This window comes from Magnolia sinica, chromosome 18, assembly GCF_029962835.1.
Source record: "Magnolia sinica isolate HGM2019 chromosome 18, MsV1, whole genome shotgun sequence".
NCBI classification, from domain to species: domain Eukaryota; kingdom Viridiplantae; phylum Streptophyta; class Magnoliopsida; order Magnoliales; family Magnoliaceae; genus Magnolia; species Magnolia sinica.
Genome location: NC_080590.1, coordinates 1,258,421 through 1,317,203, shown reverse-complemented (window position 1 = coordinate 1,317,203; position 58,783 = coordinate 1,258,421). Strand labels below are relative to the sequence as shown.

The 58,783-nt window shown below is 40.4% G+C and overlaps 2 protein-coding genes across 2 annotated transcripts; one reads left to right on the top strand and one right to left on the bottom strand.

Moving 5' to 3' along the window:
* Positions 1 to 19,145: 19,145 nt before the first annotated feature.
* On the top strand, positions 19,146 to 33,763 carry LOC131233063 (protein NUCLEAR FUSION DEFECTIVE 4-like). The gene is made up of 3 exons (XM_058229639.1): positions 19,146 to 19,637; positions 30,593 to 31,467; positions 33,210 to 33,763. The coding sequence occupies exons 1-3, from the start codon at positions 19,209 to 19,211 to the stop codon at positions 33,688 to 33,690; spliced, it is 1,785 nt and encodes a 594-aa protein (XP_058085622.1). The 5' UTR covers positions 19,146 to 19,208; the 3' UTR covers positions 33,691 to 33,763.
* A 3,078-nt stretch (positions 33,764 to 36,841) lies between these two features.
* On the bottom strand, positions 36,842 to 38,506 carry LOC131233438 (xylulose 5-phosphate/phosphate translocator, chloroplastic). Its single transcript, XM_058230146.1, has one exon. The coding sequence runs from the start codon at positions 38,445 to 38,447 to the stop codon at positions 37,125 to 37,127; it is 1,323 nt and encodes a 440-aa protein (XP_058086129.1). The 5' UTR covers positions 38,448 to 38,506; the 3' UTR covers positions 36,842 to 37,124.
* Between the last annotated feature and the right edge of the window lie 20,277 nt (positions 38,507 to 58,783).

The following is a 58,783-nucleotide window of genomic DNA, read 5'->3' as shown; positions in this document are numbered from 1 at the left end:
CCTTGCATCCGCACTGTCAGTCTATTTTTACAGCTCATTTTAGGACACGATTTGAAAACGAAGTAGATCCAAATCTCAGGTGAACCCCATTGATTATTAAAAACTTCTCATGTACCACAAAAGTTTTGGATCAAGCAGATATTTATTTTATCAATAGTTTGGATGAAAAATATACATTCTGTTGGCCAGGGTGGAGAAGCACCATACTCACCTCCTGGAACCATAATTCCTTTATTTATAGATACTATTGCATTGGAGAATGGTAGAGGAAAGAGCTTGGATATCCCCCGTAAAGATGTCCAAACCTTCTCAATAGGTGACAGAAAATTGAGAGGGGAAATTCTTTCCATCTACATTCTACTACTCTTTATGGTCCACTTGGGTGAGCAGTTGGCACCCACCATCTATGGCCCTTACTAGAGGATCGGTGTGTTTTCCTTAGGTTGCCTTCATGTACAATAAATCAAGGATATACTTATTAATTTAGGAGATCATTAGTATTTAATCACCACTATTTCTTGTAGTGTGGTCCACCTAAGATTTAGATTTGCTTCGTTTTTTGTTAGGGATCATGTTCTAAAATGAGCTGTAGAAATGTATGGATGGTGTGGATGTAAGGCATCAAGGTGACCCCAAAGTCAGGGATCCACCCACCTCTATGGAGCCACGCCCCAAACCATGGGCTCCGCTTGTCAGAACTAGGAACCTATGCATATATGCGGGGAATGATGATCCAAGCTGTTCATTTAGTGGGTTTCATCATCAATGGTCAACGTGGGTGTGCCCATAATCATCATATAAGCCTTATCCCAACCAACCTGGTGGGCGATACGAATCATCTTCTCATCTTCTGTCGTTCGTGGGAGTTTCACGTTGTTACTTGTTTGGATTCATGAAATAAAAGATAGGGGCATAAGTTTCACGTAGCCTACCAATAATGCAACCCTTATTTTACTCGGGTTTGGGACTAGCTATGCTCTGCTCTTCTACTTTCACTGCAACCAATTACACCGATTGAATCATCTTGACTGTCAATTGGTGTTGTTTAGATGTATGGTTAAAAATTAAACAGCACAGTGGTCTACTTTAAATGCAAAGTTCGATCATCAGTGTCACCATCTCATCCATGGTAGTGCCGTTTAGATGGGCAGTTCAGATAATATGTGGGTCCCACTCTACAGAAGATGCTGGACGGTCGAGTCGCATGCCAAAGAACTTCATTGGTTTAAGAATGCTCATCCTCTGGACAGGAATCACGAAAATAATAATAATAACAATAAATTCAAGGGCGTCATCCAAACAGTCCCTCATTATTTCAAACTACTTTAGCAACGGATTCAACATCATCTTTCTCTACATTGATATTGTTCGTATGCATACATAGATAGATATTGTAACAGTGGAGTTACATTAGCTCACGTCAAACCGTCCAATGTATCATCACAGATGGGTCGTCTTCAATAAGTTCCTAACGTCTAATAAACCCACACGTGTGTGGATCCCCGCTCACCCATACACAGGCATTCCTGCTAATATGCTAACATGGTATGCATGTAATATACAAGCTTTTCATCAGGTGGGGTACACTGATTAAGATCTCCTTTTAAATTTTTTTTTTTTTTTTTAAAAAAAAAAGAAGAAAAAAAGATGATGATGGAAAAAAAAAAAAGGTGGTTGAAATTTTGTTTTAGCATTTCACATTTTGGATACCGCAGCTGTTTAGAGTAAAATTCATAATCTTTTAGGACTTGTTGGATAAGCGAAGATCTATGGGAAAATAAAAGAAATCATAATTATTATTTTCTAAGGTACTAGTGAGAAACGATTCCAAGAGATTCCATTTTAAGTGGTATGTTTGATTTGCAATTAAATCACCACTTCAGCTCAAAAGAGTTACCTAAATCTTGTGCTCTTCTATCATGTAAGTGAAAGATTATAATTACTATATTAAGAAATTCATGATTTCTTTTGCAAATCAAATAAGAAAATAATAATAATAATAATAGCATTTTTTTCCATGAATTCCCTTTTATATAAAAAAATGCCCTTAGAAGACATAATCATCCATCTAGCCTAAATAGACTACTCGGATCTTACACATGCGTTCCTATCATTACATGTATAATGCATTTCTGCGTCTTTTTCAAGTGGATGGGCATGGTTCCACGTCTTTTCATCCAAAGGTTCCCTTGCGTAGTGAACTAAAAGTGAGTAGTGTGATGGTCTATCTATTCATCCAAAGGGGCCGCCAGTGTTGTTGTCATTATGCAGGTTTTTTTTTTTTTTTTTTTGGGAGAAAGTGAGTAGTGTTCGTAAAAATTACTTCTCGAGGTGACTGTCCATCATTTTTTATGTTTGGTTAATTGATTACTTTTGGTTCAGATTATCAGTAATAGTTTTATTAGAACTCTGTTAATTAATTCTTTTTTTAGCTTCTTTTGTTTTAATGAGTTCATCGTTTTATTTTATTTTTATTTTCCTTAAAATATTATTTGTTTGTAAGTTTGTATAAGGAAGAGTTAACCATAAAATGATAATATGAGCTTTGATAATCCCACGAGCCCATACAAGTTAGTTAATGCATATGCTACCGCACATAATAACATGGTAGACAGGTGAAATATCCAAACTATCCATCAAAGCCACCTCACCATACCGGCCAAGGATAGAGGTGGCTCATTCAGCAGGTGTGTCATGATATTAGAAATAAGTTGATGGCCGGGATAGAAAACTTCCCATTATTTGTTTTCACAGTTGGACATTTGTGCAGATAATTGTACCCACTTAATTAGTGTTTTGACTTATTCTTAGGTTGAGATACCAAGTATGGCATTTGCAACCTTACAAACCTTAATATGCAGTTTATTTAAAGTTTGCAATCCTATCTATCTATATATTCATATTAACCTAATGCGTCCACTCTTATGAACACTATCTATGGCTTAATTAATGTCCCATGCAAGTTCAAAGAACAGATAAACATATCTTCAACCATTAAATGTCCATCAAGGTTGATTTATAACAAATCAACAATTAAAATTAAATTTCAATGGTTGGCATAACCTCAGTTAAACATAAAAAATGTTAGACGCACCGTCGGGTTAGAAAATTCTTGATGAACAGTGCAAACCACATGATCATTCCATAAATGTTCTAGGTAAACAAGTGAATCCTACAATGAATTGTGTGACCCTCAATTGAAACCTGATGCAAGCACCTAGGATTACCAGTATGTTGGTCACTACTTTAATTTTATAAAGTGAGCTAAAACACATATCACTAGGACCTTATACTCCTCACACATCTTTTAAGTCTAAGAATTAATTAGTTTGTTAACACCAGTACATTTACATATCAATTTAGTACAGGCATGATGAGTCTTTTGGTTTGAAGACTTGAATTGATATACTAATGTAAGTATCTAACAAGTAGGACCTTATTCCCATGGCATATTTATACTCCTATGCGTGGTAGGATTTCGGCATATTGACTTGTTATTATGCTTGATGTTCAAAAACTTTCATCTTGACTTGTCATTAATTCCTTGACACATGATGACATTAAAAGTAAATGATCATACGTTCATTCTGCAACCCGCTAAATGGTCATGGCATAACACTATACTAAGATTCATAGCCTACAACTCTCCTTTGGTACGTACATAGCCATTATGTCAAATCTAAAAGTTCGCAAAGATAACCTGAGGAACTCCTCCCATTAACCTATACAAGTATCATATTATGCCAAGTTCCACATACATTAATAGCGTGAATGAATGAATCATGGTATGACGAATACGAGATCTATAATGTAAGCATCAGTTTTTCAGGCACAACCAATTTACATTGTTATTCATTTATCATTGCGATGTTTCCTTTCTCATACACTCACTACTAGAGTGTTGCTTTATGTTATGCCTAATTAATTTACACTTATCCAAGAAATAGTTTAGACCTAAATATTCTAACAATTAAAATCCTATAAGGTAGAAATCATACATTCATACGGGTGAGGAATGATGGCTCATACCTTTCTTCTTCATAACCAAGGCCCTTATACCAGGTGTACCATGTAAAGATATTTAAATCCAAATTGTCTATCTTGACCCTAAGTCATCAACCTTTTACAGTCTCTAGCCTACCTGATTTTGGTTAGTGGTAACCTTTTCATCTTCTTAATGCATCCCTTCTGGTGCATTTTGCCGGTTTATTCCATGAGTTGATACACACATTATTAGTGGGGTCCATCATGATGTGTACAGTATATCCCTATTCATCTCATATGTGCACTTCTTAGTGCTCTCCTAGGGCCCAAGAAAATATTCCAATTGATTTATTAAGTGGGACATTTTTTTTAAAAAAAAATTTTAAAAATTTTTTTACACACGCACACACACCACCACACACTCACACCATGGTGGGATTTCACCACCTATGGGTACTCAAACCCTCAACCAGGTGTTGAAACTCCTGAGAGTCTACCACTGGAGTAAAGAGTAAGGACCCTCATCAAGTGGGACATGACAAGAAACAGTTGGACCCCAAAGAGAAGGGGCTTAGTCCTTGGACCCCGCCATGTGACCCCAGCAAGCTCAGCGCAGAGATAAACCTGCAAAAGTGCTGACTAGATAAACAATACATCTCTATGATCAGGCTTAACAGATCCTATGAGAGGGGACCTGCAAATGATCAGTTCAGTCATACCTTTGGCTGTCCATTAATTTTAATTTCACGGCCCAGCTAATGAACACAAAGGCCTGGTTTTTGTCCCAGCTTATCTTCGTGGCGGAGCGGATCATTTTTATGTCTGGCCATTGCCCGGTTACTGCTAAAGAGAGGTTTCCTCCTTGATATATCTTCATCTTATGGGACCACACACCTCAGTGAAACCGAGGGTCCTGTCAATCGATTCAAGAAATGTTGATGACAATTAAAACATATATACAAATAGTATAGTTGTTAAGAAATTCAGACCGTCCAAATCGCTGAACCAGCTGTGGATGGAGACAGATGATAATATCAATCATATTAACTTTCCCTTACAATTTGGACCACCCACTATTTCTCTCTCAACCATCCATGTGATAGAAATTAGTTGAATGGTTCTGAATTACTTGATGAATATGATTTTAGATATATGCTCCATCCACACTGCAGTCCAAAGTCTAGATGATTTTTGTAGTTGTATATCAGTTTCATAGATGATCTTTGCAGCTGTATATCAGTGTGACATGTGATGAGTCTAACCATAGAAAAATATCTTATTTCCTTTTATGGGACCCACGAATCATTCAAAAGGGTGTGACTTTTACTAAAGGAGGGCCATGCTGGGATAATGACTTCACAGACGAGGGCTAAACTTGCAACATAAGAGGGGGTAGCAACTCAATTCTCTCATACGTGATACTGACGTACACCTACCCAAACCATCCAATCTGTCCGTCCCACCATCCATAGAATATATATTTAGGATATCCTAACCAATCAATCCTATTGATGCGGAAAGAAATCTGGGTCTAGTTTTTTTTTTTTTTTTAACACACACACACCCCACACACTCACGCAGTGGAATTTCACCACCTATGGGTACTGGAACCTTGACCGGCTATTGAAACTCCCGAGAGTCTACCACCCGAGTAAGAGTAAGGACCCAATTTGAGTCTAGTTGAGTATTAAGGGTTTAGAGAAGATTGTGCGTACCTTCCACTATTGGTGATACTCTTATTTATAGGAGGAGAGAGGCAATGGCGTAACGGGTCTTTTCCTATTTTGGTAGGAATGAATTATAGTAGGATTTAGACCCTTTGTTTCGCAAGAGGATATTTTCGGATCCTCGGCTAAAATCCCATATATGGGTCAGGTTGGATTTCATGGAGGGCGAGTTTAGCCGACTTGAGGTGATCCAACCTAGTCTCTGCAATGGTGGCCGGGTTGCATCTATCAGGAGATAGGTCGTCCTGTATTGAGATGAGTAGCTTCCCTAGTTCACATCGTAGTCCAGTCAACAGCGATCCCGACCTTATATTGAGAAGTCGAGATTGGACACCTCGTGCTAAGAGATTGTGCTTGGTCTTTCTCAATACTTGGCCAAGGAGATGAGAATTGAGATTGCTGAGTCGCGCCGCTGTTTGAAAGTGCTGACCTGGCTTGCATTAGATGGTCGGTCTATTTTTCCCATCACAAATCCTAGCCCTCCATTTATGGTTAAAAGCCAATTACCGAGTTGTTCAAATTTGGAGGATAGAATCAAAGGTTAACGTTCTCTTCTCTAAGTTTTGGGTTATGCTTTATTTACATTTAGCTAAGAAAACTTAGGTACCTCAGTACTATATACCTATGGGATTGTTTTCTTTAATGTGGGGGAAATAACCAACATGCATAAAATACACACCGTACGTCCATCCCGTACACCATCCTTTTTGGTCTTAATCCTCAAATCCAGGTTGATATAATGCTCAAGTGGGCCACCATAAAAACATATACTAGCCACTAAATTCATTTGGTAGGGCCCACTCGAGTTTTGGAATACTACGATTTTTGGGCTGTTCTTTTTTTTGTCATGCTGAGTCACATCAGATGAATAGATTAGATGACATATAAACACATAACCGGCTCTAAAATGAAAAAACAAAACAACGGTTCACATTCCCTCCTAACTGTTTCCTATGTGATGGCTTACCTGATTTTCTGATTCTCATGATTTTTTTTAATTTTTTTGGTTCGCCTGATGGATGGGTTTTGATATGGTATGGTGCTCCCAAGGACAGTAGAGTAGGGGAGCTCATTTCCACCCCAGGTGCATCCTTAAATTGATGTGAACCATCCATATTCTCATGACTACCGTATAGAAGCTATAGGGCTGTTCACAAGTCAAGCTAGCTCGAAAAGCTCGCTCGACTCGGCTCGAGTCAGCTCGGATTGACTCGGCTTGAATGACCGATTCAAGCCAAGCCAAGCTAATTATTTGAAGCTCGAGTGGAGTTCAAGCCAAGTTCAACCAAGGGGCATTTCAACTCGACTCGAACTCGAACTCGACTCAACTTGAAGCTCGAACTTGAGCTCGACTTGGCTCGATTAATACAAATATTAAATATTATATATATATACATACAAGTTTTAAGTTTAAATTTAAAAATAAAAAAATAAAAAATAAACCCTAGAGTTTCTACCCGACCGCATGCACCCCCTTCCCTTTCCCTTTCTTCTCTTTCTCTGCTCACTGCCAGCCGCACGCCCACCTGGACCACCACCACCACCGGTTTTCATTTCAGCTCCACAATAATATGATTTCAATATCTTGAGATCTACTTCTTAGGCGAGAAACCCAAGAAATCTGAGATAGGTTCTTCTCAGATTTGTTAGAGCTTCAAGGAAATCCAATGATCTGATTGGCTAGAGCTCTTTACTTGGATTTCTGATCTGTGTTCTGCTATATTTCTTTTATAGCACTTGGATTTTTACTGGTGGAAGAAGATCAAGAATAGATCGGTTCTTACAGATTTCCTCATTCGATTCGAAACTTTGTTTGATTTTTCCATCGGGTTTTGTTTTGATTCTCTTAAGATTTTTGAATTTTTCATTAATGGAGGAGGATCAAGAATAGAATCCATTACTCTCTCACCCAATAAACTCGAGCTCGACTCGAGGTAAACTCGACTCGACTCGAACCACTAGCTCAACTCGAACTCGACTCGACAGCTTTGGCAAACAAGCCAAGCTTCAATGCTCGAGCTTGAGCTCGAGGCCAAGCTCGAGCTTGAGCTCGAACTCGAGTACATCATGGACAAGCCAAGCCAAGCTTGGCCCACCTCGACTCGACTCGGCTCGATGCCCACCTCTAAGAAGCTATGATCTCACAATTATGCTTCATTGATGATCTTGTCTTTCAATCTTGGATTTGAATATTAGCCATTAAACATTCATCTTTATGTGCAATCGCTCATTCAGCGAATGTTCTTTTTTTTTTCTTTTTTCTTTTTTCTTTTAACTATGAACCAATTGGCATAGAATTTAGGTCATCAACGGTTCAGATCATCATTTAGGGTGCACTCTCAGGATGGAAATGAGCCCGTACCTTATTGAAACCTGTGGATGGACTGGGTGTATTTCATAATACTGTGACTCTCTGTATGTGAAGTTAACCCCGATGCTAATTTACGTATTAATTTATAATAAATATTTTAAATATTTTTATTTTTGGTGAGATTTTCCTGATGACATCCCAAGAAAACCATCAAATTTTGAAAATCTCCCCAGAAATTTGGGCCAGGAACTTGTCTAGAGCCATATTCGTCGCCATGCTGATGAACCGCTCGGTTGCCCGAGCACCAAGAGCCACATTGGTGGAACTTATATCATGAGATCTACCCAATCCATCATACCTGATCCATCATGCTCATCTCAGAACCTTAAAATCACGACCATCCGGATGTCAGGTAAGCCATCCCCCAGGAAATTGTTGGCATGGAATGCCTGCGGTGTTTATATGAAACTCAGTCCATTCATCTGATTGGCTTCATACCACATGAATTTAGAGGTTTTTAGGTTTAATTTTAATGGGGAGGCCCACCTTAGTGTTGAATCATCCTGATTTCTGGGATCAATACCAAACAAGGGTGATGTTGATAGACCGGGTGGATTTAGTGCACACTAGTTGTTCCCTCATGTAAGAGAATGTGACCCCAGAGTACCTAGGCAGGTGTTCTAGATCCAGCCATCTATCAGGAGTGGTACGGTGCAATCCAGAACCAAAAGTCAGGTTGGTCTGCTCATCATCCGCTCATCAGTAGCACACGTGCATGAGAAAAATGGTGGTCAGAAAATAACGACCAAATCACATTCAACACGCACATGTAGCCTGATGCATGGCCAGCCTCTCTATGGGCCCCATCCAATGAATGGCCTAGATCATCAGACTTGAAGGCATCCACTAACTAGTTCGCTATAGGGGCTGCGTGCATTCAAAATAGCATTCACTCAACCTTGGGTGGATGACAGCATCCTATCAAGACGGTGACAGATATAGTTCTCAGCAATTTCTCACAATATCTTCAAATTTTGAGGTTTTTCATGGGATATTATCGAAAAAAAAAATCTAGCTGAAAATGAAAATATTTTTAAAAAATTATATTAATAAATAAATTTAAATTTATATCGAAATAACAAATTCCATAAAGTTTTTGATATTTTCAATAATATCGTCATAAACATGTAATATGTAAAACCTGAAGTATTTTTAAAATCTCATGATAATAACATTTAATGTATGTTTTGCGAATTGTTGCTATATTTTCAAGAACCAGAATTCTCCACTGCCAAAGCTCCATGGGGCTATAACGATGCACATTCAACGTATCATGTCAGATCGAAAACTCAAATGAGCCACCCCAGGTGGGAAACAATGGGGATGAGAATGCCCACCATTGAAACCCTGTTGCGACCCACCCTGGTGTTTATAGGCCATTCAACGGTGTCATAGGGTGATTCTCACCAAGATCAGGGAAAAAAAGCCAAATATCAGCCCATTAAAAACCTTTGGAGGGCCCTACGAAGGTTGTAAGAATTTTATAGAGTGGGCTTTATTGATCAACGGTCTAAATTATCCTAAAGGTTGGATATTGTGATCGGGTGTATTAATTAGTGGGCTCTACTAAGTTGTGGTACATCCAAAAATTCACGTAAGTGGTGAAGTGCTATAACTGTGATAAGCACAGAATTTTTTGAGGAACTTAGGTTACCAATTGGTGCCAACTTGTGTGGAGCCTTGAGGAGAGGAGTGTTGATGGATTTCAAACTCCTCACCCCTCAAATCTATATTAACATGATTGAGTCCCCAATCCAATACCATCATATAGAAGTTCAAGCCCATCGCATATTCTCTAAGGGGTACAAGGAAAGGAAGATCTCAGCGGTCAATGCTGGCACAAATAGCTAAGCTATCTTCTTCATCGGTCCTTCATATCCAATGCATAGTAAATCCAGTGGCTATTCCGCATCCAGATCTTACAAAGGTTTCAATGGTGGCAGTGTTCTCTTCTCTATTGATTAGGTTTGTGTAGCCCATCTATTTTTTTACATCCGCGAATTGATTTTTGAGATATGTCCCACATGAGCTGATGTTAACTATAGTTCTAAAATTGGTTGGCTTGACTTGAAACTTGGCCGAGTTAACTCGACTTAAGTTGGGCCGTGAGGGTGTGACTCCAGGATACATGGTTGATTTAAGTTGGGTTTAAAAGGGAAGTATGGGCTGCCTTTTCATTTTAGTAGATAAGGACAAGCTAATATGATTATTATGGGAAAATCTGAGCCAAACTCGACAGAGATCGACTTAGAGAAGTCGACGAGCAGATCCTTAATCTGATAGCAGTGCATCCAAACTGACACGATTTCAAGTTCTTTTGTAGAACTTTGAGACCGACCTGGAACTCGGAAGAAGCTATTACACATCCGACCCGTCGACTCCGACCAAGATCAGTTTGCTGATGAGCTTGGAAAATCGTGAGTGAAGTTCGGCTCGGATGAGAACATGGCCGAAGATTGTGCTAAGAGATTAACTCCAGTAACGCATGTCTGGAGCGTCATCCATGGCACGATCTTCGGGTAACAGCAAACAACAGCCCGCGCATAGCTCTTGCGTGATGGCAGAGATCGTGCTAAGATTGATGGGCACATCCTCTCCAGTTGAAAGGTATAAATAGAGAACATCTCAACATAAACAGGTACGCAACATCTGACACCCTAAACCTACTCTACACAATTTAGACTCAGATTCCTAGCCAGACTTGGGTATCGGAGGGTCTCTTGCTTTAGCCAGGGTGTCCTTTGTCTTTCCTTTGTACAGGATACAAGGTTCGGTCTGAGTTCTCGGAGCTCGGTCAGGGGTGATCCAGATTTTAGCATCAACAATGATTATTAAACATGAGGGGGCAAATTAGGAGGTGAGTGTTCATCTAATTAAAGAAGAATTTTCGTGCTAAGTGTCATTGAAAGTGGACAATTAATTACTTGATACAAACACATTAATCTTCTTTTTTTTTTTTCTAATTAATAGAATAGTAGTTATTCGTCTGTCTCTAATCAAATACATATATTTGTATGAGTCCTCACATGTGTGGAATCCAACAGCCATGCTGTTTAGTGCCATTTGATGGCTTCTTATAATAGCGAGTTTTTTTTGCAATTTCACATGTTGGTCTGCCAAACACCACCACCGTACACATGCAACATGGCACACGCACTGACGCACACGAGGTTTTGGAGTGTTCATCAATAAAGGGGGAGTTATTTCATACTCCGGCTGTGTATAATGCATGATACACAGGCACCCAGAAATTGTACATGAGGCATGCATTGACTCACATTAGACCATCTGAATTGTGGGATATACACCGTCATTAAGTTACTGTCCAAAACTGATATTGTTTGAACAATCCTAACCTCCTATTCGTGGACACTTGTTTGTCCAAATTGGACCATTGGATATTTTCACTTTTAAATGTCCACCAATGTTATAGTCAGCTATTTTAGAGCTTATTTTTCTAGCGACTAATAAAAAATCTCTTAAAAAATAAGGGATAGGGATCTCATTTTTATTTAAGATTTTCCTCGTTTTTCATATCATGCCATACGGTCCGTAAAAATAGACACGCGGCATGGATAAAATGCATACACCTATCATTAAAAACTACCTAGGGGCAATAGATTAAGCTGATATTTGTGTGTATGTGTTAACTTACACATCATGGTGGGCCCTTGAAAGGTTTTCCTATAAAATGTTCTGTGCGCTCCCAAGTAAAGGGGAGTCATTTGATACTCTGGATCGTACAACACTTGATAAGCATGCGCTGAGAAACTGTACACACACTCTGTATTAACTCAAAATATATTGGCCAGGTGAACACTCCAAACATCTCATTCATGACATTTGCTTCTAAAACTAGCACTAGCTGATGGCCTTCATTTTAAAAATGTTAGTCCAATCATCAAATTAGCATAAATTACATTTTCCCATTTAAATTTGGGCCGTACTTAGGACAGTTTAGTTTAAATTATACTCTGTGTGCAATTTTTAAGTGTCTGGGCATCTTTCATCACATTCTGCCAAAGTATCAAATTTTTTAAATTATTTTTATTAGTCTCCAGTGAATAAATTTAACTTGGGAGTCATTTAATACCCTTGGTGCACATGTGTGATTATTGATGCAGGACGTGGTTTGGCCCCTGAAGTGCCGCTAGTCAGGTGGTTAGTGGTCAGTGCTATGTGGGTCCCACTATAATGTATGTGTTTTATCCATGCTGCTCATTTTTTTTATTAAATTTTTTTTATTTGAGATCATTTCAGGGCTTAATCCAAAAAATGAAGCATATTTAAATCTTAAGTGGACCGTACCATAGGAAAACGGTAGTAATTAAATGTCCAACATTAAAAACCTTTTAATGCCCACTATAATGTTTATTTGACACCCAGCCTATTGATAACGTCTGTATGAAGGGGAAAAAAAAACAAAAATCTTCTTGATCCAAAATTGTATGGCCCCAAAAAGTTTTTAATGGTGGGCATTTCTTCAACATTGTTTCCAACGATGTAGTTCACTTGAGATTTAGATCTACATCATTTTTGGGCTCCTATCATAAAGCCCACAAGAAAGTTTTAATAGTAGGCATTCCATCAATATTGTTTTCTGTGACGTGGTCAACTTGACATTTGGATCTACATTATTTTTGAACGTGTATCATAAAATGATCTCAAAAATGGATGGAAAGCATGGATGAAACACATACAGCATGGTGGGACCCACGTAGCACCAAACGTTAGGTCACTAGCCAATCCGCATCTATTGATGCAAAGTTACTCTGAAATTGCATTCGCGAGGTCCAATAACTCAAATTGTCCAACTAAATTGTGCAACTCACCATCTCTACGCATGCCCCTCAAATAATGATTCTAACCTCTAACATGTGGACCCTTGTTCATATAGAAATAACTTTCAGATATTTTCATTATTGACTGTCCAACAAATGTCGACAAATCCTTTTCTAAGATAATTAATTAAGTGAAGGTATCAAGTCCAACCAGTCAGTCTCTAAGTGGATGACTACTTTTCATGTGTGTAACAGATGATCTTGTCATTTTATTTTTTGAGGTGCATGCGAGAAATTGAAAATCTTATTTAATTGTTCCAGTTTCATCCATAGATGATAATGGTTAAAGTCATTCATTCAAAGTAAATTACTTATAATTATGGTTTAAATTTTGGAAAAGCTCAACTTGTTCAAGCCAACTCACCTCGACCTGCAATGGGTTGACTCGGATAAAAAATTCAATCTAATCGTGTCTTTCAACAAAAGTCGGTCCGGTCAAATTGACTGTGATGCCTCGACTTGTCCAAGATGACTCTGACCTGGCCTCCAATAGGTTGACTCAGATGCAAAACTCAATCATATCATTTCTTTCATCAAAACTCAGTCGACTCGTCAAGTCTTCAAACACCTCAATTAATTCATCGAGTCTTTGAAACACTCAATTATGTCTCAATTATGTCTAGCAAAAAGGATAATACTTGTTATAAGTAAAATGAGACTAAAACTAATAAATGAGATAAATTAGCTGAGTAGCCAAATTCGATGACTATAAATTACTTGAGGGCGAAAAAACACCCCAACTTTTTATACTGACCAATGATTTTGGAGGTCGGTCTTGTTCACCAATATTAAGAGATGACCTCGACCTCAAGTAATTCAAGTATCGACTCAAGTACGACCTCGACCTCAATTAATTCAGTTATCGACTCAAGTACGACCTCGACCTGAGATATCAACCAAGATAAGATTATCCTCCGAGATCTTCACCGAGGATCGCGCCGATCGAGTTAAAGATCAAGGATATTTTTTAGATAGAGTCCAACTCCAATACGAGCCCCTCAAATCAACTCGGATAAAGAGACCGCCTAGAAAATCCTATAAATACACCTGCTGCCATGGATAAAAGTACACAAAAAATATCCTGATTATTCTACACCCACTATGAGTCTATACATCTGACTTAGGCATCAGAGGATTCCCATCATTAACCGTTGCCCTAGTGTTCTCTCTTGTATCTCCATTAATTGCAAGTACTCAATGACGCACAAGAGGTGAGGTAAGATCAACTAGATTTCTGTATCACCAATACCTTTTTTTTTTTTTTCTTATTCTCCTTTTTCTTCTTCCTAACCATAGTTACATGACGAAACATCCCCTGATTCTATGGATTTGATAGACCGTTTGATCTGAATTAAGTTTTATTTACAAATACTTTGATCCTTTATCAAAGCATTATGAATGATATGCACGCACGCAATATTACTTTTAAAACTGCATACCTAAAATAGAATTAATTTAAAATAATTTGTCCAAATTACATCCTAGTTTAGTGGTTCTGTGACACAAAAAACAAGCTTATTTGATTATGGGAATATCATATCTGCGGGATGTCTTTTGGATGGTTAAAAATGAAAACACACAAAGATGTCATTTCAATAAATAAATGTATACAAATCAAAGTTTAGAATTATTCAAACATCCTAATTTTAGTATTGTAGTAACTTAGCCACATATGTTTTACAATTTATTCCGATCAATTTGAGTTAATATATGCCACGTGTATAATATGTAAGTAACTGCATCAAGCATCATACTCTACAAGATTATCTAACCCCAATCGATTTTTTAGGTAATTAACTCCCGAAGCGCATATCTACCAACTAGTCACGGACAGGACTCCTTCAACCAACTAGACAGCGTACAACCATTTTTAAAATGGCAGTGCCTCGTCCTTGTCACATGTGGCACTTATTTACATCCACACCATCCAAATTGTGGGACAGAGAGTGGATGGACAATATATCTAAAATCCCACTAACTCAAAATTATATCTGTTCAATTGATGGCCATCAATTGAATAGTTGAGAGTAAAACAATGACTGGTCAAATTTTAGAAGGTAAAAAATAAATAAATAAATCAAATGGTCATTGTCATGCTGTTGGTGTAACATTTGGGTTATTCCCCATCCGCTACTAGTTAAAAATACATATGGTTTAGATTACAGTACAACTATGCAACTAGGCCATGTAGAAAATGAAAGAGTCATCACCATTTCTAAAGCATGTTTAACTATCACATGCGTGAAGCTCTCTTATATTGTGCAAGTTGACATACAAGTTATTATTATTTGTAAAATGACAAATAAGCAATAAATCTAAAATTAGGTATTTCATTCCGTAGGTTAACATATAAGTTACTATTATCCGTAAAATATGAATAGGACTTACAAAAATTTTGTAAGAATTTTACCAGGATTGTATTTCATCACGTATATCACGCATTCATTCATACTAGTTTATTTTGGAATCTCGCTAACCATTTAAAAAGAGAAGAAATGTGAAATGACATTTCTCATACAAGGGACTCACCTTTTAAACCCATCACATGTTTTATATAGAGCCCACTACATTATCTTGTAGCAAATTCAAGTCTGTATATATATAAATATTTCTATTGTAGGTTCATGGTTGTCTTATTAAAGTAAATAGATCAAATCGACTAGAGGTAGCACCAATCATTAATTTAATGTGACACATACCCCATTCTTAAAAGGCCCCATGGACTTCCACAAAAACAAATATTTGAAGCATGAGCCAACAATGTAGATGAGCATTTTAGAAAAAAATCAAAAAGTGTACACGAGACTAAAAAAGATATGGTTTCAAAATTTGGTGTCAATACCTTTAATTAATACCCTCACTGGCTCATTCGAATTGTCTATCAGAAACTTAATATATTAAGGAGTTTTGAATAAACTTTGTTTAGTATACCAATAAAAAATGGAAGCATATCTAAATCTTTGCTGCTGAAATCTTAACGGGCAACAAAGGTTTTATATCAAACTTATATTTATGAAAACTCTAGGAGAGCATTTGGTGCATGGTATTTGATGAGATTATGTGGGATGAAGTTGCATTTCGTTCGGTGCCAATTTCACTGAGGGCTTCTTTGATTTTTATCATTTCACCAGGGATTGGTAAATACCCTGGAAATGGCTTATTATTATTACCGTTTCACCTATTTAGATATTCATGAGAATTTCATTCTTGGAAACCAGTTCAAAAGTAATAGCTGTCATTTTAAGACTCTATCTTGATGTATATGACATATCTATTCCGTTCATCTATTTTATCACAACATTTTGAGATATAAGAAGAAAAATGAGGTTGATCCAACACTCAACTGGCTCCTACAAAAAAAAAAAACAATGGACTCGGGAAGGTTTTAACGATAAGTATTTAATTCACATTTTTCTATGGCGTAGTCCACTTGAGCTTTGAATATGCCTCATTTTTTGGCTTATATTATAAATTCATCTAACATAATGGATAACTGGTGTAGATATATGGTATGCATCACAGTGGGACCCACAAATATTTCACCCATTTTTTACTGAAAAAGTAAGCCGTCAAATCAATTATGGGAAAGAATGCGGCGACGGAGGAGGAAAATATTGAGGGCGTGTTTGGGCAGTGGGATTAGAAGGGATTACGTGGGATGGGATTCATCTGGTCTTGTGCCAATTCCACTTCATGTTTGGAAAGAATGGAAAAGCTTGGAATTAGATTTTATTGGAATTGCATGGGTCCTGTGTCAATTTCACTCAATGTTAGCAAGTTGTGTAGGTTCCACCATGATGTGTGGGCTATATCCACACCATCCACCCAATTTTCTAAATTATTTTAGGGCATGGGACAGAAAATCAAGTAAATCTAAAGCTCAAGTGGACCCTACCATAGAAAGCAATGGAGATTGAAAACTTACCGTTGAAAACTTCTTTGGCGCCATATAAGTTTTAGATCTACTTCATTTTTAGGTTCATGCTATAAAATGAGGTTACAAAACAAATGAACAGGTTAGATATAACACGTGTGTTATTCGTAGTCATTTCAAATGATGGTGGGTGTATGTATCCATTCAATGTACCACCGTATTACCAACAAAGCATGGCATTAATCTTATCCCAGGGCAACAAGGACAATTCCTGCCATGGGTAATTATTATGTTTTTTTAATCCCATCCCACTTGATCCCTTCTAATAATACTGCCCAAACACGCCTTTATTACCAATCACAGGGCATTTCTCTTGGCATTGGAAAATCAAACACGCCACGGGTAAGGACGAAAAAGCTTGGAATTGCATTGGGTCTCATGCCAATTCTACTCAATATTAATAACTTGTGTAGGTCCCACCATGATGTGTGGGCTATATCCACACTGTCCACCCATTTGTCAAGATCATTTTAGATCATGGGCCAAAATTCAGGTAGATCTAAAGCTCAAGTGGACCTTACTATAGAAAGCAGCAGGGATTGAATACTTACTGTTGAAAACTTCTTTAGAGCCACATAAGTTTTGGATCTACCTCATTTTTAGGCCCATACCATAAAAGGAGGTTACAAAACAAATGAATGGTTTGGATATAATACATATATATTATTGTCAATAGTTTTAAAAGATGTTGTGTATATACATTCAATGTACCACGTGTTACAAACATATAACGAATTAAGCTTATCCCGTGGTAACGGACAGGAGACCATTCCTGACATATGTAATAATTACTTTTGTTTTTTAATCTCATTCCACTTAATCCTTCCCAATACTATGCACTAAACACTCCCTACCAAGGTTTCTACGGTGGACATTATTATCTTGCTGTTTTCTCTGGTGGGGCAATTTTGGGCTAACAGCTAGGATGATACGAAAAAACGGATGAACGGCGTGCGGTAAGACACATATATTCACGGTGGCCCGGTAGAGTTTGCTCACAGTAAAAATGTGCACACCTCTGTGGGCATCTTGGTCATTTAAGGCCGAAACTCCGGAAGCGGCTGGCTGATGTACCTCACGGAGCTATATAGCTGCTGTATTGGCGTCAGCATGGTAGGTGATTTGATCACGAAGTATGTGTTATATTTAAACCGTCCGTCCATTCCGAAAGCTTGTCTTAAGGCTTGAGATGAAAATTAAGACAAATCTAACTATCAAGTGGACCACACTGCAAAAACCAACGGGAGATTGAACGTCTACCATTGAAATCCTTTTTAGGTCACGTAAGTTTTGGGTTAATATGAAATTTGTTTTTCCTATTCATTCAGGTATTTTTGACCTTATGAACAGATTGGATGTAAAATAAACGCTATAGTGAGCCTTAAAAATTTTTTAATGGTCAAAATATTATCTCCACTGCTATTTGTGGTGTGGTCTACTGATCTTTGGATACGATACAGTTTTTGAATAATGTTCAAAAATGATATCTAAAAATAGATGAACAGTGTAAATATAATAAATACATTAATGTGGAGCCCATGTAACTTTGATCTCCTTTGAACCGTTCGTACAACTTGGAGCTCAAGGTACGTCAGTGCGTGTCTTCGCACGACACGTACCCACAGCAGCTTAGCTGCTGTGAGGTACACCAGCCAATCCGCTTCCGAAAACAGAAACGGATTGGCTACTCCCCCTGACACCAGCCCCGGAGCTGGTGGTCGGTGCTCTGTGGGACCCATCATGATGTATATGTTTCATCCATTCAGTTCATCCATTTTAAAATATCATTTTATGTTTTTATCTCAAAAATGAGAGGGTAATAAATCTCAAGTGCATCACACTACAGGAAAACAATAGTGATTGGATATCAATCATTTAAATCCTCCTAAGGCCCTCTATACTGTTTATTTGACATCCAATCCGTTGATTAGGTCATAAAGACCCAGATTAAGGGATAAAACAAAGATTAACTTGATCCAAGACTTTTATGGCTCCCAAAAAGTTTTTAACTGTCAAAGTTCAAAGTTCATTCAACATAGTTTCCTGTAATGTGTTCCACTTCAGACTGGGATATACCTCATTTTTTTTGTATTAGCATAAATTGATCTAGAAAAATAGATGGACGGAATGGATGAAACACATACATCATGGTGGGCCCACAGAGCACCGACCACCAGCTCCGGGGCTGGTGTTAGGGGGAGTAGCCAATCCGTTTCCTCCGAAAACCCCTCCCTCGTGCGTTCCAGTAAAAATATTAATTTCTATTTGCATTTTCAACTTCGGCGATGAGAAAAAGGTTAAAAAAAAAAGCAACCATACGGATTCGAAGCCTCACCAAATTCCAGTTATAAATGAGGCCGCGAAGAGACTACGAAAAGCGCAGTTTCCCGGGAAATAGGAACTCCGACGACGGAGAAGAGAAACCGTCCGTCGGTATCACTGTATTCTCCCCGAGATTCTTCCTAGCGACGATGGCCGGTCAGTCGCGGAAATGGATGATACTCGTCGCGACGATCTGGATCCAGGCCTTCACGGGCACCAACTTCGATTTCTCATCCTACTCGACGGACCTGAAATCGGTGCTCGGTATATCACAGGTCCAGCTCAACTACCTAGCCGTCGCGTCGGATCTCGGGAAGGCTCTTGGATGGTCGTCGGGCCTCGCCATCCTCTACCTTCCGTTGCCGATCGTTCTTTTCATGGCCGCTTTGATGGGAGCCGTTGGATACGGATTTCAGTGGCTTGTCATAGAGAGCGTCGTCTCCTTGCCTTATTTCGTGGTTAGTATTCGTTTCCCTTTCTCCGCAAAAGCTTCGTCCTTTTTATTGGGGGGATTTTGTTAGATTGATATTAACTTTTATTTTTCTTCCTAATTCGAGGTTTCTTACATACGCCCATCTCTCCCTCTTTCCAAAACACTACTCTGATTTTAGTTGAATTTGATAATTAGAATGGATTCTTTTTTACGAATTTCTTTCCTTTTTTTTTTTTTTTTCATGTGGGCCCTATTTCAAAAAAAATATATATATTTTTTCATTTTCGATTTCGTTTGCGTCTTTCTTGGTTTCTGTTTTCTATTCTTCTCTGCAGGTCTCTGTTCTGTTTTGGGTTTTTTTTTTTTTTTTCCCACACAAATCCGATTATTTTATTAGATTTCCATGGAAAATTTCTTTAAACATTTGAATTTATGAAGAAAATAGATCATGATTATTATTTTTTTTGTTTGTTTCGTTTTCACAAGAAATACAATGCTTGGTTACACAATTTCGTGGTTTCGAAAGCAATATCGTTTCGTGGACGTCGCTGCGCCGTTTCTATTTTAGTGTAGAACTTTTATACTCTGGTAGAACGTAGTAGATGATACGCAGGCACTAGCGAGACCGCAAACAGGGCATGTAATTAATTCAAATTAAGCCGTCTAGATGAGATGTACTAGTTTGGATCTATCATGGACCAAATATTACACTTATTGGATTTATCATAGTGGTGAATATTTTATTGGAAGGTTAAACATGATAGTTATCCAACGGTCTTCTTGTTTCAGCGGACTAGTGCCAGGGATCAAAGGTTAGGATTGTCCGAACAATCTGACTTTGGGTTCCATAATTTATTCGGTTCAACTTGAATTAATTAATGCTAGTTGTAACATCGCTAAGTGCATGCGTTTCAAGCGTCATAGGCCGCCCGAGTACTATATCTTTTTTTCTTTTCTACTCTGGTCTTGTGTGGGGTGTGAAGTTCGGCATTAGCCACGTGGATCAGTGTAGTCCACTTCAAAGAGTAGGCCCACCATGGAGGTTGTTATATCTTAACGGTTAAGATACCCAAGTAGCGGACTACGATTCACTTCAGTATTCCGCATACTAAGAAGATGAACCTCTTTATATACCTGTTTCTCTAGATTGATATTATTAAATTAAGTTTGCTTGCACCAAATATCGTGAAATTTCATGATTCGTGCAACCAAACGCACCCGTGTCCGCAATGGACGTGGTCTGCCTGAAACTCCAAGCTCTGTGTAGCACACCTTGATATTTATAAGTTATATTATATCCACTCCGTCGATTCGTTTCTTTAGATCATTTTAGGACATGAACCAAAAATTAGGGAGATCCAGGACTCAATTGGCCCACACCAATGGGAAATGAACGTCTGCCATTGAAACCTTCTTAAAGGCCACAGAAGTTTTGGATCAGGCTGATATTTGTGCTTTCCTTTCATCCAGCTGGGGAATTACCTTACGGAGGGATGCATATAGACATCATTGTGGACCCAAGATGGTTTCGACACCCAGGGTTTTCATCTTTACTGTTTACTGTGGGGGTGGCCCATTTGAGTTTTAGATCTTCCTCACTTTTGGGCTTTTGCCTAAAATGATCCGAAGAAACGGATGGACGGAGTAGATATAACCCAAACATCACGATTGGCCCACAGAGCTCAGGGTTACAGGAGATTATTCATGTGACCTGGATACAAGCTAGTCGCGTCCGATGTGAATCGGCAGGGCAGGGATGGCTTGACCACTGACGTGGCCTTGGAAAAGCAACTCGTCCGCGCGTTAGAAGCAGTTCTGTAGTGTAAATGGGCATATTTGCCATTTCACGTATGGAAATATATGCTGTAGGCCCACTTGTCACAGCACACGTGGCGCCTTTACATAAGGCTAAGCGAGGGTTACAGGAGTTGTTGCAACTACTGGTTATGGGCTATCGGCTTCCGATTTTCTGGGTCACAATGGGCTGTTCGTGTACATAAAGTCCACGTGACACGGGGAGGATCAAATCGTCAATCTGGAACGTCCATTATCTTCGATAATGGGGCTAGGGCAAGACTCTATCCCTAGCTATGCCAGGTGAGGAGATTGGTACCATGCCAAGTCGAGCTTTATGTATCTGGGTCGTCCATCAGATTCGCGCTACTTTTTTCTCAACCGTCCATTTTTTGTTGCATTAACTGGATGACATTTTTATCGTGGTCCATGAAGGAGGGAGAACCTAATGGATGGTCCAGATTGATGATTTCATCATATGTCCATCTAAGAGTACAGGGCTGGAGCGGATTGTGTGCGCCCGGCCTCACCCAACATGATGCAACCTAACCGTGGGTCCCACCTTGATGTATTTGGAGTATATTCATGCTGTCCATCTGTTTTGCTTGCTCATTTTAGGGCATGAGTTAAAAATATGAAGCAGATACAAATCTCAAGTGGGCCAGACTGCAGGAAATAGTGGTGATTGAACAACCACGGACCACCACTAAAAAAGCTTCCAACAGATCACCGTAACATTTATTTGCCACTAGTGAGGTCCACGTAAGATTTGGATCAGTTTCATTTTATTTTTGTGCCCTTAAATTAGCTGGAAAATTGGATGAACGGAGTGGATATACTACACATGCATCAAGGTAGGCCCCACAAGAGTCGGGGCGACACAATGTCAAGTGAGGCTGGGGCCGTACCTAATCGCTCCTGCGGGGACGTTAAAACAGAAGTCCATTGGGTGACACCACAGATATCCCTGGTGATTGGACTCTTTGGAGCACACCGCATTGTATCCCTGAATAAAAACACATACATTACATTGGGCCCGTTGAAATAGAATTTTTCTCTTTTTTTTGTTTTTGTTTTTTGGTTTAATCATTCATGCGCGAATAGCAGTGGCGTTTACGGAACAATTACAGTATCATGATCGTCACGCTGATGTCTTGACTGCCACCTGCTAATCAGAAAGATTCTGCGAATGTGGGGCCATATTTCGGTGATCAGTGGCCCTGATCTTGGATCGAACCATGCCTAGAAAATTTTCTGCAATTAGCCAGACAATGAATGTACAACAATCCGTATTCAATTTAGAATGGTCCATGTATTAATAAATAGAAATTTGGGCTATTTTTGGGTACAGCCCTATCTAAGGAGGGCACATCAGATCAATGGCCTTGATACCGAACCGTTGTCCTACATGGTCAAAATCAAGCCGTTTTGCAGATTGCGTGTTTGCTGACGATAATTTCTCCCATTATATATATATATATATATATATATATATATATATATATATATATATGGGAAATGGGACTATGAGGTCGACTTCCGATGAGGTCGAGCTGTGTTGCTATGTGGGCCCCACCGTGATGTGTGTTGAGCATCAACTCCATTTTATGGCGGGCCATGGGCTTAAAAATCAAGTCAATCCATGACTTGGGTGGGCCACACCACATATAACAGTTGAGATGGGTTTCCCGTCCCATTAAAACATTTATAATAATTTATTGGGCGCACTCTTCATAACCTTTCCACGTGCTGCATCACATGCACTGTTTGGATTTTAGGCCCATGACAAGTGTGCATAAATATATATATATATAAAAACACACACACACACCCGAGTAACGAATAAGGGCATCTGCTTGTGGTACACATCTGATGGACGGATTGGATCTCGCACATGCATGCCATTCGGCACGTGGGCGGCGTGTCAATAGGCTCCCTTGTACAAGGGAGTGGGTCACATGTATCCGTGCAAACTTCTTTATGGGGCCCAGGTGGGCCCATAACGGCACCTGGGGACGGTGCTACATAGGGTAGGTCTTATGACAAGCTTCCTGATTTACTGGACGGTCTGGATCTAGATGCATGTGCACGATCGGATGGTTGGATTTGTTTTATAAACCGACTTACGGTGGAATCGTTCCTAATTATTGAATGTTTGGCTAGCCTTATAATCTGATGTTTTATGATTCCTCGTACACAGACTCTTGTCAGTCTTCGCATGACAGCCACGTAGGTAATTCCTAAATTCTCCTTCCACGTGGCTACACATGATAACAGTTCCTTTTACTTGCCCGTTGGATTCCCATCGTTTTGCCAGGCTGGCAATGCCAATTTGATTTCGGTCCCCATCTACAAAGTGTAAGGGTTGTCCTGGCCCACTCTTCATGTTCGGCTTTGGCCGTTCTCTAGGTTTGCCGAAATTTTCTTTGTTTATGAGGTAAATGGGCAGGATCAAGCTTGACCCCAGTTATTAAACTGGTCGGACCTGGACCCGACTTTTAGGTGATGTTGCTATAAGTTCAGATATATGATCTATCGTAGGACCCACTATTTGGAAATTGGATGGTCCAGATGGCTATGCATGATTGCCACCTAGGATGAGTTATCGTGTAGGGGATGCGCTCTGTTAGCTTAGTCGTCCAACAAGGCAAGGGAATTTGGCTGGCGCAAGCATTCCAAATTAGGTTCTCATGGGCACACGTTTTGTGGAGTATTACACGTGCAGCACGTGGACGGCGCACGTCTTGCGGAATCATGGACGTGCGGCACGTTGGTGGAACACGTGAGGTTGGCTCGTCGGTTCCGCCTTTACAGTAACCCTTCCACTTTTAGGACCAAAATACCCCTCCAACCCCAAAGGACTCGTCCCACGAGGCAAGGTAGCTGGGTCATCCTGCAAAGTACGTGCGCGTGTTATATTTGACAGGGTACGTGCAACCATCCGCTGATTGTATCTTTAGATTATCCTGACCTTTGAATCTTAGAATTGCAGATGGGCCGTTAAATATTCATCTTCATGCACAATCAGCCGTTCAGCAAATGATGTTTAGATAATTATTTAAGATGCAATCCAGAGAGGAGGGAAAACCTGGCGCCGCACCATTTACATCTGTCCAAAGTAACCCATACTGTTTGAAAACAGGTGAAATATCCTGAAATATCTTATTTGTACTTCTATTCAAAAACAGCGGTGGACCCGCCGATCCTTCGTAGTTTCCTGTGCTAGCTGTTTAGACGTATTGGTGCGTATACAACGTCCAGTCATCGTGGGTCCCATCATCTTGATTGCGTCACATCCACTCCCCGTCTAGCTGTTGCTTCTTTTTATTTTCACCGTATATCCTATAAATCTCCCTGATTCAGGACATGAGCCACAACAATGTGAGAAAATGTAACATTCCATGGAAGCTTCAACTGCAAGTGTTTTGGTCCGTCCGATTTTTGTATGTGACTGATTTTTCAGGTGTTTCTTCGTCTTAATAATCCATACTTGATGAGTGTGTTAGATGAATATCCGAACCAAAATGGTCCCCATATATAAACTTATGGTCATCCCAACCCATTGTACCTGAGTAGTTCAATCTCGCTTTTGTTTAATGGCAAAGGCCTTCGATGCGGTGGGCTCAGGTGTGGTTCCAGCTGTGTACGATAGAAGCGTGCCACACCCGTCACAATGCACCTTTCTTGTGCACGTGCCATGTCATAGGTGATACTTCGCTAATAAGGAGGGGGACAATGTGAACTATATAGTGCAGTGTTCTCGCGGACCACCGAACGTGCGAGCTGCGAGTGCTCAGTGCTTACGCAAAGAGTCTGAAGTCCCGCCGCCCAGTCTCTCAAGCACCAAAGTCACGGGGACATTTACACTTTGAGCTTATATTCACGTGCTTCACGTGATATCGGCGACCTCACCTTTCCGGGGAGTGCGCGTGCAAATCCCCGACCTACCTACCACTCCACGAGGCTTACTTCAACTAACAACAGATACTAAACAGACAGGGAACTTATTGGTGAAGGGAGGCTGAATGTGTCCCTAACTCACCTAACGAAAGACAGCAGACTGTATCGTGGCTGTTTATACACACAAGTGTGCACCGACTGAACGAGACATGAAATATGTTTGAAAGTTGTTCACTACGGCTTTCTAATCAAATCCTGCCACATCATGTTCCATGCCATACCCAATTCCCAGGTCACACTCCCACATAGGGAAGCCGATTGGCTAGTGTACAACACACCAGCGACACGGTTGGTGTGGGCACATGTCGTGTGAAGATGAGCGCTCACGCTCCTTGAGTTCCAACTTGTGCAAACAGTACAAAGGAGATTAAAGTTATAGGTGCCTCACAATAATGTATTTATTATATCCACATCATTCATCAATTCAGAGAGATCATTTTAGATCATGATCCCAAAAATGAGTCATATCTAAAGCTTAAGTGGATCACACCACAAATAGCAATGGTGACAATGATTCTCAGCATTAAAACATTCGTAAGATCCCACCATAATGTTTATTTTCCATCTAATCTGTTCATGAAGTCACAAAGACGTAAATGAAGAGGAAAAACAAATATCACATTAATCCAAAACTTATGCGACCCCTAAAAGGGTTTCAATGGTAGACGTTTAATCCCCCACTACTTTTTGCAGTGTGGTTTACTTGATCTTTGGATTTGTCTTATTTTTCAGCTTAAGCCTTACTACGAGCTCTCCAAATGGAGAGATGGTTTGGACATAACACATACCTATTTATGGTACCTACAAAACTTGGTGACGTCGACACACCAGCTAGGTTAGTGGTGTGTGGTACGCAAGCCAATCTACTTCCCCTTAGAGACCCTACCCTTGGCATTATATACCCAAATCTAAGAGTGATCTTTCTACAAGTAATGTACTAATAGAACCTATGTCCCTTTTTGGGTAAGATCATTTACAGGGAAAGGTGTGGGGTATAGTAAAGGGAAAAAGCATTACTAATGCCTTCTTATGAGGACAATTTTACCATTTTACATATGAGAATCATTGCTTTTTGTACGGGGTGTGTGGCGCCTTTTCGTTTGACCATGCATTACATCCTTTAGAGAGAGTGATGTAGGACGTGGAACATATACATTCATAGTATGGTTGGACCAAAAGAAGGTGAACTGTAAATTGGTCATAACTTTTGATTCGGGAATCATTACAAGGCGTACAACATATTAATCTTTACCGTAACGGGCCATCTGGGGTGAACCGATTCATAACATAGGTCACATCTGTCTGTTTCACCAGAAAATGCACGCTTTCAGCTCAAAAATGAAATTTTTTTTAAAAAAATACTAATTTTAGTAATTCTAATTTTTGTAATATTTTCTTATTTTTTAGAAATAACTTGTAATCATGCTTAGGACTCTTCTAACTAAAGTTTATTTAGAATTTTTATTTTTTGAAATTAGGCTTTAGAAGAGTTTTAATATAATTAGGATTTTTATTAGAGTTAGAATTTTGCTATTTTTGACAATTACGAATTTTGGTATGGTTTTTTTTTTCTCTTTTCTTTAGTAATAGTGTAACAAAACAAAGACATATATACATTAGACAATTATGAATCAATTTATTTTCAAAATTAATAGAAATAATTCTCTTTTTCTACCCTCATGGATTCGAGGAATCTCTGTGAGGAGTCCAGAGAAACTCCGTAGATTCGGAATAGTCATCCTTGAGGAAGATGATGCTTGACCTTATCATGTTCATCCTTGCGTCAGTTGATATTAGAGAGAGGTTTTTTCTTGGGACGATAGCATCTAGCGAAAGTGCGTGCAACAATTCCATGGACGGTGCTCCATAAAATTATCCTTTAACCACGACAGCTTTTAAAGCGCCACAACGAGAGAATCGAAAAGTCATATAAGGGTTGCAGGTTATTATTGATCGCATGATGGAGGCCCTAGAGCAGTTCCGTGTTCATGGCGGTGATCTGCCCCCCAGTAGGGGCTGAAACTCGTATTCTTACTGATTGCAGGATGGTGCCGGTAGTGAACCACAAAATCATTCCTAAGGAAGTGGGATCCAGCGACGAGGAGATCGACAACATGATCCTCCAATATCTCGGACAATGTGAAGATCAGGTAGATCAGACAAATCAAAAATTCAAGATGAGAGTCAATCTTCCTAACTTCAATGACCAACTTGACATTGAGGATTTTCTCAATTGACTTTATGAAGTTGAGTGATTATTCAACTAGATGAAAATTCCTGAAGCGAAGAAGGTTAAGCTTGTAGCCTACAAGTTAAAGGGTGGAGCTTCAACTTGGTGGGAGCAACTGTAGATCAAGCGAACGAGACAGATGAATGCGCCAATCAACACGTGGTCGCATATAAAGTAGTTGTTGCGCATGAGATTCATCCATCGAGATTATGTAATGTATTATTCCAACGAGACTAAAATTGTCGGTAGGATAGCCAATCAATAAGGAGTTATGCAGAAAAATCTCATTATTTATCGATGAGAGATGTCCTTGTTGAAATGGAGTCGAAATAGGCCACATAATTCACCAGTGGCAGACATATGGCACCTATGGGAACGGAGAACCAACTTATGACTTCTAAAGTGAAGGTTTAGTCTCTCATAACTGAACATGATTTTATTAAACAATCTGAGGAGACGAGAGATGTAAATGCATTAGTTGAAAAAGAAAAAATATATGGAGCCCATGAACATCCCAAAGGATTTGAAACCAGTGTTATAGGAGTTCAATGCGATTGCGCTCGATGAACTCTCGAATGAATTACCTTCCATATAAGATATACAAAACTAAATTGATCTTGTCTCAAGGGTAGGTCTGCTTAATTGCCCATATTATCAGAAAGAATGTGATATCTTGCAGGTACAAGTGAATGAAATTGATCCATATTGGTCAAGTCAAGGAGAGCATGAATACATGTATTGTATCAGTTCAAGAACCTAATACAAAGTACAAGAAAAATGCTGATAAACATCGACGCAAAAAATTATTTGAGTATTATGAGCAAAGTCCCTTGAGTAACTCAATGATGAGTTTTTTCCAAGTGAAGGGGTCTGATGTAGGACGTAGGATAGATACATTCATAGCATGGTTGGACCAAAAAAAGGTGAACTGTAAATTGGCCACAACTTTTGATCCCGCTATTGATACGGGGTGTATAACCTATCAATCTCTACTGTAATGGGCCATTCGGGTTGAACCAACCCACAACGTGGGTCATGTCTATTTGTTTCACTAGAAAACACATGCTTTTAGCTCAAAAATGAAATTTTAAGAAAAATTACTATTTTTAGTAATTCTGTTTTTGTAATATTTTCTTATTTCTAGAGTGTTAGATTTTCTTCTTTTTTTAAAATTACTTGTAATAATGCTAGGACTCTTCTAGAAAAAGTTTATTTGGAATTTTTATTTTTAAAAATTAGACTTTAGAAGAGTTTTAATACAATTAAGATTATTATTATTATTATTAAAGCTGGAATTTTGCTATTTTTGATAATTATGAATTTTAATTAAGTTTTTTTTTCTTTATTAATAGTGTGACAGAGACATGCACATTAGACAATTATCAATCAATTTATTTTCGAAATTATTAGAAATTATTTTCTATTTTCTTCCCACATGGATTCAAGGAATCGTTGTGAGGTGTATAAATAAATTCTGTAAATTTGGAGTAATCATTGTAATTATCCTTGAGGTGCTCGACCTCATCACATCCTTCCCTGCATCAGAGAGTGGGCATTGATTTATAGCAAAACTTTAGTTAAGCATATTTTGAGTGAGATGCTAGCACAAGCTACACTTAGGCCTAGATTTTGAACCGTTTTGGGCTAGCCCTATTCAAAATTCAGAATTTCCAGGCCCGAGCCAGGCCCATTGACACCCCTAGGGGGTGGACTACATCGGATATCTTCTTTATTACTATTATTATTATTTTATTTTTAGGATTAGCTTGTTAGTACACACCCATGTCAGCACACACACTCCATGTTAGCCACCCCCACTGGGGATCCATACCAAGACCTCAAGTGCTGAAACGAGGTATCTCCACTGAGTCCACAGTTGAGCCATGGATCTGGGTGCTACATAGGGTAGCTTGCACAATGCTGTCGTTGATATAAAAAAAAAAAAGAAGAAAAAAAAAAACAGAGGCTTTTGACCAGCGTTTTGTGAGTAAAAACTATTCACATGCTGGTAAGGAGTCACACTTCCAAAAATACCTTCAACTTTATCTTTTGAAAATCTGAAGTCCCATGCTCCAAAAAAGTAGTTTCAATAATAAAATCATTCCCCACTATTCTTGTTATATACGTAAATAAATTACTCCTGTTATGTATATAAATAAATAGTGAGTATAGCACATACATGCAACCAATAAAAAGAGATGAAGCAATTTGCAACTAGTGGAAAACATGGGAGGCGAAACCGTAAACGGGTATCAATTTATAGCTTCCTAATGTGGAGTACCTAAAATATATGCATTTCAATCCTGTACTTATGGCATATGTTATTCAATTTTACGGACATTCCAAGTGAAAAGGAAGCTAAGAATGGATTATAATCCAAACATTATCTTGTTAGAGAAATCATAACTTTTAATTACTTCATGCTTTGTGGATTCAATGTTTCACTCGTCTAAATTATTATGAATTTGGATCCTTTGTTGTAGGCCAGAGATTTTCTATTTTTCAGCATTGTGGTTGGTCCACGTTATCACTGGCCTAGTTAGTTGCATTAGATGCAGACTTTAGTATGCAATAATGTGGCACAATCATATTACAGGAGCTCCATGGTTGTGTTAAGCCAGGATTCTGACTCAATTATTATGTGTCACTCGTTTCCACGAAGGGCATGTTTTTGGCCGTTTGCAAAAATAAAGTAAGGTGTAGAAGATGAATTTAATTTCGACAGCTTTTATTGGAAACCGCAAATTTTATGTTTTTTTATGTCACCCTTATTTAAAGAAACAGGCTTAGGTGGATTCTCTTTCAACTAGCTTTGTTTCCGCACCTCTCCCATACCACGTGGTGCTTTCTTTTTAAATTCGACCAAGCCAAATAGGTCTGCCCTAAGATCATTTGTTTTCATTTTCATCGTGAGGAGCGGGTCAAATTCAGCTTCCCACTGGAATAGAATTGAAAAGAAAAAAAAACTGAACCAATAGTGTGCCGACACGTGGCAGGTATTCCTCCTCTGCCTGTTAGCTGGATGCAGCATCTGCTGGTTCAACACCGTCTGCTTTGTGCTCTGCATCCGGAACTTCGCGGTGAACCGGGCACTGGCGCTGTCCCTGACTATCAGCTTCAATGGCGTCAGTGCCGCGCTCTACACGCTCGCTGCAAACACCGTCTCTTCCAGCAGCAACGCCGTCTACCTCCTCCTCAACGCCTTACTCCCCGTTCTCGCTTCTGCTGCCGCGCTCGTCCCCATCCTCCGCCAGCCTCCGATTCAGCCCCTCTCGTCCGACGCGGCACACCGCGACTCCATCGCCTTCATCTTCCTCTATATCCTCGCCCTCTTCACTGGTCTCTACCTCCTCCTCCTCAATTCCATCTCTTCGTCTGCCTCCGTGGCCCGCTTGCTCTTTGTCGGGGCCCTGATCCTCCTCGCCCTGCCGATCATTGTCCCGGGCATTGTCATCGCACGCGACTGGGCCCACCGCACAATCTACTCGAGCTTCCGGCTGCAGGGATCGCGGTTCAACCTCGTGGACGTGGACGATCTGGAGCTGCACAAGGAGCTGATCGGGCGGCAGGAGAATGGGAATGGGAATGGGAATGGGGAGGTGGGCCAGGGTTGCTGTGAGAAGGTGTTGGAGGAGGACAAGCTGACGATGCTGGGGGAGGAGCATTCGGCAAGGATGTTGGTGCGTCGGCTCGATTTCTGGCTCTACTACGTCGCGTATTTCTGCGGTGGGACGGTGGGCCTCGTCTACAGCAACAACATTGGCCAGATCGCGCAGTCGCTCGGGAGCGGATCTGACTCGCTCGTCACCCTCTACTCTTCCTGCTCCTTCTTTGGACGCCTCTTGTCTGCTATCCCCGACTTCCTTCGCGTGTACGTATTTTTAACACTTACTATACTACTGAATTTTCATACCTCAAAATTATACTCGCAGGGGAGAATGACTCTGTTGACGGACGGTTCTTCTCTCCACTTGGTCGGGCCTCAAAACCGGGTCCGATTTCTGATCCGACCGAGAAGTGGAGGTGACGTGGTCTGGGTGAGCCCATCCCAAGCCTAGCCCGCTTTGGACTGGATTCGGGCTTGAGACCTGAGGGGTGGCGATGGCTGCGTGGACAAGCGTGTCAGCTGCCTGACCCACTACCAAGAAGGGTTTGGGCCAACTTAAATGGGTTACGGGTCGGGCTTGGTTCTTTAAATGTGGTCCGTTTAAGTAAATGGGTTGGGCTTGAGTTTAAACGTATCCAATTAGTGTTGTCAACGGGCTGGGCTTGGGTCCGAATTTGGAACTGTCTGGCTTGTGCCGGACCCTTTGGATATTTTTCATTTGCTAAGCCCATACCTGGCCAATCAACAGGGCCAACCTTTAGCCCCAGATTCCAGCCGTGCTGGGCTCTCGGCTATGTGCACCCCATATAGGGTATTATGGTAATATGTAGACCACTGCCAGAAATTCGATGTAGTTCCCTCCTGACAGTACATGTGGCAGACTGTCTGATGATTGACTGTTGATCTCGTGGGACACCGCGTGGATAGGTAAAAATTGCTGGTGATTGGACAACTTGAGTATAACTAGTTGAATGTGGACCACTGTTAAAACCGTCCCTTTCTATCCAAAAAGTGTTGTCCACCAGAACAATGGTCCTGATCGCTTGGCCTGGCTTCAACGTGTCCCGTGAAAAGCAAACGGCATAGAGCTTTTAGGCAGGGAGCAGCACATATCAGCGTTCCTCTATAGATATTCCTTCTCTGTTGCTTCTTTTAACAAGAATCAATGGTCGGTCCCGCAACTTGGCTGCTTGGTTTATTTTTAATCATGCATACATGCCAGAATCGATATAGTACTTCAATCCAAACCAATCAACTTTGACCCCAATCGCGAAAATAAAAAAGCTTCTATCAAAATGAAATGTCCTTCTTTTTTTTTCTTTTTTCTTTTTCATTATTGCAATGGTTACGACAGCTTATTTTTCCAAATCCTTTTTTTCATTATTGCAATGGTTACAATAGCCAAACGCCTCTCTTTAGATTCCTCTCTTGCTACGTTTCTCCAACAACATTCTGTTGATCATCATTTTACGTGTAAAGGTAAACTTAGGCCAGTTGTAAACATGCGAAAGGCACTTCAAATATTTGAAGATCTTTTTTATCTGCTTCCTATTTCTCACATAATGCCATTTGCCAATCCCTTATTGGCTTTCCCATAATTGCCAAACAACACATATATTGCTAATGGGTAGCAACCTAGTTGTAAAACTCGTTGACTTGACTCGAAACTCGGCTCAGCAAACTCTCACCTAGTGGCGTGTTCGCTCAGTCAGCTCAACCCTGACGAACCGCAACATCATCCCCAGTGTCCTCATTGTTGCCGTTGGTGTGGCCCTTCTGAGTTATAGATAAGGCTGGATTTTCGGATCCATGCATAACATAGCAGGAGGCACCAGATTGGTGGTTTGGATTCCAGATTTACATAATGATGGGCCTGCACATCTTGAACTCATGTGCATCTCCCCCTTCAGGAACGTTATTCCAAGTTTGTTCTCTATAGGACGGAAAAAAAAAATGGTGAAAAAGTTAGCTGCGCCTGTCTAACCGCTCAAACTTCACACGTGCAGGAAGGTGTATTTCGCACGCACAGGGTGGCTAGCGATGGCGCTGGTGCTGACACCGATCGCTTTCTTCTTGCTGGCAGCAGCGCCGGGGGGCCACGCATTGCAGGCAGGCACGGCACTCATTGGTCTGAGTTCTGGCTTCATTTTTGCTGCTGCCACATCGGTTACATCAGAGCTCTTTGGTCCCAACAGCTTCGGTGTCAACCATAACATCCTCATCACTAATATTCCTATCGGGTCTCTTGTCTACGGTTCACTCGCCGCACTCATCTACGATGCCAATGGCAGCTCTAGCACGACCCTCCATGCCATCCTCACTGATGGTGCGGTTGTGTGCATGGGCAGGCAATGCTATGGGGAGACCTTCATCTGGTGGGGTTGCATCTCTGTGGTGGGCTTAGTGGCCAGCGTCGCCCTTTTCATGCGCACCCGATCTGCATATGACCGGTTTGAGCGTAATCGGATTTCGGCACAGTTGTTTTAATCCTCCAGATATTCCAACATATGTTTCTTTGTAAGAATGATGGAGGCGTAACAGCACAGAGAGAAAAAAAAAACACTCCTGATTGTGTAAATGGTGGGAATTTTTTGTTTGTTACTCGGCTAGATGATTGTGCAGGAGTTTTTCCAGTGCAAATTGCATCTAGCATGGTCTGCTGGGCGCACCTTGTTCGGTGTCATTGAAAAAACGTCATGGGCATATGTTAGACATGGACCAACAACAACAATACTAAAAGACTAAGGATTTCCTATATAAAAAATGATTTTGTCATTCTTACTGAAAGTCTCGCCCTTGTCATATGCACGTGATGCTTTTTCATTCCATTCCGACTAAATGAGTATATCAAATGCCTTGCCAGCTGGGTCCTTACTCCATTGGTAGACTAACAAGAGTTCTAACACCAGGTCATGGGTTCATGTGAACTTGTTCCAATTTTGTAACTGGAACTATCATATTACCAGGATCAAGAGTACAATGAGAATCAGCTTATCATTCATGGGAAATTGTATTAATCTTGCAATGCAATTAGTTGCTTTGTACATATGGGAAATTGTATTAATCTTGAAACATCTGGTCAACAGACCTAACTTCGGTCACTTATGAATCTCTAGTACTTTAGTCATGATGCTAACCATTTGAGCTATGGCTTGTAAAACAGACGGCAACAATTAAAAAAACCAACATTCAGAAGGTTAAAGTCATCTAAGCTGTGATTTTTGCATTGTGGCCTGCCAAACGTGGTCCCAAATGAAATGACTGCACACATATCTGGCCTGCTGATGGTGAAATAACCGCACATATCTGACCGTCAAGCGTTTGCCGTAAACAGGCCTAGGTTTGGTCTCCTGCCAGGCTGGAACCCAAATAGAACAAGTTGTTAAATGTAGGCCCATGACCAACTCAACTCGACTCAATGTCCAGCTGAGTTGTCTTGACTTTAAGACTCAACCCTACTCGATTTGATATTTAATTATTGTAAATTGAAAATATTAGAAATATTAGATATTTAAATAGTTAAATTTAATACAAGTAACATAGAAGGTAACTCAAACCAACAACAGCACACACTTCACTGATTAAGGGCGTTGCTTCCTTCAGTTTGTGTTGGGGGGTCTGAATCCCACTCCCACATTATTATGATTTAATAAAACCTTGCCTCAAAAGGGTCGTGACTTGATTCTAGTCATGCTGAGTCATGTCCAGTTGACTGAGCCATTGTTTCACTCGACAAGTCTCTCCAAGTCCAGGCCGAGTTAGGACCAGTAGCAAGTCTCCCAGAGACTAGACTTGAGATCTCACTGAGTCGAGTTAACTTGGCGAGTTTCAAGTCCAATCAATGAATTTTGGAACTATAATTTGAAGTACAATTTTCCATAAAAATGTTAAAAGGTCGATAATCAAACAGTGAAAGCTTGTCTCTTGTAAACTTGGAAATCTGCATTTAACAGGTTCTTTAAGAGAAATCTAACACTGTTTTTTTTTAATAAAACCTTGGAAATGGAAATTGATTTCTATACCTCTTTTTTTTTTTGACGACAGGGCATCCCCACCCCCCTTTTGAGGCGAGACTATTCCCCGTGGATGCATGTAATTACTTGCCAACCTCGTGTGCATCGGGTGACTCGTGTTTGTGAGAGGCAAACCTACAACCCAAGTTGTTCACATCAACAACCCCCGCCCCCCCCCCCCCCCACACACACACAAAATGTTTTTTATTTTTATTTTGCAAAGATCCCTTCATCCCAAACAGGCCCATTGACCTATGTTTTTCAGCATTCCATCTAAGATACTAATAAAACATTTAATAAAGAGAAATGATGGAGTGGAGCTAAGTGTACAGAACCTCTTCAGTGTACTTCGTTGCATTTGGGCTAATTGTCATAAACATCAGCTATTTGGGCTGTCCATAACACTCTTCATCAGCTGCCTTGAAAAAATCATACCAATTGGATGATCCAATCTGAAAGTCAGCGGCATGAAAGAAATAGACAGGAAAGGTCATTCATTGAAGATAGGTCTAGCCACAGATATCTAAGATCATCAGATTGCTGTGATTTAACACCGTAGTGGATGAAGAATGGACTGAACCTAGTGGATGGTCCAGATGGGTGATGCTGATGCCAAAGGGTCCAAATGCAACTAGGTGCATGGAAAAGTTTCCATACAGTGAGCCCACTAATTCAGTTTTCTTTCATAAAAATCATGGAGGGTATATGATTTAAGTTGGAAATTCGATCCAGTTCCATGGAAGAGCTGACACTTACGGTTTCTAAGAACCTTAAATATGTTATTTATATCAGCACATTAACCCTTGAAATTACCAACTTTGGCCATCTCTTCCTTAGAAATTCTGCTCCCAAACAATGTCAGCTTAAATATGTTATTGGAGATGTGTGTGCTGGATAGAAATGAAGGTATGTCCTCGAAATTTCGATTTGTTTGGTCACGTACATGCAATTTGAGGGATTGTGTAGGTCCATTTATCAGTGGTTAAATTCAGCCGGCTCTTTCAATTGGGCACCTCTAATAGCATTAGCTAATTGGACAGCTATAATTTCTAGTTTCATAATGAGAAAAATTGCCCTCAAAATACAGTTAGTGTTCTTTTCAGGTGCAATCCACAAAGATATTTGCAATTTGAGCTAAGGTGATTGCAATTTGGTTATTTCCAATACATTAGACTAATACCAACTGCAATTGAATTCAATAGTGAATCCAAACACGCCCATGTTTTAAGTCATACCATACCATAAACGATTCAAAGAATGAGAAATAAAAATAATACTTTTGACTTTGCCTCTGTTCATCTTCCAATGAATTTTAGGCGTTGTAAAATCCTAACTATGTAAAGAGTTTATGCAAGTAAACAGTTTCACTAGTAAAGAATTTCTTTAATCTATCATGTTTCAATGCTGGGAAGGTCTTTTTATCAGATTGATTTGAATGTGTTTGGGTACTGGTAAGAACTTTACTTTTAGGAAATGAAACTTGACATCCAAATGCAGGAGAACCAAACAAATGAAAGAATTTGCATAAATGAGATTTTGCAAACATCCAAATGGCATTTTACGGTTTCTTCCACTGAAACAGAAAGGCATTATTGCTAAAAAAAATTCTTGAGAAGCCAAAGACATTCAAGAAAAATCAACCCCAAATTCAGAGCTTTGCCATTGGAAATGTATTTACATGGATTTCTCATCAGCTCTACTACATTGAAACAAAAAGAACAAGAAGAATAAGAAGAAAGAATGTCATGGGATGACTCTGCTACTAACCTCGAACACCTTGAACCTTCCATCTAGCTCAATTTCTCTTCAGCCGAATTCAACTTTATTCTGATCTCTTCCAACGAGACATGGTTGTTATTCTACCACCCGATGATCTGCAAACACCCGATTTCATGTTGCTGTAGTCAACTAGCTCTTTTTTTCACCTCCACTCTTCTTTGCAGTAGCCTGCGAATACAAAAAGGTCCCAAAGATCGCAATTGCAGATCCTAGACCATTCAATGGCCTGACTGGATTCCTGAAAACCAAAACCGTCGCTATGATGACCACCACCCGCTTCATCGTATTCCCAACTGAGAACGTCAATGGGCTGATATCATCGAGAGCCTGGTAAGATGATTGGTTATAGAGATGGTAGAAGATACCAGATACAATCACCCAAAGATAGAAAGTCGACGGTTTGCCGACGATTTCAATAGCACGTCGATAGCCTTCCACCCACAGAGGGCCCTCCACAAAGACGGCCACTGGGAATAGATAAATCAAGGACATGATGCTAATCCAACCATACAAATTCAGCCCATTTACTTGCTTGAAATTCTGCAAACTCCGTTTGGAATATATGTTTCGTAGGACGAATCCCACATTGCTGATGAGGGCTCCCCAGAGCCCCTGCGGATTGAAGGAGACCTCGGTGACAGCGGCGAGAGCGCAACCAAAGACGATTGGGAGGATCGACAGCCAGACGGATAATGGGTAGGAATCACCAAGGAAGGAGGAGAAGACGACAGAGAAGACGGGCTCAGAGGATTTGATAACGTGGGTGAAGGAGACCGCGACCTTCGAGAAGGAAACGCAGGCGGAGATGTGACCGATGGTGTGGAAAAGAGCAGGCCCGAGGAGGGCAAAGATGAACTCTTTTGAGATTTTGGGGCATGGTTGGATTTTGAAAGACCAGAGGAAGAACATCCAAACAGAGCCAGCTAGTAATTGAAATGAGGCAAGAAGCCATGGGAAAGGGAAGACGTTCAGGGCCTTCTTGTTGTAGATGTTGAAGATAATGTTCTGGAAATACCACAGCCCAAAGACAATAGCTAGCTGGAGGGTTTTCTTCTTGGAACTGGATGAATCTTCATCTGGAATCGTGGGCTGGGGAGCATCTGCAGCTGCCTTGAGGATATGGGATTTGGGTTTGTTGAGAAAACCAGATAGGAGGATTTGGGACGTGGGTTTGTTGGGAAAGGGAGATGGGTGGCAATGGATGATGTGGTTGGTGATTGTAGAGCTTGAAATGAGGATTTGGGATTTGGGTTTGTTGGGAAAATCAGATGGGTGGTGATAAACGGTGTGATTGGTGGCCTTGGGGTGGGGCATCAGGTGATTCTGATCAAATGGTGGGGAGGCTTTGGGAAATCTGAAGGTGGAGAATCCATGGATGGATTTAGAGAAGGATTTGATGTTGGGGTTGCTGTGGAGAGATGTTGGGAAGGTGAGAGGATTGAAGGAAAGCATGTTTGTCGGTTCTTTCTGCAGATTGAGAGAGAGAGAGAGAGAGAGAGTGATTTCTGCAACTATCTGTTGTTGTGTGACGAAGAGCTAGTAGTCGGATCTGCAGGAAAACTTTTGCGTACGTCGCTAGTAACTACCCGGGTCACTTCCTCTAACGTGTGAAAAATACTACATGTGTATGAAATCCATACCGTCCATCACGTGCATCACCCCTTATTATCCTACTTCCAAAAAATCAGATGATTCAACAATCAGGTGGGCTACCCAAAAAAATTATGTCTAAAAATCTCAAAATTCACATGGTATGCCCACTTTAGTTTTGGAATAATGTGATTTGTGGCTAATTCTTTCATCCAGGTCAGGCACATCGGATGAATAGATTGGATGTCATACAAACTCCATGTTAGGCCCTAAATAAAACTAACGGTGGGCATCCCATGTTAAAATTTTTCCTAGGTTGTGACCTCTCTGGGCTATGGATGGTCAGGATTTATGGATTCCAAAGTGTACTAAAGGGCGGTTTTGGGCAGGGGATTAGAAGGGATTGGTTCGGATGGGACTCATTTGGTCATGTGCCGATTCCATTCCCTGTTTGGGAAGAATGGAATTAAGTGGGAATTAGATTAGATGGAATTGCATTGGTCCTGTGCCAATTTCACTCAATGTTAGCAAGTTTTGTAGGTCTCATCATGATATGTGGGCTATATCCACACCGTTCACCCATTTTTAGAGATTATTTTAGAGCATGGGCCAAAAAAAGGTAAATCTAAAGCTCAAATGGACCCCACTATATAAAGCAACGGGGATTGGATACTTACCGTTAAAAACTTCTTTGGGGCCATGTAAGTTTTGGATCTACCTCATTTTTAGGCCCATGTCATAGAATGAGGTTAAAAAATAAATTAACAATTTAAATATAACACATGTGATTTTGATATATCACATGTGCGTTATTCTATGTAAATTCAAATGATGGTGGGTATATCCATTCAATGTACCACTGTATTACCAACGGACCATGGAATTAATCTTATCCTATGGCAATGGCGGACAATCTCTGCCATGAGTAATAATTAAGTTTTTTGAATCCATCCTACTTAATCCCTTCTGATCTCACCGCCAAACACGCCCTAAGGTAGTGTAGCTGATGGATGGGATGGATCTTATGAAAATTCCAATAACGTGGCTCTCCGTACGCGAGGTACCTAGCTTAGGTAACCTGCGCGAGTCTACGGCAGCGCGGCTCGAATCCCAGAGGAGGCGGAATTTAGCGGCGGTATATACGGTATCTTATTTTTAATTTATCGCGCGATATTTCGGAGGAGAGGGACGTTTCGAACGTGAAATTGTGGCGACGGTTGCTTTTGGTTTTGGAAGATTTAAGAAAATGGTAGTGAGTCTAGTGACTCATACTCCTCAAATGTCGCACTGATGTACAGCTATCCAGGCCATCTAAATTGTGGGACCCACTTTCTATGGAGCATATATCTTAAATAAAACTCAAAATTGTTTCCTAATTCCTAACCATTCAATTAATGGATGTCAGATCAAATGGATGGTTAAGAATTCAATACACAGTGGTCTAAATTCGGGAAAATGAATTCGTTAAGATCGTTTTATCAATGAAAATTTTAGGCTGCGTGGACGGTTGTTTTTGTCACGCCCCGAACTCGGAAACCGGGCTCACAAAATTCCCGATCGCCGAATCGGGCGCCGACAGCCTCCGTAGAACCCCATTCTCGGATCCCGGCACCCATTCACCAGGTTCCGATCCTGGAATACTACAAGGAGGATTTCGAGTCATCAGTCTGATTCATAATGAGCATAACAAAAGCATAACCCACAAACAATAACCACAAGAACACCACCACAAAATCCACTAAGATCAAAAACTTTTGAGTACAATGCGATGGAAAAGGAAAATACAATGTGATAAAAGAAACAAAACTCCAGAAGCTCGTCTGCACGGTCCAACTACGGCGAAACTATGGCTGCGACTGCGTCCTGGCGTCACCTGCACGCATCAATCGTGCATAAGCTTATGGAAAGCTTAGAGGGTGGTGTAAGTGTGTGCGCAATATAAACGTGCTCAAAATGCAAGGTCAGAGTCATGCGGAATCATGGTGATGAGCACATGAATGCAATCAGCCGTACCAAGGCTATGCGGTGCAAGATATGAATGCTATCGGCCATACACAGCCATGCGATGCGAGATGCAACTCAAGCATGCCAATTCTCAACATGTATCAGTATAGTTTTCATTCTGGATAATCACCGGGGTTCAATACACTCCAAATGGCACTGTCGCTCTCCTAGCCGCACACCCAAATGAGCGTAAGAAACCTCACTATCCGCCTGACCAATAGTCTGCCAATACCTATCCGGCACGTCGATAGCGGACCCATTCGCGAGCTGGTCAAACTCAGCCTAGTATTGCCCCCTACCCTCGGGCGAGTAAGGCCACACTCCTTTCCAACCGACCACGACACAGTGGGAGACGCGGCCTCCTGGTATTCGGCCCTCATGCGTTCGTATATCCACTCGGTCTCGACGTTGGAGTCATCCTCTGGTACCATCGGGTTTAGAGATTTTCACCCAGGGACATCTATGGCGCCCCGATGCTTAATGACAATATTTTCGGTATTCAATCCTGCCATCCACGATGTATCTGTGGAGGCTATGGCCCTGATGTCGCTAGGGCACATAGTAACTATAATCACACAAATGCAAGTGCATGAGTCACATTATCAGTCATGCAACAGTCTGTATGTACCATGCACTTATATGGGGCAACTCCGCCTATCAGGGAGCCCATAAACAGTCTGCCCAAAGGCATATGCTATGATCGGTCACTCCTCATGTCAGGCATACATATGATGCGAATGATCATGAACCATGGATCTATACTAAACATGCATATAGGGATGGGCTCTGCGTATCACAGAAATGGGCCTAGAGGGGCCTGCAGAGTATAAATATGAACCTATCAGTGGCCTTAAGGAGTATGACAATGCGGACATTTAACCAACATTGTCCTTACAATGTGGACGTCAAACCAACATTGTTCCCAAGGCTTAGCCCGCCATAAAGCACCATTACACAAACTATAGGAAATCACACATTGCAATGGACTAATATACATCTCATTGGGCCTCGACCCATAGTGCTCAGATACATCAAATGGGCCATCTCATATGGGCCTTATATAAGTCAAGTGGGCCGCATTAGTGGGCCTTATGTACATTGCAATGGGCCATAACCCATGAGCCTTAGAATACGTCACAATGAGTCTCGTAACATGGCCCTTATATATATCAGAGTGGGCCTCGACATCGGGCCACCAATACGTCGAATGGGCCTAACCTCATGGGCCTTATATATATATATCAAGGTGGGCCTCCCCAATGGCCAGAAATACATCAATATGGCTCCACCACATGGGCCTAGGGCCCACCATAATATTTATTTGAAATCCAACCTATTCATAAGGTCACTTGGACCTTGGGTAAGGCCCACTGAAATGTTCATTTGAAATCCAACTTATTCATAAGGTCACACGGGCCAGGGAGGAGGGGAACAACAATTTTCAGCTTGATCTGAAAATTCTGTGGACCCAGAAAGGGTTTCAATGGTAGAGTTCAATTCACACTTTTTCTTGTGATGTGGGCCGCCCGAGCGCTGGATTGACCTGATATTTGAGGGGGGTCCATGTCAAATGGTGGCCCACCAAATGGACGGTGTGGATACAAAATATACATCATGGTGGGGCCCACGGATGGAGCCGTGGGTCCCTGCCTCTTGGCCGCCCGTCACTGCAGCAGCAGCAGCGCTGCTGCTGCTTTGAAATTATGTTTATTGTATTTTATTTTATTTTTTTGTGTTTTGGGGCCCACCGAGATGTGATTCACAATCCAGCCCATCCAATATGTGAGTCACATCTAAATGACCGTTCAGACCAAGTTTCAGATTCATCCAAATTTCGGACGGGTCCCACCAAGTGTTTTTATATGTTTAGGAATGTCTTTACATGATTTTTGATGGTATGGCCCGCCTGAGCCTTGTTTATGGCTGATTTTTGGGGTGGACGGCCAGTCCATGGGGAACCATCAAATGTACGGTGTTGATGGTCGAAAGGAATCACGGTGGGGCCCACAATTGGGGCCATAAACCCAGCCCAGCCGTCCGTCCGTCAGTGGCAGCGCAGGCGCTGCCTGCGTCTGTCGTCAGCGGCAGCGGCTTTTTTTTTAAAAAAAATGGTTTTTCTACGGTTTCTCCTAGGTGGGGCCCGCTTTAGTACGATCCACTCCATCCATTGGTCTCTGTGGCTTGATACCAACCCATAGAGTCCAATATTGACCTTTTTCAGATGTACGGGAGCATCAGGGAGCAAATCAAAGGTAGAGATACTGTTTCCTATATCACGGCCCGTCAGAAAACCAAATCAATCTCATTTTTCGGTTCAACGCCTTAAGTGACCTGAGGAAGAGAATGGACGGTTTGGATTGTATAGAAACATTAAGGTGGGGCCTGCATGAGAGGCCCACCACTCCTTCTCTTCTTTTCTTCTTTTTTTTTTGTTCAAAGTTGCAACGTCCAGCGTCCAGGGACGCTGGACGGTCTGTATATTTTCACAAAAATGTGGTGGGTCCCACGTGAATGTGGCCCACCAATATATATATATATATATATATATATATATATATATATATATATATAAAGATATATATAATATATATATATACGATACATTTAATATTTATCTTATATTGTATATATATATATACATAAGTACATATTATATTATATATTATATACATATATATACATATATTATATAAAATATATCATACATATATATATATATATATATATATATACACATATAAAAGATGCGTTGGGCCCATCGGCCCATCCCAACAGTGGATGGTGTGGATCATCACCTGTGATAGAGTGGGCCACGCCGTCTGGTGTAGATGGACGGGGTAGACGTAGCACATATTGGTGGGATCCACACCATTACAAAGAGAGAGAAAGAGAGAGATAAAGGGAGGTATACGGTGAGATAGAGGAACCCCGCCACTATGGGCCCTCTTGATTAGATCACATACATCCAAATGGGTCCCACCAACAAGTGGGCCCTGAGATTCAAATTAATGACAAAGCACCCACCTTATCTTCCTTTTCCTTGCTCCCTTGGACTCCTTAGCTCCTAACCTTCACTTTTAATGGAGATTGATGAAGGATGAATGGTTGAGATTGGAGATGAGAGGGTGGGCCACACTTGAAGTTGAGAGGGAGTGTTGGATGAGTGAAATTTCTCATGGGATTTGGAAAATTTGCTAGAGAATGAGAGGGAGAGATAGAAATAATGGATGGAGGGATGGGTGGAGTGGTGGTTGTAAGAAAGAAGTGATGAGGGGTATGGCTTAGTTTGAAATTGGTGGAGAAGAGGGATGGTTGAAGTTGAAAATGAGAAAAAAAGGAATGGTGAGGTGGAAAGATGGTGGACTTTTGGAAAAAGAGGGAATGGGTGAGGTACTTTGAGGTATGGTTGCATTTATGTTTAATTAGTGGGACTAATTGTGTAGAGATTCCCTCGAAATCCGCAACGCGCGGTGTTTCTTCGGAATAAACGCTGATCGGCATCTTCTTACCTGGGTATCGGTTCGGTGCGCAAGTCACGGCGTTGGAACCGCGGCGACGACGCGATCACCAAGACATAAGTTTCGGATCGAGCCGACGTCGGTGTGCGGGGCCTGGCTTAAGATCGTGCGCAAACACCAAATACGGTGCGAAGGTTGCCGGAATTTGACCGGAAGGACCGCGGAAGCTAACAGAATGGTACGGATTAGGACATGGGTCTTACAGTTTTGGTAACCTGGACAGTTTGGATTTCCATAAAACTATGCCAAGTGTATGGTGAAGATTCTCCACTGTTTTTTAAGTTGTGATGAACTCGCATAGGAATCTGAATTGCGTATTTATTGGAATCGGATTGCATACCGGTAGGAAGCGGATTGGCTGGTGAGCCTCCCAAAAGCCACGGAGCTGCTGTATTTACGTCAGTCAGTTTCGTGGGTCTAATCATGAGGTATGTGTTATATCCAAACCATTCATCTATTTGACAAGCTCGTCTTAAGTCTTGAGAAGTAAAATAAGACATTTAACTATCAAGTAGACCACACTGCAAAAACTAGTTGGGGATTGAACGTCTACCGTTGAAACCCTTTTTGGGTCACGGAAGTTTTGGATCAATATGAATTTATTTTTTTTAACCTCTTCATTCAAGTATCCTTGACCTTATGAGCAGATTGGATGTAAAATAAACGTTATTGTAGACCCTACCAATGTTTTAACTGTGAAAATCATTACCTCGGCTACTATTTATGGTATGGTCCAGATCATCTCTAGATATTATTAATTTTTTGAATAATACTTTAAAATGAGCTCTAAAAATAGATGAACGATGTAGATATAATAAATACATCACTGTGGGCCATATAACTTTGATCTCATTTGAACCTTTCGTTCAACTCGGAGCTCCACGAGCGTCAGTCCTCGTCTTCGCACGACACGTACCTACAGCAGCTATATATCTGGTGCGAGGTACGCTAGCCAATCCGCCTCCAGTACACTTTATCGTACCGAGTAAAATCTGTTGGGCCCACCGTGGTTGTATCTGCTATCCACGCCGTCCATCCTGTTTTTCATCTCCTTTCAGGGTTGAGCCGAAAATTAAAGCATATCAAAGGATCAAGTAGATCCCACCACAGGAAACAAAAGGGATAATGATGTCCACCGTCCAAACATTCCTACGGCCCACAGTGTTGTTTATCTGTCATCCAATCGGTTCATAAGGTTACATATACATGTATGAAGCCAAAACACATGTATCAGCTAAACCTTTCTCGCCCGTTAAGATTTAAATGGTAGGTCAATTAACACCTTCATCTCCATTGTTGAGCTTTGGATATTCTTCTATTTTGGGTTTATTTCTTAAAATAATCTGTTAAAACAGATGGACCGAGTGGATAGACCACATAACTCACGGCCTCACCACAGAGTTTACACAGTATGCTATAGGGTATTAGTTATCCAGTACGCAATCAGATTTCGTATTTATTACTGAGGAGTTATTTGATACTCCGGCTGCCCACGAGGATTGATACTCAAGCACTCAGAAATCGTATACTTGCATTACAAATAATTAAATTTAAACAGCGTGAAATTTTTAGACCACTTTATCTAAGTCATATTACCAAAAAGATATTGGTTTAAGAATCCTAGCCATTGATTGGTGGGTACTTGTTTGTTAAAATAGGACCGTTCCATGTTCTTCATTTTTTAACAGTATAAAAAATATTCGCCCATTCGATTGTCAGAATTTTGGTTCATGCCGCATCTAAAACTACGACCCACAGTTTGAAGGGTTTACTTTAAGATACTTTGTATTTCACGTGTGTAATGTTTAGGCGATGTTTAAAAGTGATTTCTATATGCCTGCGTATCATCAATCACACTCTGCCAGAGTACCAACTATTTCAACTTTGGTGCTAAGTGATTTATAAATGACGGTGAATCATCAATTACACTTTGCCATAGTATCAAACATTTTAACTTTGGTCCTAGGAGAGGGTTATTATTTAAAGGGTTTTTTACATATGGCTGCTTGCGTTTTGAGGTATGGATAGAAAACCTCTCATTAGACTATTTGCAAAATCCCACTCAAAATTTTCACCGTCCGAAATTAAACGGCTTGCCACCGATTCTTGGGCGTGCCACTTCAAACCCCCACTATGTATGGGGCTCACCTTGTTATTTGTGAAAAATCCGGGCGCGGATTAGATACTGACAAGGTCAGTAGCCAAATTGCTACTGAAGTGACGTCACCAAGCTCCGTGGACCCCACCATGATGCATGTGTTGTATCCATACCATCCATGCATTTTGAGAGATCGTTTTATGGCATTACAAAAAGAATTAGATAGATCTAAAGTTTAAGTGTACCCCACCATAGAACACAGTGAGGACAGTGACATCCACCGTTCAAAACTTCTTAGGGCCACGGTAGTTTCCGATCAAGCTGATATTTTTGTTTTAACTTCATCTTTCTCTATGTTAACTTAAGAATAGGTTGGATCTCAAAAATACATCACCGCGGGCCCTATAAATGTTTCAACGGTGGGTGTGACCGGTCCCACGTTTTTCTGTGGTGGGTCCATTTGAACTTTAGATCTATCTTTTTCTTTTTGTAATGTCATAAAACTATCTCTACAAATGTTTGGACAGTATGGATACAACACACGCATCATGGTAGAGTCCACAAAAGCTGGGTGACCTCACTTCAATAGCGATTTGGCTACTGACCTTGTCAGTTTCTAATCCGCGGCTGAAAAATCCATCCAATCCATCTGTTCTACCAGCTTATTTTAATGTACGAGCCTATAACCAAATTGCAAAGTGGGACCATATTAGCCCAAAGATTCTTCAATGGTGGACGGTCAATTCCCACTCTTTCTTGTCATTTGGCCCACTGTATATTGGTATTAGCCTTTTTTAGCCCGTGACATAAAATGAGCTAGAAAAACATACGAAATGAAAAGGGTGGATTTTTGCAAACATTCCGTGGCCCAGTGAATGTTTAAACATGAGCTTTTTTATCCTGTTTCATGTTCATGTGACCTACTTGAGCTTAGATAACCTCATTTTTCTTCCATGTCCTAAAATGAAGTGGCAGAACAGTGTACGAAGTTGTTTGATCATAAAGCCCCACCTCTAGTCGAACAACCCTCACCTTCTAAACTAAATCTCACGATGATTGATGTTGATTGTCGTGCTAACCTAACATTGGCCATAAGTGGGGCTCGCTTTGATGTTTATGAGGCATATCCAAAGCCCAAAGTGAGCCCAGGATGACCTCAAGATATTTTCCCAGTGGGAGTTCCATCCCACTTTTTTTTTTTTAATCGTATGGCCTATTGGAGATTGGTATCGGCCTCATTTTTGGGCACAAGCCATAAAATAAGCTAAAAAATTAGAAGGGTGGGAGGATTAGTTTAAAAAATAGCTCGTCTTGACAAATATTTTAACAGTAGGTGTTTAGTCCACCTACTTGAGCCTTAGATCGGCCTACTTTTTGGGTCCATGTCCTAAAATGAGTTGGAAAACAGATGGATGGATTGGATTTGCGTACGTATGTCATGGTGGCCCCACCTAGGTTGAGCAAACCTCTTCCTCTGGACTTAAATGTCTATCAAACCTCTTGCTCACCACTGATGGACGTTGATCATCGTGCCCACCTAACTCTGACCATATGTTGGGCCTACCTTAATATTTGTGAGAATTTTAATCCCTCTATCTATTTTTGCAACTCATTTTAAGGCATGAACCAAAAAATGAGATAGATTTGAATTTGGGCCCAAGATGTTTCAATGCTAGGAATTCAATATTACTATTTCCCAGCTCACTTGAGCCATGGATATGATTCATTTTTGGGATCCTAAAAATGGGTTGAGAAAACAAATGAACGGGTGGATTTGTCTTAAACATCCTTTGGCCCCACCAGTATTTCGCGTTAAATCTCTACTCATTCCTATTCATTTAACCTACTTAAGCTTTGTACTCTCCTCATATGTAGTCTAGTGCTCTAAAATTAGTAGGAAAATCCAAAGGATGGGTTAATTTTTCATATTTGGGCCATGCTCTAAAATTTTGAAATGCACGCGTTGAACTTCATTTCCGTACAATCTGCCATCAACTTGCTGAGGAACGGTTGATGAAGACTGTTTTAGTTGGACTCAAATTGCCTAATATAGGACACAACACCGTATGGGTACCGTGTTCATGTGGTAAAATTATGTAGGCCCCTGCCATGAGAATGGGGCTTGGGTCCCACTTAAAACCAGATATTGTTTATACATGTCTTAATGTGCTAAGGTGAACAAATGAAACGAATGACTGACTAAATTTTACTTGTGCTTCAAGGATATCTTTTGAACCACCAATTTCTTTGGTAACACATGAAATGAGTTAAAGTCCTATGTACATCTATGGTTAAGAAAAGTGTAACATTGTAAGGAATTATTTTTATTAAGAAAAGTGTGACATTGCAAGAAATCCACTGAGATAAGAAATGCATCACAATTCAGGTACACTAGACAAATCCAAGGAAGAATTTTAATATGATTGGGATGTGTTCTCATAACTTTAAACATAAAACATAAACTAATAAGGAAACCCAATATTGCTGACCCTCCCAATTTGGAGTGTCGTATAGCTTAGATAGCTACTATCGACTTTAATGTATCTTAGATAGCTAACGTCAATTGTCATTACTGCAGCACATCTAAGAATAGTCGTCAGTCCTGATTTACCAAGTCCATGCGTAGACAACTAATGGTTTTCAATGTAATGTCTCGGCCCACCTAGCAAGTGAATTGGTTTACTTTTCACCTGCGACCCATATTTCAGTGGATTTAGGAAACCACTAAGGTGACCGTAGGGCCCACCAAGATGTATGTGTTTTATATTCACACCACCAATCTATTTTTCTAGTGCATTTTAGGGCATGAGCCCATGCATGAAGCACCTAGAAATCTTAAGTGGACCATACCTTAGGAAATAGTGGTGATTAAAGGCATACCATTAAAAAATTCTTAACTTTGGAAGCCTTAGGCCCCGTTTGTTAAATCTGAAGTCTAAAGCCTGAATTTGAAATCTGAAGCTTGAATCTGAAATCTAAAGCCTGAAAACTTGTTTGGTAACTATGGTTGAAGTCTGAAAATTAAGTACTGAATTTGAAATAATCTATTTATTAACAAACATTTGAAATGTCTGAAATATGTTAATTAGACACATTTGCCCCTATCTATATCTCTTGTTTGGAAATGCTTTACATTATAAAGAAATTATTTTTTATTAAATAAAAATAAAATTATTCTATTTAATTCAAATAAACTATAAAGTACTTAATAGAAATATTCATAAAAATAGATACAAAAATTAATGATTTGCATGTATAAGTGTGGCGGCAATTTCTTCTCGCATATTGAACATAATAGTTTGTTCAAAGTTTCCAAATATTCCTTCCACTTCAGGTATATCATTCTCTAATTCGATATTCATCTCTGAAAGAACATTTTCATCATTGTATTGTTGGAAGAGTGGATCGGAGATGGATTCTTTTCTGATATAGTTGTGTAGTGTCATGCATGCAATAACTATATCTCTTCAAAGATAGAGAGACTGTAATACCTGTCGAAGAGAAATATTTATAATCTTTTATAAAGATGCTGAAAAAATAATTGATGATGCAATGGAGAAGTGAATGAGAATCCTGTTGTATTTTAGAAAAAAATAAACGTGAATTGGTACTACACCAGATGATTTTCCACCAACTTTGATCTCCTTAAAACCGTTCGTACAACTTGAGCTCGATGAGCCCCATATAGGCTTCTAATGCAAGAACTTCGTGTGAAGAAGAGTGGACGCAGATTTCCTGGTAAAGCCTTTCACAGGGAACTTAGGTGGGACCCACCGTAATGTTTGTCAAGAATCCACTCCATCCATCCGTTTTGTGAGCTACCACTCCCTCCATCCATTTTGTGAGCTAATTTTAGGAAATTAGACCAAAATTGAATAGGATCCAAGACTCAAGTGGGCTATATTAAAGGAAAAGGTATTTAGGAAAATTCCTACCATTGAAACCTTCCTGATTCGACAGTAATGTTTACATGCCATCCATACTGTTCATAACGTCATTCCTCCTAGAATGAACTGAAAACACAAATATTAGCATGATTCAAAACTTCAGTGGCCCCACGAATATTTCAACTGTGGACGTTTAGTTATCGCGTTTTCGGCCCACTTGAGCGTTGGATACGGTTCATCTTTGGTCTCATGTCCTAAAATTAACTTACAAAACGGATGGACGGTGAGGATTTCTCACAAACATCCCAGTGGCCACCTACGTTTCCAATGCAGGAACTTCCCGCGAAAGGCTTTCGCAGGAGATTCGTGTCCAAGACGGAAACAGTTTCCGTCTTGGCTACTCCCCCAGCCACCGTGGTTGGTCCTCTGTTAGCCCCTCCATGGTGTATGTGTTTCATCCATTCCGTTCATCCATTTTTACAAATCATTCTAGTGTTTCACCCCAAAAATTAGAGGGATATAAATCTCAGGTGGACCACACCATAGGAAAACAATAATGATTGGTTATGCACCATTAAAATCCTCCTAAGGCCCACTGTACTGTTTATTTGACATCCAATCTTTTTATTAGGTCATACATGCCCAGATGAAGGGAAAAAACAAAGATCAGCTTGATCCAAAACTTTTATGGCCCCCAAAAGGTTTTTAATGGTTGACGCTCATTTAACATTGTTTCTGTAATGTGGCCCACTTGAGATTTTTATATACCTCATTTTTTGTCTCATACCATAAAATGATCTGGAAAAATAGATGGATAGCATGGATGAAACACATACATCATGGTAGGGCCCACAGAGCACCGACCACCAGCCATTGGCCGGTGGCAGTAGGAGTAGCCAATCCGCTCCCGTCTTCTGTCCACGACGAGGGACGCGGATTTCGCAGGAGGTTCCTGCGCTGGAAACCTAGGTGGGGCCCAACGTGATGTTTTTGAGAAATCCACCCTGGCCATCCGTTTTCCGAGATATTTTTAGGATAATAGGCCAAAAATGAGCCGTAAATAATACTCAAGTGGACCTAAAATGTGAGTATTGAACGTACACAGTTGAAATATTTGTGGGCCACAAAAGTTTTGAATCAGGCTAATATTTGTGTTTTCAGTTCATCCAAGTAGGAATGACATTATTAACAGTATGAATTTCATGTAAACATCACTTTCTACCCCAGAAAGTTTTCAACGGTAGGAATTTTCCTACCCACCTTTTACTCTAGTGCGCCCCACTTGAGTCTTGGATCCTTCTCAGTTTTGGTCTCAAGTCTTAAAATGAGCTCAGAAAACGGATGTATGGGGTGGATTTCTTAAAAATATCACGTTGGGCCCACCCAATTTTCCAACGCAGGAACTTCCTGCGAAAGGCTTTCGGAGGAAATCCGCGTCCGGCGCGGAGTTGTACAAGGACGCGGATTGCGTGCTGCCCCCGCCCGTCCCTAGCTCTGAACGGGCAGTTCTGTGGGCATTGATGTATCTGTACATCCAAACCATCAATCCCTTTTCTCAGATTATTTTAAGGCATGAACACAAAAATGATGCAGACCCAATGCTCAAGTGGACCACACCAAAAATAACAGCAGGATAATGATTTTCACCGTTAAAAAATTCATGTATACATCCATCGTTGAAACCTTTCTAAGGGCCACTGTGATGTTTTTTTTACCATCCAACCTATTCATTAGGGCTCTCAAGAAGTTTTTAACGGTGGACGTTCAATCCCCACCTTATGGTCCAATTAATCATTGGACCTGCTTCTTTTATTGGATCACACCTTAAATTATTTAAAAAAGTTGATGGGCAGTGTAGATCAAACACATAAATCATGGTGGGGCATAAAGAAGTTTTACAGGTTAAAGGTTGATTTTCTATTGCACAAACAATTTAAAAGAAAAAATTTCCGTAATAACTTAAAAAATAGTACTTTTGGAAGCAAAAAATTTTTCTTTAATAAAAAATAACGGAGCTCATTCTGCATTCACCATTAAGCCAGACTCCTATCACGGAAAGAATTCAGTGAAAAACCACTTAGCGCTTTCCGTCTTCCGCGCGCGTTAATAACGTATTAATAAACACCACTAAACACGAAAAATTTTCCCCATTCCTTGTTAAGCGTAAAAATTCAGCGTTAATAAACACAGCCAGGATTATGCACGTAACGTGATAGACAATTCATATAATTTTATGTGTGACCTAATCAACATATTGAATGACACATGAGGTTTTTAATGATAAGCATTCAATTGCCATTGTTTCATGGGGTGTGGCCGACTTGAGATTTTATGTGCTTCATTTATGGGCACATGTCTGAAAATGAGTGGGAAAAATGAATGGATAGCATGGATATAAAATATATACAAACGGTGGGTCCCACAACCACATATCCACCAGCTGAATCCACAGAATCCCTATCTTTTCACCTTAGGCTTGTTTTTTTTTTTTTTTTTTTACACACGCACTCACACCTCACCCACACCCAAACAGTCACGCCACAATGTAATTTCACCGCAATGGGCCCAGATGACTTGGTCGTTCATGACTGCAGGTCCCTCCATAGACATACCCTAACCTACCCGAAGGATAACCCCGGTCTCCTATCATGTGGGCCTCACATCTATCTTGAACGATGACCATTGATCTTTTTTTCCCGTCATCCATTTTTTTTTTAAAAAAATACTAGTATGACCCCACTTGATAAATCGATACCCTGAATCGGTCAGCTGAACATCCAGATGAACGTCTGAATGTTTGACACGTGTTCTTCAAAGCCCTTTCAGATTCTACCTTACACGTAGCTCTTCACTCTTGAGCTGATAAAATCAAATAAAATTAAATTAAAAATAAAATAAAATCCGAAAATGACTTCGGAGTCATGAATCGCGAGGTAATCGCTTATTTCAGATATTTTTGCAGTCCACGCGGCCAGAATAATCTACAACACCTGTTTTATGCAGCGCTTATGACACCCAAGCTACATAGGGTCCACATATTTTATATGTCAATCCACTCCGTCCATCAGGTGGGAATCCTTATTTGAACCGTATATACAATATTAATATGTAAGAAAAACTTATATGGGCCACAACACTGAGAACTAAAGCTCTCAAGTTCAAGTGGTGTGGACCCATCTGAGTTTTTCATGTCTGATTTTTGTATCCTTAGGTAATCCTGGTGACTTTTACCTGATTAACGATTTTGATGAAAGATACACACCATGGTCACTCACCTACACAAACCTATGGTTGCCATCACATCCCCATTGTTTCCTGTGGTTTGGCCCACCTGAGTTGTGAATATGAATGATTTTTTGTTACAGATCCTATAATCAAATATTAAACCACATGGACGGAATGGATTCTACATATAAGACATGGTGGGGTCCGCAGAGCTTGGGTGTTTTACGCGCTGCATAAACCTCGTTTTGCAGAAGATTGACTCGGATCGGCGTACAAACTAAAACGTACAAGTAAAATCCATGAGAGAAATCGAGTACTATGGTAGCGTGTGATGATCCATATGCCTCCGAATTTGTATTGTATACGTGGCAACGTGTGACTCAGGTTGGGTAGTCGAAATAGGGAAACGGATTGGCTACTCCCCCGTGCCACCAGCCCCGGGGCTGTTAGTCGGTGCCCTGTGGGCCCCATCATAATGTATGTGTTTCATCCATTCCGTTCATCCATTTTTACAGATTATTTTAGGGCATTATGCCAAAAATGAGAGGGATATAAATCTCAGTTGGACCACACCATAGGAAAATAATAGTGATTGGATATCCACCATTACAATCCTCCTAAGGCCCACTGTATTGTTTATTTTAGGGCTTATATTTGTGTGGCCTCTTCATCCAGGTCTTTTTGAACTTATCAATAGGTTGGATGGCAAATAATCATTCTGGTGCCCCCACGAAGTTTTTTATGGTGGGGATTCAATCACTACTGTTTCCGGTGGTAGGGTCCAGCTAAGATTTGCATCAGACTCATTTTTGGGATCATAATCTTTCGAAATGAATAGACGGTGTGGATGTAAGGCATATAAATCACGGTAGGCCCACACTTATAAATCCACCCAAACCACGCCCAAAACTATTAGGACGCCGTTTGGCTGGTGACCCAGCAGTTTGGCTGGTGACCCAACATCAGCCATTCATTGTCAAAGCTTCGTGGAACCCACCATATTGTATGTATTTTATCTGCACTCTCTAATTATGTTTTCAGCTTATTTAATGAATGAGCTGAGAACTCAGGTGGTACAAAAGTTTTGGATTAAGCTACTATTTGAGTTTTACCTTCATCTAGATACATGTGACCTTAATAATAGATTGGATGGAAAATAAATATCATATTGAGCGTTGGATAGTTTTTAATGATGGGCATTCACTCAATACTATTTTGTTTGGTCCACCAGAGATTTATGAGGGAATTGATAAAACACATACACCATGGTGGGCCAATGGAGCTTTGACATCAGCTAGTTGGCTGATGCCGGGTCACCAGCCAAATGGTGCGCAAGCTATTTATGAATGTAAGATTACAAGGAAAAACATTCCATGATAGAAACAAGTGTCCATTGATCATACTTATGGCAGGGATGACGACTGTCCAATAAATCAGGTTTTGTTGCCAAAAATTTAGCACGGTAAGCTGCCCTTTCTTTGCTGCCTGAGAGCCTATTTCATTAAACATGACTTTTAGGGTACGGACATTACTTATTTGATGAAAATGTCCTTATCTATTAGAATAAGTAGTTGAAGAAAGTAGAGATATTTTCATCTTTTTAAGCTCATTCATACCAATAGAGGCCTACCTTGATGCTTAAGATTTTTTTTCGAGCCTAATATTAAAAGGTGAGTAATACATTGGGCCTATACGATGCAAAATCTCTTTTGTTGCTATATATATATATATATATATATATATATATATATATATATATATATATATATATATGTCCTATCTATAGTGTCATTGTTATGGCTGTTTCTGTTTTTCTCAGGGGTGTTGATGTCCCAAGAATGGTATACACCCTTGCCTTAACGGGGCTAAAAAGGGCAATTGAAAAGATTGACAGATAAGAAGTTTGAAATTGATCAATTTTTTAAAAAAAATTAAAACACTTCCTTCAACCATGGTGCCTTACATCCACTCTCTTCATCCGTAGCCAAATCTTCGGTGGACCACACCATAGGAAATAGTGATGATTGATCGTTAAAATTTTTATCAAGATGATATTTATATGATCCCTTCATCTAGGTTTTTTTTTTTAATTTTTTTAATTTATTATTATTATTATTATTATTTTAATACCTTATTTACAGGTTGTATGACAAAAAAAGCCCCGAGAAGTTTTTAATGGTATGTAATGAATAACTAATGTTTCCAACGCCACGTGGTACACCTAAAATTTGGATCTTCTTCATTTTTACCAGTATGGTATAAAATGAGCTCAAAAAAATTGGATAAACGGCATGAATGTAAGTCACATAAATTACGGTGGGCCCCACAGTTAAGGATTCACGAAAGCTACGCCATATATTTCCAACCCCCGGAACAGCCGTTGGGCCATGTTTAGGGGACCAAGACCTGGCCCTGCTGGACATCCGGCCCGTTGCCACCCTTAGTATTTATTTACTCGTATTTGTGCCACGTGTGAAGTAGCAACGCTAGTGTATGGGGAATCGGCTTGCGTACTGAGTTACTAAGTACGCTCTTATCGTACTAAGTAAACTTTGTTGGGCCCATCGTGAATGCATGTAGTTTATCCACGCCGTCCATCCGTTTTTCCAGATCATTTTAGGGGTTGAGACAAAAATTTAAATATATCAAAAGCTCAACTGGACCATACCACAGGAAACAGTGGAAGTATTGATTTCCACCATTGAAACATTCCTAAGGCCCACAGTGGTGTTTTACCATTTTATAAGATTATACAGACATAGATGAAGGGAAAAAACAAATATAAGATTGGTCTAAAACTTCTGTGGCCCCTAAGAACTTTTCAACGGTAGATGTTCAATTCACACGGTTCCATGTGGTGTGTTCCGCTTGACTTTTTGATATCATTCATTTTTTGGATGTACTCGTAAAATTATCTATTAAAATGGATGGACCGAACGGATGAAATTCATGAATGACAGTAGGCCCCACAGGGTTTACTCAGTAAGCTAGGCGTACAGAGTTACTCAGTACGCAATCCGCTTCCAGTGTGTGGCTGGGAACCCTTGGTGAGCTGGAGTTTACCCGAAAAAAATAAAATAAAAAATCCAAAAATGCTTTGAGATGTAGCACCTTCCCAAGAAAAGACGAGCGCTTGTTTAATAAGGACCAAAGGTCGTTCTTAAGTCTTAACCATCCAAATTTTCTAATGAAAGCCAATCCTACAAGATCAACGAATATATTGATGGTGACCCCACTTGATGAATGCCTTGGATCTTAGTCCACATTTTAAGAACCAATGGATAGATCCAAGCCATCCAAGCCGCAGCCTACTAAGCCAGCATGTTAGTAGACTGGCAAGTTGTTCGCATTTAATAAGAAAAGCCCATGGATCAGACCGTTGAGATCTCTAATCAATTCAAACCGTCGATCATGTCCACCACAGTGTGGAGTCCATACGATGACTGATCCCAATCACCTTTACAAGGCCAAGCGACTGGAGATTTTAGGGGGGCGTATGGACTGTAAGTTACTGAATCCTTTGGTTGTCTTCATTTCTACTTATCCAGTACGCTGTTTGGTAAATAATATACTTATCATTTAAAATCAGAATAATATGTTTGGTTCCCACCACCATAAGTATCAAGTCTGTTTGGTCCCCATTACATCCATCATCCATCACATGGGGATAACCTTTGATGTGGATTGTTCGTTGTGTTGGCCCCACCTTTGATGTGGGGAGTCCATCATGTGGGGTCCACCTTGTACGTAAGCCATTCATAATTAGGAGCTGACCTTTAATGTATACCGTTCATTAGGTAGGGCCCACCTTTTATGTTCGTCATCCATGATGTGAGGCCCAAAATCAATGTTATTGTCCATCACATGAGGTCCATCTTCAATATCCACCGCCCATCATGTGAAGCCCACCTTTGATGTGGATTGTCCATCATGTGGGACCACCTCTGATGTGGGTTTGGATATGGGCCACTCATCATTAAGCCAACCTTAACCTTTGATGTGTATTATTCATTACATGAGGCCCACCTTTATTAATTGCCCATTATATGGAGCCCACCTTTGATGTGGACCGTCCATAATTTGGGCTCCACCTTCAATGTGGGTTGCCCATCACTCTGGGCTCCCCTTGGATGTGGGTCATTTATCATTAGGGTCAACCTTTGATGTGAATCGTCCATCGTATGGGCCTTACATTTAAAGTGAGTCATCTATCATACCAACTCACTTTGGATATGGGCTATCTATCATTATGGGCCAATTTTTTATGTTGACCATCCATTACGTGGGTTCACATTAAAATGGGATCATTAACCATGTGGGGCCCACATTCAATGCGGACTGTCCATTGTGTGAGCCCCACTTTTGATATGGATTGTCCATCATGTGGGGCCCCGATGATGTATCATTTTGGATATAAAAACCATGATTACAACCGCACACATTGGGGATATAATAGAGGAAACCACCTATCTTCCGTATATACTTACTCTCTGAGTCCGTGTGCGAACTCAAAGAGTAGAGAGCTTCTATTATGAGAATATCAGAGACACATCAGAGCTGACGTCTGAAATAATCCAGAGTCGATTTAAGGCGTAAAACTAAGCTTGGAGTTGTATAGGCGAAGAATAATCATCCGACGTGACAACTATTATGCTCCGAGGTCCCGAACGGTACGAACCGAGGCTGAGTTGGTCCACCTGGAGGTCAAAGTGGAATCCCGGAATGATCCGAGGCTGAAGCTGTCGGCTCGGAACGGTCTGATGCCGAGGTGCTCAGTAACTCGGATCCATTAATGAGGAAGGCCGAGAAGCATCCCACTATCACACGATTGGCGACGGTTATTCAACCACCTACGTCTGCACGACCATGTAATGACTGGATAATTGAAACACTCATCATGCCCTAAGATGCACCGAGTTATGCAGACATGCTCACCTTAGGCGATAAGGTATAAATAGTATCTTGTAGGAAGCAAACGGGTACAGAATATTCTACACTCTCCCTCTACAAATAGACTTAGACCCAGATTCCTTTAACCTAACTTAGGCATCGGAAGGTCCCTTGCTTGAGCCAGGGTCTCCTTTGCTCACCACTATTTCGCAGGTCCAAGATTTGAGAGTAGATCGGAGTTCTCGCATCCGAGTGGAGAGTTGTCAAGATTTTAGCAGCAACAATGGCTACAATCTTTATATTTTAAAAACAATCGAGGCATCCATTATATTGTAGATTAGATATGGATAACTATCATATGGAGCCCACCTTTGATGTGGACCGCTCATCATCGTGTAAGCCAAACCTCCATAGTGGGTTGTTCATCATACAAGGCTCGTCTTGGATGTGGAACATCATCGTCAGGGACCCAACTTGATGTAGTTTATCCATTATGAGGGGCCCACCATCAATGCTAATTGTCCTTTATGTGGGAGCCCTCGGTGTCCACTACCCATCACCCATCACATGGAGTCC

Coding starts and splice junctions, on each gene's coding strand:
- LOC131233063 (XM_058229639.1), top strand. CDS start 19,209: ATGAGGCCGCGAAGAGACTACGAAAAGCGCAGTTTCCCGGGAAATAGG. Junction 19,638..30,592: donor TCTCCTTGCCTTATTTCGTG/GTTAGTATTCGT, acceptor GACACGTGGCAG/GTATTCCTCCTCTGCCTGTT. Junction 31,468..33,209: donor ATCCCCGACTTCCTTCGCGT/GTACGTATTTTT, acceptor TCACACGTGCAG/GAAGGTGTATTTCGCACGCA.
- LOC131233438 (XM_058230146.1), bottom strand. CDS start 38,447: ATGCTTTCCTTCAATCCTCTCACCTTCCCAACATCTCTCCACAGCAAC.